Source organism: Haliotis rubra, unplaced genomic scaffold (genome assembly GCF_003918875.1).
Source record: "Haliotis rubra isolate DU_JTF1 unplaced genomic scaffold, ASM391887v1 Scf59, whole genome shotgun sequence".
In the NCBI taxonomy this organism is placed as follows: Eukaryota; Metazoa; Mollusca; class Gastropoda; order Lepetellida; family Haliotidae; genus Haliotis; species Haliotis rubra.
In genome coordinates this window covers 957992-1018939 of record NW_025767290.1, presented here as the reverse complement: position 1 = coordinate 1018939, position 60948 = coordinate 957992, and the positions used below count along the sequence as shown (strand labels likewise).

At 40.3% G+C, this 60948-nt stretch overlaps 1 protein-coding gene across 1 annotated transcript; it reads right to left on the bottom strand.

The window, feature by feature from the left end:
- Nucleotides 1-11416: 11416 nt before the first annotated feature.
- Nucleotides 11417-39555, bottom strand: LOC124255046. Its single transcript, XM_046688883.1, has 2 exons — nt 39389-39555; nt 11417-13480 (listed from the first exon to the last, which is right to left on the bottom strand). The coding sequence occupies exons 1-2, from the start codon at nt 39409-39411 to the stop codon at nt 12898-12900; spliced, it is 606 nt and encodes a 201-aa protein (XP_046544839.1). The 5' UTR covers nt 39412-39555; the 3' UTR covers nt 11417-12897.
- Nucleotides 39556-60948: the final 21393 nt, after the last annotated feature.

Below are 60948 nucleotides of genomic sequence, written 5' to 3'. Positions count from 1 at the left end.
GTTTGAGGGTGGCGAGAGATGAACACAGCGGTGACGACAACAAAGGGAAAACACCCATATGTTACTTGCTTGCAACCAGCACGGGAAATATAGTTCCTGGACGCTAATGTTCTGATATTGCCGTTAAAGGGTGTATCGCTGTCTTTCTTCTGAGGTCTCCTGCGACCAAGGGTGATCATAAAGATATAGATTTATACCAACTGTCAGATTGGACAGTTTGGTGGTCACAAGTTACCTTCAGATCTGTCCAATTGTCCAAGTTGCAGGAACTCGCTGATCCCCGGTCATCCAGGGAACTACATCACCATGTGGTCACTATAAACACACAGTAGAGGTAAAGTGTAGCATCGAGGATGCAACTTGCAATGTTAGAATTGTTAGTATATGGGTTCCCTTCATTATGATCACTGAGTTTTACTGAACAAAACGTGTATAACAGCGTGAACAGCTGTATAACGTCAAGTTACAATGAAAGAAATATCGATATCACAATTAAATATTATGTTTCTTTATATGTAAATATAAAGTCAGCGACAATGACAATACAATTAAGATAACTTCACAACAGGAATACACAAAAAACCTTTTTATGGTCACATAATTGTTTATTGATGAAGCAATTATAAAAAAATAGCAATATAAATAGCAATTACAGTCCGTTTGAGTCAGAAACGGACCGATGAATTGCAAATTTTATCATTGTACAAAACTGCCACATAAATATAAATAGTACACATGTTTATCATTTACTAATACCCAACAGCTTTCTTATATTTGAAAATGTTCCGGACTCCACCAAAAAAGTTCTTTAAGATACTATCATTAAAATTTTGACACAGTTCACTATTTGTTACGAGGGATGAGTGCAGAGAAAGGGACAGCCAGGTGTTAGAGAAGCACGTGCACAAGTGCCCACCAAGTTATTGATTCATTAGCCTGTGCTGTGCCGTCTCCATCCTTTCTCGCACACCTGGCTGTCCCTTTCTCTGCACTCCTCCCTCGTAACAAATAGTGAACTGTGTCAAAATTTTAATGATAGTTTCTTAAAGAACGTTTTCGGTGGAGTCCGGAAAATTTTCAAACATAAGAAAGCTGTTGGATATTAGTAAATGATAAACATGTGTACTATTTATATTTATGTGGCAATTTTGTACAATGATAAAATTTGCAATTCATCGGTCCGTTTCTGACTCAAACGGACTGTATACAGTGTTCAGCTCATGCTCCAGGCTTATGCTTTCTCCGGTTTTAAGCTATTATATGAAGAAAACTACTTCCCGAACTACCTTTAATACGTCTGTCATTTGCTCCAAAATAAATATTTCCTTCTTCAAGTGACCCAACGAAAATGACCACATTCATATCTGAGCCATATCCGGTGCCTATGGCAGCGTGATCTGATGACGACCACCACACCGACTGTTCTGTTGACACACGTGCCTGGCTTCTGCATCCTCCAATCAACCGGGCCTCCGTTTGTAATTGCCCATCTAATATGCCGTTCGAATACAGAACCTTATCCAATTCAATGGACGGCTAAAATGTATACCTAAGGTGAAGACAAACCGTATCTCTTTGGGAAATGTCCCTTCAGTGAATGATATTGGAGGGCTTCGTACACACAGTGTGACAATCAGATTCCCTGTCTGGACAGAGGATACTGACCAAGAGTTACAATCAGTCAGACAGTAGATACGTCATACTGATTGTATTACTAGACGGTACACGGTCACCAGTAATCAATATAGATCCTTTTAATGGGATCCAAGCAAAAACGGTTCATTTCTCACAGGAAAGAAGAGCTATTTCAGTCTGTGCTGCCCGTTTGTGCTGGAGCAGGTATAGTAGGGTCGTTTATCTTAATCTTATCTTAATGTACCTGATTAACAGACCTGTCATGTGACGTCGTTGAGTCCTTCGAAATGCCATTCGGATAGGTAAGGCATAGTGGATCCTGAACGGCTGCTCTGTGCAACACACCAGAAGGCATGGGTCACCATAAAATGTAAGTGAGTGAGTGAGTGAGTGAGTGAGTGAGTGGGGTGGGTGGGAGTGAGGGTGAGTGAGTGGGGTGGAGTGGGTGGGAGTGGGTGGGTGAGTGGGTGGGTGGGTGGCGAGTGAGAGTGGGTGAGTGGGTGAGCGGGTGGTGAGTGGGTGAGAGGGTGGGTGAGTGGGCAGGAGTGAGGGAGGGAGTGGGTGAGTGGAGTGGGTGGGTGGGTGAGTGGGTGAGTGGGTGAGTGGCGTGAGTGAGTGAGTGGAGTGGAGTGGAGTGAGTGAGTGGGTGGAGTGGCGGGCCGGAGTGGGTGAGCAAGTGGAGTGGAGCGGAGTGAGTGAGCGGTGAGTGGAGTGGGGTGGCGGGTGAGAGGTGAGTGAGCCAAGTGAGTGGAGGAGGTGGTGGAGTGAGGGAGGAAGGAAGATGAAGCAGGAATAAGGACATATGGATGGACACTATATGGAAGGAATGGAAATAAGATAAATAGGAAGAATGGAAAGACGGATGAGCATGAAAAATAGCATAAAGGCCACATAATGGATGGTGGCACACAGGAAGCAGGACCAGTGGAAAGATAATAATATGAAGGTATAGTGGAATCTTGAACTACAGAACCCATTATTCAGAGTTAATGAATGTCTGGAGGCACGGGGTTGCAGTTGCCATACGAGGTGTTAACGTGACACTATTTACACCATGAGTGACTTTGGATGCCTGTGGTGCAATACTTGACTATCGAAAGCCAATTCTCAGTTGGTCAATGTTTAATGGAATTGTCGATTTCTAATTTTGACCCCGAACCTCTGAAAGACGTTTAATACTTGATATTAATATAAGTGGTCACATAAGAATCTCAAATAACATTAATATTTCATAATTTTAGCTAAACATTTTACAAGAATAAACAATTCGGATCCACTTACGAGACTCTGGAATATATTTCCATTTTATCTGTTTGACGTTTGATCTGTGATTATTTTCTATGTGAACTATTTGTGTATACCGTTGCCATTTGAAATAACTTTACCCACAAATATCCGCCCGTAACAGAAGCTGGTCTTGTTTGTTAGACGAATTGCAGTGCTGACAACAGGATTCAACACCACAAAGGCCTACCGGATGTAAAAGGGTTGGCAATAACAGTTTGAATTCATTACAAGTGGTAACTGAGATGGAAATGGTTTGTTTCCTTTGTCTTAGATGTGTGGTAAAATGCCTGAAGACATTAATACAATATCTTCTTAAGAAACCCCACCTTCACAGCAAATTGCCATTTGGAATGCTTTGATAGTGAGACATGCAATCCTGGGGGAAACCCTCAGTGTTCTCATTAAAGCTTCATCACCAAGACATGTTTCTTTGAACTGTATTCTCCACATCCGGGACAAAAGACTTAAGGCAATACACATATCTTATTATGGACATTGATTACGATATCACCAGCATGTGAAGATATGTGTTACTTTAAAGGGTGAAACACTATCAGTATGTACGTTAAGGCAAGCTCATATATCTGTTTAAATTAACCTAATATAAGATGTGTCTTCAACTTGCTGGTGCTAAATGCCGGCAGTATATCCCGTCTTGGACATTTGAACCATCATGTGTCATCGTAGATAATGGGTTGAAGAGAATCCGGTTGTCACATCCAGTAACGTGGTGACTGGGTGTCACGGAAGATGGTCCATTTTCGATTAGTGACCGGAAGTCGCCTAAAACTGGAACACAGTTACCTCATTCGCTTTCTCCAATCGGTGCTTCTTTTGTAAACACTGAGCCAGTCAAGGAACCTGTCCTCATGAATGCATGACCTAATGCAAGAACTAAAATAGATCTGAACTATGTGTCTTGTGTGTCAACATTCTTTGCATATACATATCGCCATTCTCGTTAGTCGAGTGTCGAGCAAGGCATTACTTCCAGAACATTCTTGAAATACATGAGAGGCAAACCTATTTCACAGTCACGAAGGAATGTGACACAAGATTCTCCACAAATTGTTATTTTGCTGTGGTCAGCGTAAGGAGGTCAGAAACATAGGACTGATTTGTACGCCTCAAATGGACAGTGGTATGCATTGACTACACACAACAGACTAACATGATGTTCACACACACACACACACACACACACACACACACACACACACACACACACACACACACACACACACACACACACACACACACACACACTGATGCAGTCAGCAGCCCATGCAGTCGTGGCAGGGTCCGCTACCTAGCAGCTCCTCAATCTTTAGTTCTCCAACTGGATGATCAATGGCTTCACTCTCCATTATTTGGAAAGTAAAATATGTTCTACCCCAATGTATGATGTAGTATAGTACAGTTTTGCCCTCGACTGTTACAGTTAAACGTAGGATTAGGCTTGACGTTAAATCATGTATATACATCTCGAAGATCAAATGCCACAACCGCACGCCAGTTATGAGTTGTTTTCTTGCTGGTGAGGTTCGCAAGGTGCTACTGAACCGGTATACACCCTGCAAATACCCGTGACGATCCGGGTTAGAAGCGGTCTTTAGCAACCCATGCTTGTCGTAAGAGGCGACTAACGGGATCGGGTGGTCAGGCTCTGATTTGGTTGTCACGTGTCATCGTATCCCAATTGCGTGGATCGATGTTCATGCTGTTAATCACGGGATTGTCTGGTTCAGACTGGAATATTAACCATATAACTATACATCTGGAATACTGCTGGGCGCGGCGTTAAACAAAACTCAACCAACTATATGGAAACAGAGAATATGAGACTTCATTACTTGTCATATTTAGACCTGTGATTGTGTCGGACGCATTGCTATCTAATTATGTTATAAGTCTTCCTAGCTATTTCCACAGATCCTGACTTGCACTATGCAATCAAAGGAACTGGATTCTAATGCCCCCGAGCTTGTGAAGCTGTTGACCGAACGTGAGGTGATGCGCATAGATGCAGACTGGATGTAATTACAGAACCCACCACGTGGCCGATCCTCCTGTCTAATGTCTGAGTCGGTGCTTATTGTACCATCGGTACGAATTATGCATCTTTCACGAGGCACTGGGTCCTCACATCAAACTAGACTCATGGTGAATTGATAAGTATACATCACCTGTAGACCGAAAGTTGACAATAAAGAGCCGTTACCAACCCAACCAGGCGTTGCTACACTGTCAAAGACAATGGTTCCATTACTGATTAACGCTACAGAAAAGGGTTCAGATAATGAGTATGGCGGCGGGGGACGAGGACAGATTCCTTAGAGAAAGTCATCCAAAATTAGCATTAATTAAATGCTTGTTCTCGACTCCTTGTGTTATGAACATTTCATTGGCATTTAGTGTCTAACTTAGGAAATAACGAGGAAATGTTCAGTTTGGATCCCTGAACATCAGTGAGTGAGTGGCTTTAATTTTACGCCGCTTGTCGACATATTCCAGCAATATCATGGTGGGGGACACCAGAAGAGGGCTTAACACATTGTACCCATTTGAGCGAATGCTTAAACCATTAGTCTACCCCACCGCCCCGAATGCCCAAGTTATGCCACCGGGTGTTCGCGAAGAGGGTGAACATGCCCTGCCCTACCGGTAGCCATTCACAATTGTTTTTTCTAAAAATGGAGGTATTTTTAGAGTGACGCTGTACAACGGTACCTTGCAACGACGGCCTGTAAGAAACCAGACAATCAAGTGATCGATGAACTGGAAATTCCTGTTAGACAATTTGAAATTAGGACCGCTGTGTAGAAGGAGTGACATTGTGAGTAAGGAAAAACGTTTCGGAAATAGATTTTTTTCATACTATCCCCAAAACGAAACGCATAGGCGTTTTGTATTTTTAAAAATCTAATAATTACCTATTGCTTTCAAACAATCGTAAAAATATGTAACAAAAGTGTTGATTACATAATTTTACACAATTGCACAAGTAAAAAATCGACTTTACCTGAAAATGTTGATTTTGATGAGATTTCTTACAAGGATTAAAAAGGCATCGCCACAACGCAACAGAAATCACCTTCCAGTTAAAATTGTGCAGCAATGAGCATGCACTGTCTGGGTATAAAAATCCAGATTACTTTAGAAAATCGGCATTCGTTGTGAAGGAGTTTCAAGGTCAAATCACTGCGCCACGTCCTGACGCTGCAACACGGAACTTCGCCCTTGAAAGAATGCACGCTGGCGAGTACCAATCTTCGGTTGCCAGGCGTCTGAATGTTAGTCTGAGAACGATATCACGGCTTACAGCCCGTTACAACCAAACAGGTATAACAAATGACCGTCCCCGTACAGGCAGACTTCGAGTCACCGCTGCAGCCCAAAATCGGTACATCCGGGTACTACATTTGCGTGATCGTACTGCCACGGGTGAGAGCACAGCAGCCAGGGTGCCTGGACTTCGGACGATATCTGGTCAAACTGTTCGGAACAGGTTGAGAGAGATTGAACTGAGAGCCAGAAGACCCCACTTCGGGACCATCGAGCTCAAAGTCTTCGAAATCTAAAATGATCCACTTGGTTGTATAGACATTTCCTTCCTATGAACTGATGTAAAAATTCTATTTGTGGACGAGTTAAACATGTTTGAAAATACAACATTTTCGCAACAGATATCTCGGTTATGTTTTTCCTTTTTTTGAAAAGTAAAGAATACATTGGGGTTCAGTTTTAATGTCTCGGACCAAACGTTTCTTTAGTAGTCGACTCGTCACACGTAGGTATGGTACTGAGCTTATGATGAAGTACGGGGACTTCAGTCCACAATCTGAATTAGAGACCCTGTCTTGACTATCCTCAGAGAATATTCTGCTTATAGTAAAGGAAAAAATTATGAGAATGGATCTCACTCTCTTTAGATGTAGCATGACAATATAACATTTGCATGACTAGGTATAGACCTTATTTTTTGCGGAAGCTGGTATCAACAAATAATACTTATACTTAAATAAATCTCGTAGCTGGTTCCACTTTCAGTAATAATGATGCGTAGAAACGAATTAGCAAAAGTATTGTATTTGGGTTGTGAGAGATTAATGCACAACAATTTGGCCCGAGTGCTCTCCCTTAGCCCAATGGCCACGAAAAGCACGTGCATGTTACGACTTGCGGTGAGCACCGTGGCAAAGAAAATCCGTGACAAAGAAGCAAATTACAATGCACGCTGCCCGTTCCAAAAACCAATAACACTATAGTCCGTTTGACTTCATTTTAGACCGATGAATTGCTCACAAATACAAAATCTAATAATTGCAACAAAACCAAATTTTGCACAGTCTCATGAAATCGACAGACCAACTCTGATGATTTGTCTCATAACTTTGGACACCCGAATAAAACGCTAATTTTTTTGTTGTCACTTTTTGCTATATCTTACGAGGAAGGACCACTTGCTGGTAGAACAGCCAGGCGTGCAAGGTGTAGGTGTGAATTGAAAGTTCACTGCACACGCTTGTTGATTGCCTGGCTCAGATTTGTTATTGTCTTTGACTTTCTTTAAATTTACAAACAAATTTGATTGTAGAACTGCAATACTGGTCTTCGGGTGCGATAGCTTGGTGGTCATAAATAACCTTTTGATCTGACCACCTGTCCCAGCAGCATCTCACTCAGCCTGGAGGTCCCTGGTTAATACATTTATGTTTGATCACGATAAACAGACTGAACCTGTTTGATACATATGTTGTACCCAGGTTAATTGAGTACCTCATTAGAAATTCAAAATGGCGGATTTAGTCCTCAATTAACCTGGTTACAACATACATCAGCTCTGATCTATTTCACCAAGTCGTAACACAGGCTGGCTATGGCCTGAACTCTGAACGAAGATAGGATGGAGAACGGTGAGGGTATTATCAGGTGAAGGTATAAGGACGTAGAAAAACTAGACTGTCACATCAAGTATGGCACCTGCTGTGTATAATTGTTTAGGTGGCCTTGAGTTGGAATCCCAGAATTTCTTTATAATGATTACTGGTCTGTGTGTGTTGTACGTGTCTTCTGGTGTTACACAAAAGTGTGTAATGTTTATGATAGCAGCGTGTGACTTTCCTCCAGATTCTTGTTGACATATCTTGATACGACGTAAGAGGTGAGGTGAAATTGGGTTTTACGTCGTGCTCGAGAATATTTCGCTCATATGACGACGTGCATGCGTGTGTATGTGTATGTGCGGCTGCTTGTACTAGCCCAGACTTAAGCTGGTTTTATAGTGCTAGCCCACTGAGATACCATACCGCAGTGAAGCATGAATACCCCACTCAGACACATTATACTGACCCCGAGCCGACCAGTCCTTGTACCCATTAATGCCGAGCGCCAGGCAGGGACCAACAAGTACCATATTTTAACGTCTTTTGGTATGACGCGGTCGGGGATTGAACCCACGACCTTCCACACTCCGGGCGGACGCTATAACCACTACACCACGGAGGCGGTCGATACGACGTAAGAAGGCTACTTAAAGCTGCCTTATATAATAATAATCAGCCCCTTATATAGCGACCGAATCAGCCCCTTATAAGCCGCACGGGCATGCCCTGAACGCTTACAATTGAGTACTATGGACATTATTAGTCGGATGGCCCAAACTGGGAACTGGATAGTTAATAGTCATATGACTGATCCCACCGGGTACCCCTTTTTTGCTTGGAGAACAGAGGCAATCTTGAAAAACTCTCCCCAAGCTACCTCTAAGGCGCTAGAAAGTTAGGTCATATGACGTATCCTTCCGGGTGCCCATTCACTGCTAGTTGAACAGAGCCAATCTTGAACAAACTCCCCGCAACTGCATCTGAGGCGCTAGAAGGTAAATAGTCATGTGACCTATCCCACCGGGTACCCCTGTTTTGCTGGGTGAACTTAAACAAACTCCCTTACCTAAGGTGAAACCATATGTGTCCCGCCCACGTCGGGACAGGACAGAAGTCCTAGAAACTCTCAGGAGTCTCAGGTCTAGGCTATATGCACAAGACCACACACCATCGCTCACTTAAACCCTGAACCGTTGACTTATTTTCCATCTAGCTGTCCAGTAACTGAGCAATATCAGGTTAGCAATAAAAAATAAAAATAAAATAAACCATTGACATTACCATTAAATATCGTATTTCTTTAATAAACGCATGTAAACATATACATAGCAACGATGGCAATACAAATATATTAAATTCACATCAGGAATACAAAATCTATATTTATCATATGATTGAATATTGACTAAGTAATTATCAAATATAAATAACAGTATTCTTTAAGCGACATGCTAGTCATGCTGTTGGAGAATGCGACGTCCTCATTCAAATATAAATATTAAATGAAGGAAGCAGCTCTCCCAAATACTTCATCCCGTTTATCGCCATTGTCCCTAAAGCAATATGTCATTCTTGAAGTGAAAGTGACCAGGCTCATGACTTATCTGAGCCATGTCTGGCGCCAAGGGCAGCGTGATCTGGAGACGACCACGGCCGTTCTGATAACACAAGTGTCTGGTTTCTGAATCGTCTAAATACCCCAACCTCTATTTGAGGAGTAACTGTCCTTGTATGTTTTGTAAATAAAGAAAGTGTAAGTTCAAAGCAAACTCATGTTTCAGGCTCCCTTTATTGCATGTAATTGTATGGCTTACTGTCTACAATGCGACAATTGGATTCCTTGTGTGGACCAAGAATATGTGATAGACGGACGTAAGAAACGTCATGCTGATCTAATAACTAGACGGTACACAGCCACTTGTGATCACTACAAAGCCTTGTAAATGTGACTGAAGCAAAAACATTACCGTTCCCAGACAGTGGAAATGAGGAACTATTTCAATCTGTTTGTGTCTTGCTGCCAGTTTACACTGAAGCTGTATGGAGTGGACTTTTTTCTTGACTCGAATGCGAGATTTGTCATATGAAGTTTCATTTAGCCTTTCGAAATACCTTTAGTACAGGTAAGGCATATTGTATGCTGAGGGAATGTGTAAGGAATATAAAATCTAAAGGCATATGTCATAGTAGGCTGTTCAAACAAAATTGTCACTGACGATTCATAGATACTGATGTCTCTATGGACATCGAATGATGACAGTGTTGCAGGATAGGCTTGCTTTTGACACCTGGTGTCGCAAACGGAATTGTACAATGATAGTAGTCATATTAACATGGCTTGTCCACAAGAAACATGTAGAGATACTGAAACATGAAGTATAGTCTATTTGCAGTGAAAACGTACCGATGAATTTCACTTTAAACAAAAAAGTAAATCTAATAAAGTGAAAATTAGATTGCGAATCCTCATGATTTTACCTTGCCAATTGAACATTTAAATCTCAGTTTATTCAAATTAGGATAAAAGTTGTTTAACAAACGATCATAGATTCAAATCGTTATTATTGGTTTGTTTTACAAGGGGGTAAGCGCCGTAGTTGGAACAGTGAAACAAATGCACGTGCGGTACGTGAAGAGCGTGAACTTGTAACAACTCTTGCCGTTTTCGGTGTTTCATTTGATGTGCATACCCCCTTGTAATACAAACCAATGATAGTCATGTGAAACTATGATCGTTTATTAAACAACTTTTATCCTAAGTCGAATGAAATTCTGAGATTTAAATGTTCAATTGGCAAGGTAAAATCATGAGGATTCGCAGTCTTAATTTCACTTTATTTGTTTTACTTTTTGGTTTAACGTGACATTCATCGGTACGTTTTCGCTGCAAACAGACTATAGTATTGGTCAATTTGCATCGGAACAAAACTACGAAAATTACACATTACACTTAAACCTACAGAATACATTGTTGTATGTTGTGAAATGCTTCGTAAAGGTCCCAGAATTTGTTACTGTTTTTATCTAGTAGTTTATCTTTCTGTTCTTTAAAATGTTTTGAAAATCGACGTTGACCCGTTTCTGATGAGATAAACATTCTCTTTTTCAATAGTGACACAAATCGAAACGGAAATTGTGAGTTGTAGTCCTGCCCCGCTGTCATCGTTTGCAGGTTGTCAGAATACCATGAGTTAGTATATAGAGAATCTCACCCAAGTGTCTTCTGATATCAATTATATCAACACGAGTTGATAAAGTTACAAATATCCGAGGCTTGCCGAGGATATTTTTACTTTTATCAACGAGTGTTGATATATTTGATATAAGAAGACATGAGGGTGAGATTCTATTTATCATCCAAAATCACTCTTCATTAAATTTCAATGAAAAATGTACATCTCTGAACATGGTACTGCCATTAGACTTGCAGTGCAGCAATGTCATAGCATTGTGACGTCATCAAGTTCATGTCATAGCATTGTCAGGGCATTGTACAAAATCTACTGTCAAAACGAGATATCGTTTGATCTCACACAAGCGATATCTCCTGTGGAACAATTTTGGATGATAAAAAATAATTTTGCACCAGCAATCTGTCAAGTCAGAAGAGAAGGAAAATTTATTTTATTTATTTATATTTCAAATATTATATTTTGACGATTAAAATGGTTACTATCAGCCGCTTACAAGTCATTTGATAAAACTCTTGCTGTTGAATGATGTACAAGAACACCTTAGTACCTTTAACACTGTGCAATGATTAGCATGTGTACAGCCAAGCCAGTCAAACCATAATCTTTCAACATCTCATAAACCTGTGTGTGCTCATTTACTTTTTAAACACGAGAAAAATGCCCCGAACAATCACATGATCATTTACCAAGAACACAAACTATATATATATTAAGATTGGGTTGTTGTTTCAGAATGTCGAAGGCCACGTGACGGTAAGCAGACATCATACATGACTTCGAGACAACCGGACCACGATACATAAGACAGTGATATGTACAGAGAGTGGTGTTTTCTATGACTAGTGATTATTATTTATCTTCTACAGATAAATATGGGCAGTTCGTTTAACTGTTTTAGGGATTTGTAGGCAGATCTCTCCACCCTTTCACAGTTTCTGCCTTCCTCTTTCATTTGGGACAAGATCCAATGTGGCAGATTCGACTGAAGTCACTTCTCACCTGTCTAAGAACCAACTCAATATGAGAGGGTTTAGTTGTAAGCTACACTCAGCACTATTCCAGCTATATGGCGGCGGTCTAACTCAATATGACGTTGAAGCGATTGCACAAATTATGAATTATGAGACAAAGCGTCGTTTTTCACAGTACATTACTTTTGTGTTGACTGAATATGGCTCATAACCCCTCTGTTACACGAAACAGTTTGTCAGCCTAATACCAACAGTCCAAATCAGAATCAAATGACAAAACATTAATGACATATATTCAGGATCCGTTGACGACAACAACCGTTATGTCGCAGGCACGATTCCTCAATATTCCGTTGTTACTATCTCTGCATTTAAATTCAATTGAGCACATGTTCACAAAAGTTTCGCACCCTTGGAAGAAGACTAACAGATCCAACTGAAGCACGTATCGTCGTTACTGGAAGCAAGATGGCTTGGTAATACGTAGACCATTAGCCACCCAAGTCTATGAACAACAGGCAGGATTTTGTTAATGACTTTGACAAACAGGGTACCTCCAAAACAAACAAGGGAGGCTCTTTCTGCAAACACGTCGTGAATAACGTTTTGCTATGTATGCATTCTTTAAACCATCATTCTGATAAACAAAGTTGTTCAATATCTTAAATATCAAAATACACAGACAATACCATAGGTACATATCAGACAATTTCCTTCAAAGGTCTCGTCATTAAGTACCAGCTGGTTAAGGGTCTGACTAAGCGGGCTCCTTTCTGATTATGACTTATCTGGAACCATTGCACACAATCCACGTCATTCATATTTCTGTCAGACATATCTATGTCACGTGCAACGTACAAGCATAGTTCAGTATGAAACTCTACAAAATACTCTCAAGCCATAAGCACTCAAGAAATAAATTGGTCAAGACGATACACTCGATTTTTCTTTCTGAATCTGGATGTTAATTTGGGTCTTAGTGTCTGGCTTTGGGGAAGGGATATCTAATCTACTCATATCAATACAGAAGTCCCCGGGCAGCAGAAACACAGAATCGTTGTCACTTTCCTTCCTGCTGTTGAGAGCCTCCTTCTCTTCAGCTGGTTCCTGTGATGAAGAAGGAGTTTTGGAAACTTCAGCAGTCTCCGACTTCTTCCCAGGTTTGGGACTTCCATCACCAGTGGGCTTCTTTTTGAAGGACCCGGTTGTGATTGATGTAAAGGCAGACATTTTGTCAAACAGCTTCTCTCTCCGTACCTTCTTCCTGAGAAGAACCATCTCCTTGAGGTACGTTCTTAGCTGATTGTCTTGCTTATTTTTACGAATGTGGGACGCGATCATCATGACGATGGACAGACCGTAGATGAGGACGACAGCAACTACGTAGTACAGAGCTCCGATGTCGTCGTAGTCGCGGCTTAGTCGAGGGTCCTCAATAACTCCAACCCAGGAGTTGTTCTCTTGGCTGTGGATGCGGATGTTGAGAAGTCCGCTGTCCAGGGCGGCTCTGTAAAGAGATGGACATTGCAATTAAGTTGCATTAAAGATAGTTTGGTATTTCGATTAATAGAACAAGTCAGGTTGATGTTGGAGGAAAGCGATGCTCAAAAGGATTGCTGACAATCAAAATATCAAAATCAGTTCGAATATATCATGCGTACCCACTATACAAGGATCCTAGCAACTTAGGCGGCAACTCTGTAATGTCACCTTAAACAACTGTACCCGTGAAATCCGGGTTAGAATTGGTCTTCAGCAACCCATGGTTGTCGTAAGGGGCGACTAACGTGATAAGGTGGTCAGGTTCGCTGACTTGGTTGACACATGTCATCGCATCCCACCTGCGTAGACCGATGCCCATGCGAATGATCAGTGGATTGTCTTGTCCAGACACGATTATTTACAGATTATCATATGGCTTGAATATTGCTGAGTGCGGCGTAAAACAACCAACAAACCAACCAACCAACAAACCAACCAAAACATCTGTAACCTATAGTGTGACAGTAGAAAGAGTTAATACATCATTACAACATTGTATATAAACCTGTGTAAAGATGCAATCGTGGTTTAAGTAAACTTATACCAGGACTCGATTGTTTAAACCTGTCATATAATAATTGTAAAACTGTGGAGAGTTTTACGAGGGGTTAACGCACCTGACGAAAGCCAGCAACACTGTAAAATGTGTGTCAGTGTGATATGTACATGCACGGGTATTTACATTAGCACGCTTAAGTGATGTCAAAGATCGTCAACATGCACAGGTTGTAGGGAAAACGATGTTGTACAAAGATGACCGGTTTACAACTTTTTCAAGCGCGAGGCAAAGCGAAAAAAAACTCTCTTTTTTTAATTGAATGTTTCTCCAAAAGACATTTAATGCCACGGAGATCTGCAAAAGAATATTGCAAAGAGTTATCTCCCATGACACTATTTCAGAGCCTGACGATGACATGGCAGTTAAATCGGGGACCGTCTCAAAACATGCAAAGAAAACAAAGCTTGATGAATTCGATAGAAGGGTTGTGAGGTACGTCATGCGTCGGTTACATCAATCCAATGAGTCCATATTGTCAAGCAAACTGAAGAAAATATTGTTCAAAAGAAGACAATGACATCATTGTATCAAAGCATACCATATGCAAGCTGTTGCTCAAATTTGGATATAGATACAAGAGATCAAGCAACCAGTCTTTAAAGACTTCAATGAATCTACTTGTTTAAAATGGATTTATGATGATTATACAGTCCCTGTAGATTTGCTTGCAGGTGTAACAATGTAAACAAGATGCACGCGTGTCACGCCATGTTGTTGGCTGTTCCATCGTATCATTTTACTCCCTTGTATAACTACTTCTATTTTTCATATTTTTATAAGATGGCTTCTTAAGAAGAAGCTTTAATAACTGACATAAAATTATGAAATTTAAACCTTGGATAGGTCATAAGATAAAGAGCGTATGCACAAAAACATTTTGAAGGCATTTTTGGTTAAAAGGTAAATTGTGAAAAACAGGGTGCCAAAAGTTCAGTTGACGGACTATAGTGTACGGCCAAGACAAAATAGTTCGCCGCTTATTTTACATTTTACTTGTTGTTTTGCTCAAATATCTATCGTTTATACATTTTTGTCGTAGTAGTCATGGTATAAGTAAGTTATACGACTCGTATGTGCAGTTTAATCCACGAACTGGTTGGTTATATGGGTACTTTCTCTAGCACCGTCGGTTCAATATTTGCATGACCAAACAAGAAATGACATAACGAACTTCAATGTAAAATTATTAGCAGCTGTCAAACATATCCAAACCTGCAATAGTTTTAAATACACATGGCAGAGGTGTTAATAAAACATAAGTATTTATAGTCTGTTTGCAGTGAAAACGTACCGATGAATTTCACTTGAAACAAAAAAGTAAATCAAATAAACTTAAATTAAGATTGCGAATCCTCGTAATTTTACCTTGCCAATTGAACATTTGAATCTCAGAATTTTATTCATCTTAGGATAAAAGTTATTTAACAAACGATCATAGATTCAAATCGATATTATTGGTTTGTATTACAAGGGGGTAAGCGCAGTAGTTGGAACACTGAAACAAATGCACGTGCGGTACGTGATGAGCGTTAACTTAGACCAACACTACTTGTTCTCGGTGTTTCATTTAATGTGCATACACCCTTGTAATACAAACTAATAATAACGATTTGAAACTAGATGTCTGACATCTTGCGTTTGAGTTATGAGTGACAGTGTTTGACAACCGTGTTATGCACAATGTCACCTGACCATGTCTCCACATGATCGTGCAGCAGTCACTGTATCCAAGTATTCTTAAGTAAACACGATCAAGAGCGCTCTGTGCTGGTTACACACTGTCGCCGTATTACCAGTATCGCTTGAGATTCACACGAGTCACGATTCTAGGATTTCAGACTATATAAAGACACTGCGAGAGACATGATTATACGCGTGAATGTAATGATCTCGTGGCTGATTCATATGTTTCTCATTAGCCAGGCACGGACGTCATGAAGAGCCGTTCGACAACAGAGAGTCCATGCGGCACGAATCTTCTGACATTTTAAGGCATTACTTACGGTACTTATTTGCTGTAGAAAGATTTTAATGTAAAATGGCTGTTTCATGTATCTATATCACATGAGATTTTAGCTACCTCAAATGATTAAACATACCTTTTCGGACAATTAACTAATTGAAATTTAAGACATGATATCATGTTACGTAATTTAATATTCATTTAAATTATTTTTATACTCGAGAGATATACAATATGAAAGCTATTTTCAAATGAAAAAATATTCTATTTGAACTGGATCACAGAGAATCTTATATCCAATCTTATGCTATAAGTGTGAAATTCTAAATTTGGCCGTTGTCTCAAATTTTAATTTGGAGACGTTCGTTTAGAATTTTACTAAAAGCTAAAGTCATTCTACAGACCAACAGCCGTCTGTAATAAAGGTTATTCTCTTGTGTTATACGAATTTCAGTAATTTGTGTTAACAAGAGACTTTACCACGAGGTCCAGCCAACTGGCAATAAAGGAGCTGGAAATAGCACTTGGAAGCCATAAAGAATGGTAATTTTCCTTGAAATTGTTTCGTTTTCAATTTCTATAGATGTATTTCTAGGTAAAATGACTGATGTAATATGAATAAAATCTATTCAGATGAAACAAAGCAAACTAATTTGCCATTGAGACGGGAACACTTTGGTAGAGATTGTCCAGTAGGAAAGCTTTAGGGTTCTAAAAAATGTAAATCAACAGGAGGAGTTCCTTTGAACGAGACTAAATATAGACAGATGACTGTGGGTAACATCTGTATCTAAATAAGGCCAATGAGGACGACTGGAATTGCGCTTGCAGACACACGCTACTTTAAATGACTCTCAATTACCAGTATGTACACTAATTCTTCTTATATATTATTGTTTTGAATAAAAAACACCTACAAAAACTAATGTGAAGATTTTTTTCCACTTGCTGGTGCTCAAAAAATGATTGGAGATTCAGCCTTTTGCACTTTTGATTGGATGTTATTGCAGATGGTTGGTTGTTTATTGTCCATACGTCACCATGGCAACTGGGATAGTGCTGACTCAGCTGAAAACAGCATTCGCGTATCTACTTTCTTTGGTGTCTCGTTTGTAAACATCGAATTCCAAATTCGTTTAAGAATGTATTACCACCGTTAATGTGCCCGGTTCCAAGTACAGGAAATAGTGCTCTGTTATTGGTTGTGATGTTTTCATTTACACATGGCCTTTGGAGAACCGTTGGTACGGTATTACAAGAAGCAAATTTACAATGGTATTTCAATATTCATGAGGATCCTCTGCTATAAGGAGATTCCCTTGTATGAGTTGTGGTGGCTGTACATGTACCCAGACTCTCCACAAAGAGTTGCTTTGTTGTGGTCAGATGACGTGGTCACGACTTCAGGAGACCATATACAAGACATGTGTGTTATTGTAATGAGAACCTCCATAAAGCTGACACTGGGTTATTGTAAAGAGAACCCCCATAAAGCAGACACTGGGTTATTGTAAAGAGAACCCCCATAAAGCAGACACTGGGTTATTGTAAAGAGAACCCCCATAAAGCAGACACTGGTAGGGATGGGGCGTGAAGAACGACACCAAACATATGCTGACACATGTGACATATCAGGGGTTCACAAATCCCATCGCCCGATGCCCGGGACAAGTCAGTTTTCATTTCGGGCAATCAAATAATGGTATCTTACTTGTCCGTGGGCTACTAGATAATTTCCACTTATGGTTTCAAACTGCAAATAAATTTGGATTTAATTTCATATCTGCTCAAACTGTAGCTATTAAATTTCGCAATGATAATAAAGTAGAGTTATCTTTCTTTGCTATTTATCACTTTTCAATAAATAGTCCAGTAAACATTAACATCAAATACCATATTGATTGATTCTTTCATAATTACATCATCATGATTATGTCATAAAATCAGGGCAAGTGGAAAATTAGTCAGGACAAGTTACGTTCTTAAAGTCACTTGCCCTGTGGCAAGTGGCTTTTTAAAAAATGTTGAACCCTGCATATATACTCTAAACGAAAAGTTGGGGAACGATTGTTGATATGATAATAATAAATGCTTTGAGAGTGCATTACCATTGCACTTCCTTATGACTAGTTGTTTGTACGCTCTTGAAAGATGATTGCTGTATGACGTGAAATTTGCATGTGTACGATTTTCATTTTCAAACAAAAAACATCGGCTAAACACTTACAACTGGGTGATGCAAGATGATTATCAAAATTAATGGTCTACAGTGATTTATCGACCTTCTTGAAAACCGTCAAAATCACGAATGACACCCCATGCACGTGTATGGGGCTACTGCGTTTTGCACGTGCATTCCATGCATTGTGTTTAGGGGTTGTGATAAAGAGAAATGGTGGTGCGTTCATAAGATGGCTGTCTTTGAAAAGTTTGTTAACGCTTATACTTCCTATCCAAATTAAAAGTTCAGGTTCCACTACTTTCTTTGAAGAGTATATTATGAAATCAAGGACTATTTACAACTATGCCAGTCACTACATTAGGAGAGCATGCACAAGACATAAGTATTATTGTAAATAGAACCTCCATTAAGCTGACATTAATAAGCATGAACTAGACAGATTGACGGGCTATTTATCACCAACACATAAATGTTCATTAACAGAATGACCATGCAACTGGTTACCGCTACATAATGCCATATATACCGACTGGACTCACCGACGGCCATTAATATGTGTTATTAATAGAGTTGTGACGATACAGAAATTTCACGATACGATACGTATCGCGATATCTTGAAACGATACGATTCGGTTCGATGCATATCACGATATGCTTTCTTTAGTTGAACCTTAATCCCATGAACGCGCTTCTCGTTATATGACCTTCACTTTGATAAACTATACTGTTATGTGACTATTTATAACATTTCTAGTGTTTTGGTTGAAACAAAAACGAAATATGCTCCCCCTCCAAAAAACCCCAAAATAGATAAAACTAAAACTAAAAAGAATAAAATTAAAATGAAATATAATAAATTAAAAAACAGAAAAAATATAAACAAAATAAAAACCAAAAACACCACACACGAAAAAAAACAACAAATAAATACAAAACAAGCAGCCCCTCCCCCAAAAAAAAAAAAAAAAAAAAAAGAGAAAAGTGGCAATTTGAAAATAGCAATCGTTGTTTCAAAACAATATTGAATATGAACTGCATAACGAGTAACCCAAAATTTGCAGAACGATAAATGAAATAATTCTAACGGAGGTATATTTCCATTTACAAAAGGTAAATTATACCACCAACGTGGCACCCTTGGGCATTCGTAGTAAAGCAATGTCGTGGGAATGCGTTTTTAAATTCATTGTTGACGCTAGAAGGTCGTGAAAAGGTAACTGTATCCTGTCTCTCCCGTATCACATGAAAATGCAGGTCTAGTGTTTACCTGAAGTATTTACCTAACTTTCAAAATGTCTTCGTTGATATGACTACTAGGGCGAAATGATCTTTGAAATGAGTACAGAAATTACATCACCATACCAGAGATGACATTTCTTATCGGAGTCGTCTTGTTTTAGAACAAGCCATATCTTTGCCAGGCACTTCCATCAGTCATGCAACATAATATCGCCTTGACGAAGTGCCAATCTGTAACTGACAGTATTACACGGCGGGAGTATCCATCAATGTTGCACAAGAAGGAATTGTGTCTGCCATTGGAGTCTCAGGACTAACTATCATACTCGGAGATGTGGTCCGCCTAGTGGTTAAAACATTCTCTCATCACGTTGAAGGTCGGAGTTCGATTCCCCACAGGCGTACTATTTTTAAGCCTGTTTCCGGCGTCTCCTTCAGAGAATATCGTTACAATATTGCTAAACGTTGTGTAAATCCCGACTCACTCACTCACTCACTCGGAGGTATTTTTGTAAACGTAGCAGACGGCTAAATTTTTGACAGGGATACATTGGTCTACTGTGTCATGCTTCACACCACGTGTGATGTCATCATTAGCAATGCGTAGACACACACGTTTGAGAGTGATGGTGTGGGAATACACCACGGACAGTAATTTTATATCCACATGTGTTTGTACACCCATGTACATACTTTACCTGTGCCACAGTGGCATTCAACAAAATAAAACTTCATGTAAGCCGACTAAAAGATGGATTTGTAGAAGACACATGAAGCAATAGAATTAGACTGCAAATCAAATAATCAAGGACAACCACTGTTATTTTGTCAGGATATGAACTGGTGTTTATTTATCCAACTCCATCACCATATATGGAGAGTATTGCAAAATCCTGCCTCGATTAAAGCCATAAAAGTCCAAAAAAACTACGTTCTGGTGCCATACAGCAGGGGTGGAAATAACCCATTGCCCGACGCCCGAGTCAAGTGTTTTTTTCTGTCGGGCAAGCATATTTGTATATCACACTGTACCGGTGTCCAGTTGACTTTCCAATGTTAAGTATGTTGTTTATTTAAAAAACAACAAGAAAATCGGCCAGTATAGTGGACAAATTATCAGGGCAAGTGATTTTACTTGTGCCAGTGTACCGGAGTACACTAGCAATTTTAAAGTTATTTCCAGCCCTGAATACAGTAATGGAACGGTTTGCACAACTTACTCGCTGATATTAACAATTGTTTCCTGGAGAAATACATAAATACATTGTATAGTGGTATAATGCATGTCAGTATCCTCATGCATAATTGAATAATAATAAATTAACGGACACCCAGTGTATCAGAAAACATGGTTAATGCAATATTTACAGTTAGGAAGAACTGTTTATAACCAGAAGAAGTCAGCCTGTGGTAAATCCTTTTTCCATAATGATAAAAAATCCCTGTTATACCGAATAATGTTCTGGGTCCCGACCCACAAAGCGTTCGTAACGTTACGACCCGTCGTAACTCTATAGTTTATCATTGGCTTACTGTCGTAAGTCTATGTTAAGTATGGGAGTTACGATCATCTTAGCGCTACGATCGCTTTGAGGAACAGGGCCGTGGTCCATGTTATGCGTAATTTGAAAGACATGGTCTTAAACCAACAATAATAACTTGCTGACAGAATGAAATAATTATATTAAGTATAACAGAAAGTCTCAGAAACATTCAAGTGTCACCTTAAGAAGTTACAGCCACATGGATGTTTACGAATCAGAGACAATTCCCCCAAACAAGACGTACATTATTGTGCTATTTTCAGCGTAAGGGTGTTTTCATAACACTTATTATAACACTTATGTCGTTTGCGGAAGGGAGGTCCATTGAGGTGTATTGACGTCACGTGTAACTGTAAGTCTTCCAGCCTTCGGGTATCGATCGATGGCTTCCTTTAAAGGTTGCAAACCACATGGAGGATAAACTTAGACCTGTGGATTATTCCTTGCCTCGTGACCTTTAACGCTGCAATAGCAGTCCCAGCAGAGCTTACTTCTAACGCGGGCCCATTAGGTACATCCTCGGCATCCGTACTTAGGCATTATAGCCCGCGGGCTCAAGGTATTATCGCGTATGTAAGTCAAAGGATTGAGACTGCTTTGCACTAATCTCTTGCCGTCAAACTCGCTTAGCGCTTTCGAGCATTGAAATGAGCTTGTGTTCCAGGTCAGGATACAACCAACCATCAAGAATGATTAAATGTAGAGGATCGGCAGGATGAGCATTGGTTTCCTGTGTCCTATTTTGGTATTAATGTCACTGGGATCTGATAAACATTTATTGAAAGATGATGCCATTCTTCTAGATTGACCAATGGGATCATGCATAAATGGAAAGCATAATATCACCAGCTTGTTTATGAGCATTCATAAAGAGTCAGGATGACCAGAAAGTTTCGACACGAACGTCAACTTTGTTTGACAAGACGAGTGGCTTCAGCTGTCCAATTGTCAACTTTCATTTTAAGTCGAGGGGCGGTGGGGTAGCCTAGTGGTTAAAGCGTTGGCTCGTCACGCCGAAGACCCGGGTTCGAATCCCCACATGGGTACAATGTGTTTCAGTGGATTGCCAAGTGAACACTTGACACGTCTTTGCATGTGTTTGTGACGGATGACGCCGATGTGGCTGGCGGAGCTCAACGTTTGGAGAACATTTGGTCTTATCACTATTTGATAATGATTCATAAACATAATGATACTGCAATACAATAGACCAGCAGAGATTTATAATAATTGTATCTATAATCAATACTGTGCAATATTACAGATAACATATACCATTGTAAAGATATCTCGAGCTGCATTAGGCAAAGAAACTGTCAAAATACTCCGTAGACACACATTTAGCCAGAGATTTGACAATCACCGAGTTTTCGATGTCATTCGAGACAAGTGACGTTGTCTTATAAGACATTTTTTTTGTTGCTTTTTTATTGTTTAACTCAGCAATATTCCAGCTATATGGCGGCGGTCTGTAAGTAATTGAGTCTGGACCAGACAATCCATTGATCAACAGCATGAACATCGATCTACGCAAATGGGATCCGATGGCATGTGTCAACCAAGCCAGCGAGCCTGATCACCCGATCTTACGACAAGCATGGGTTTCTGAAGACCAATTCTAGCCCGTATCTTCACGGTTCTGGCAAGATATTTACTTGCATAAGGGGAGAAACATAGCTGCTTCTGGGTGGTTGGGTAGCCCAGCGGTCAAAGCGTTCGCTCATCACGCCGAAGTCCAGGGTTCGATTCCCTACATGGGTACAATATGTGAAGCCCATGGCTGGTGTCCCCTGCAGTGATATTGCTGGAATATTGCTAAAACCGGAGTAAAGCCAAACCCACTCACTCACCATAACTGCTTATTTTAACATTTTGCAAGAGTGGAAGCTCTTGAGTTAATACAGTATCTGGGCGTCAAGAGAGCAATCAACAATGGTAATATGATGAGCCAGTGTGGTTGTGTGTCATACCCAGTGCCCGTTGCCGTTGTTCGGGTGTCAATCGTGTCATTTCAGGGGTGTTTTTGTTAATAAATGCCGTCCCTATCAGCTATATATATCTAAGTGACACGTGTTCATAATTCTAACTCGTCTTCTAGAAATCACACTAGTGTTTGCACGTGTATCCCTTTGTGCACAGGATGATAATATTGTGCTTTGATTTAGTTTGAACTTGTGTAAATATTTGAAGTCAGTTAGCCATCAGTATGTAAACCAGGGAGAGAAATGTATTTTCTTTCAACGGGTTTCATGGGGTCCAGACAGATAATTTAGGTGTGCCTTTGTAAAATTAAGTGTTCTCATACCTGTCGAGGATCCAATTAATCTAAGGTGGATTTCCTGAGCATTACTATGACTGCAAGAATGGTTCAACCTGATTTGTTCAGGGCCCATAATTTAACTCAGGTTCTATGTTATCATCCAATTCCGGTCATGCGCACTGGCTTTCAAAATGGCCGCGTCCATGTTTAACTGTGAGATTGACAGTCACCAATAGTTTGATGGGTACAACAATAGGGTTTGATTCATTTGAAATGACCAGATTTTCGCGTTTTCTATTAAATGAATAATTGTAAGTAACTATTATTTATATAAATATAAAATATTCCAAATTATTTAATACTTCATTCGTAACATTTCAATACTTACCGTGCCATTGTACGCAAATTAAGCAACAGTTCGATCACTGCAATATAAAGGTTATATCATGGTGGACTGTGAAATATCAAGTCTTGATTAAACAACTGAGTGGACAGTATCAATACCAACGTTTAACACCGTCGGGGTACCAATTAACCACGTCACCGAACCTTACAACCCTCATCATCGTAGTTGACAAGCATTTTATTTCTAGACCAAGAATTCCTAGAACTTTCATCGAGGCGTAATGAATTACCATAACAGCAATTATGTATTTAATATTGCTGTCAGTATTTACCTATTCCTGCTTTGATTCAATCTCAGATTAACCCTGAATGATCCTAGCTTCGTCAATGCCATGCCTGCGACCTTGTGCTTTTGTCCGCGACTTGGAACCTATCGACCTTCCTCCCAACTGACAGGAAATAATTGCAATAATTTTCTCGTCGGCACTCCCTCCTCCCACTTAATCAAACACACTCACTACCTCACCAGTGCATTCCTGAAATATCCTGCTTAATCATTCAACGGATGCCAAACATATGACATTATGGGCGTTAACAATCCACGAAACATAAGATGGATAATTATCAGACATGATCAGGCTTTGTGTTTTGAACTCGAAAAACATTACCATCCCATTTTGCAAGTGTGATACCCGAGACAATTGTTCTGCACTTTTGTTCATTATCGCAGTTGTTGTTGACGTCAGAGCATTATTCGTTGATTGCTAAAACGCTATCAGTTTAACCAAATCAAACTGTTATCGTTGTGTGGTCTGGAGTGTCAAACGCATCGAGTGCATCCACGGAGATTTGGTTTCAAGGGCCCAAGAGAGTTGTTTTACAGGCACATCTGTACGATTGTGGACGAAGCGGCACCGTATTCATTCCAGTCATTGAGTATATGGCATAGCACTGGAACACTGATCAACACGGCTTTTATTGCCATGTTGTAATCGTCATTGTGGTAGATAACATTAGGGAGCACAACACACTCTCATCATCAGTTTTAATGCACAGGTTAATAATAAGCGACAAAACCCTATTCGCAATCAGCAGAATGTTTATTGCATGATCCCGACCAAGAGAAGGGGTTATGATCACTATAGCACAGTGGTGATATCCTGTTCAGGTGTTCGCGAAAAGTTCAGCTGCCGTTGGCGCACGTGTTTTTCACTTTTTTCTAAAAATAACAAAGAAAATATCTCACTGCTCACACTCTGTACAGGAGACCGCCTCCGTGGTGTAGTGGTTAGAGCGTCCGCCCGGAGAGCGGAAGGTCGCGGGTTCGATCCCCGACTACGTCATGCCAAAAGACGTTAAAATATGGTACTTGTTGGTCCCTGCCTGGCGCTCGGCATTAATGGGTACAACAAGGACTGGTCGGCTCAGAGTCAGTATAATGTGTCTGAGTGGGGTATTCATGCTTCACTGCGGCATGGTATCTCAGTGGGCTAGCACTATAAAAAACCAGCTTAAGTCTGGGCTAGTACAAGCAGCTGCACATACACATACACACGCATGCATGTCGTCATATGAGCGAAATATTCTCAAGCACGACGTTAAACCCAATTTCACCTCACCTCACCTCACCTCACCTCACCTCACCTCACCTCTGTACAGAACATTTGCATCCTTCACAAAGGCAAGCTAATTATTCACTTGACTTGACCACAAATGTGAACATAGCGGAAGAGATTCTAAAATTACCTAACCGGGTTAGAAATGATCTCCAACAACCAATGGTTGTCCCAAGAGGCGGCTACCTAACTTGCTTGAGAGTGAAAAGACAATATTTCAAATGCCCATACAAACAAACACCAAACACATAATGTGTATCTCCTCAGTAAACTGGAAGCAGAGGACTCCGGTTTAAGCTGTGAGGATCTGTCTGGAAGCTAATAGTTAAGAGAGTTGCATTGGACCATGGTCCCTTGAGAGGAACGCAGTCTAACGGTCATACGTTATCGGATCATTCTCTGAATTAACCACCATTGCCAAACAATTACCAAATTTGTTGACATGAAAGCCATACATCAACACAGCACAGACAGGGGAAAGAGGTAATGTTTTATGATCGATCTTATTTCAATGTATTAATGGACGCCTGAAGGCCAGGGTTTGGTATTCATGTCATCGATTCGGCAGCTTGTTGTTCAGTCTGTCGGAGGAAATAATGTCAGATCGAGATGTTAAACAAATCATAAATCACAAGCCATAACCATTACATATTTTTGTTAGTTTGATTGTTTTTTGTTTAACGCCCCTCTCAGCAATATTCCTGCCATACAAATAATGGAGTCTGAACAGGACAATCCAGTGATCAATATGATGAGCATCGAGGTACGCAACTGGGATACGATGACATGTTTGCAATCCCGTGGCGTGTGGATTTCGGGCATGTGTGGTGTGTTAGTGTGGGGATCGAGAGTTGGGCATGGGGAACAATGATGGGTGTGAGGGGGTGGTGCGGTGTGTAGTACTTATTGGGTGGTGTGGGAGAGATAAGGATGGTGGGTTGAGCATGGTGTGGGTATGAGATGTTATTTTGGGGTATGTGGGGAGTGGGGAGCGTGATTTGTAGGATGTCGGGTGTGGGGTGCGGTCGTGGGTGTGGGTGGTGTGGGTGTGGGTGTGGGTGTGGGTGTGGGGTGTATATATACGGTATATGTAGTGGGGCATGGGAAGCAATGATAATATACCACCTTGACTACATGAATGTTACAGGAATATCAAGTGACCAAGGAATAAAACCATATTGTATGAGGTCTTTCCGAAATGCATCCATTATTCTTTGTCAGTGTGGAGATCAGTTTCATGTCGATCCATGAAGGTCGCTTTAGCCTCGTGGCAGTAAAACACCAGAAACAAATGGATTATCAGATCAGACATCATTGCGAATAAAACTTAGGCTGTCAACGTGGCAAGGTAACACTCCACAGCACCAGACTACCCTATAACCGCCTAACGGCACTATATTGATCAACGTGAACAGCTGGGGGAGTGTGGGTAGGTGTAAATGACGTGCATGGGGTTATTTCGCAGCAATGACTTATCTAACAACACAAAGCTATAAATATTACATATATCATTATAAAGTGGACCTTCGTTTATCCGAACATCGCTAGCCATTACATACATCATAATAATAAAATTATAATGAACCTTCGCTAATCCGAACTTTACTAGTCATTCCTGGAAACCGCCCTCTTTCAGATATTTGCTTGTGGGTAGGTTATAGTTAATGGCATATTACCACCACCAGCGATTCATGATAATGTGGTCATTGCGCGCAGTGACTGGGTACCCGACAGGATGAGGTGGTAATGTGAATGATCTCATTTGAGCATGGATTTTATACTCACTTAGCGAATGTAAATGTAAATGCAAATATTATTACTGTTATAATAATCAGATTAATAAAAATACATGCTGCCAAGATTGTTCGGGTTATCCTGGCTCAGTCAAACTGGAACCATCAATTTAGGGCCCTTGCCACTTTACACACCGCCCAGACAGCACACGGAACTATTCCTAGGAAGCACTGCCTCGTCCAACCCACCAAGACCAAGAATTGTTCGGAGAATTTGAAGACTCCCAATGATTGACGCCTTCTGCATTACCAAAGGTGTCAGAAGGGCTGTGATCTTGGCACCAAACCCGTTTACACACCTATTTGGAGGAAGCAAATCTAAGGCACCAAGAACAATGGGCAAAAGGAAAACGTGGGGTGCATGCGTGTCATCGAGGTCAGCACATTTGTCACCATATTGTCGTACCGTTAGTGTCAAAAGGGGAAGAGCTCTCAGTGATAACATGGATGGACACATGGGCCTTATAAGAATGGACAAGGTCGGGATGGCTGGCCCAGATGTTTCTGAGGGTGTGTACGGACCTACTCCTACGAGGCATCGTCCCGTGCCAGAACAAGCAGCCACGCACACCCATCCCCCCATCCCCACCCACACACGCATCCACAGCCTCACACACACGCGTCAATATATAGATGCAAAAGTGACGTCATTAAATATATCCCAGTCACCTCGCCCCCATCTTATGAAATCTGTCAAAAACATAAACCGCCGCTGCGAGTGTCGTATTTCATAACAGAATGGCCCCGAAGCACATTGTACAAACAAAGTGAAAAGCTTCTTGTGCCAAATCTAAATAGGATGTCATTCAATACCTGATAGCGCACACCTGCTGAGTCAGCGTGTTTTAAGCCAAAGAAAAATGTCAATCAATGCAGAAGTAAATCCACACCAAAGTACCTAAAAGGTTGATAAATTCTCTTTGATTTATTCAGCTGTTGCGGTAACGGCGTCGCACAAGTTCCATAATTCATCTTTGCTGGCAACAGTTGGTGGCATGGCCTTCTCGTGTTTAGAACTGTTTTGATTAATGGCTTGTACTCGCGATTCTTAAGCACACTTCACCACAGTCATGACCTGATGTTGTTTCGTCAATATCAGTTTATTAGGCGTGGCTGCGTTGTGTTATTAAGAGACCTTTAAACACAATGTGTCTTGTTTTGTTGGGAAAAGTTAAGGTTTATGGGAAATAAACGGTACATTTGTTTATTGTGATGAGACAATACTTATGCAAAATTTGTTATTAGCAGCTGACATAAGGCAGGTTTTCTTCAATGCATAATGGACAAAGGCCAAGGAAACAACCGCCTTTCTCCTTCACTCCTCGCTCTGTCTATCTCTTCTGTCTCTCACCCATATCCTTCTCGTGTGACCCTCACACCTCTTGTCTCAATTTTGCATTCAATTTTGCATTCTTTCACTCGTTCATTTACCCCCGCCCTCGCTTTAGAACCCTCTCATTACCTTCCTCCTCTCCCATCATATCTTCGCCCTTTCGACAGCTAATTTCCTCTTGTTTTTGTCATATTTCCGACCACAAGCGACTACTGGGCGTTGTAGGCCTTGTTTGCAACTATAGTGCATCCGTCGGGTCTGATAATTAACAAACACGTGCTAATGAGATAGTCGACGCTAATGGCGTGGTCGAAATATAAGAATGCGCCTTGTTTTAATATACACTTAATATGGTTATGGATCATTATGATCATGGCCATCCCAATGTGATATTAATATATACTTATATCCTCCGACAGACTGTGAACAACAAGCTGCCGAATCGATGACATGAATACCAAACCCTTGCCTTCAGGCGTCCATTAATACATTGAAGTAAAATCGATCATAAAACATTACCTCTTTCTACTATCAGTGCTGTGTTGATGTATAGCTTTCATGTCAACATATTTGGTAATTGTTTGGCAATGGTGGTTAATTCAGAGAATGATCCGCTAACGTATGACCATTAGACGAGGTTACTCTCAAGGGACGCATGGTCCAATGCAAGTCCAATATTATCATCCAGACAGGTCCTTCCAGGTCTCCCTGGAGTCCTCAGCTTCCAATTAATTGAAGAGATACACATTATGTGTTTTTCAGATTGTGGGTGTTGGGTATTAAAAAATTTCATTTCGTGCCGATTGGCCTCCCTCTGTGTGTGTGTGTGTGTGTGTGTGTGTCTCTCTCTCTCTCTCTCTTACTCCCAATCTTTATTCGCTCTTACTTCCTCTCCCCCTTTCCCTTACGCTCCCCTGACTCTCTCTCTCTCTCCGTCTGTCTCTCTGTCCGTCTGTCCCTCTGCTTCTCTGTCTGTCTCTCCTTGCTCTCCTTTTCATTAACGCTTGTCCTTACTTCCACTTTTTCTTAAGAAAACATGTACCATCTAATTTCAGGAGCATTACCAGCGATGTGTGATGTTCCTGGTTTGATAAGTAAGTGACAGAGTACGTAAAGCTGACTGAAAAATCTTTGATAAGATCTGAGGACGTGAATCCGTCTCTGTGATCATCGGAAATGTGGAGACATGTTGTCATGTGATCTCTTTATAAAGACCTTGCGCCGCAAGGGACGCGGGTTTAATTCCGGCCTTGGATTGAAGACCCGGAGGCGCCTCTTCATCATCAAAATGCGTTTTTAAGGAAATGCATTTCATTGAAAAAAGGAAAGACGACATAGCTAGACAGCTAGAAGACCTATGCATGTCATCGCAGAAACGAATAAAATTAGCAATTTCTTTTTGGTTTAGGTTTTTTAAAAATTTGAAATGGAAATGCAAAAATATACCTTCTCCAGTTCTGAATTTGCATTCAACTACAAACACATGACGACACATAAAAATATTATAGTTCATGAGTGTCGAAAAAAAAGAGGCTGTTTTTAACATGCACATATTTCCAGGTGTTCTTAACGTCGCTTTCTAGTTCTACAGGGAAGAGCGTGACAACATACAATAGAACATTGGGAAAACATCTCTTCAGTATATGACTCTTTGAGACTCCGTCAGTCGCCTTTGAAGACAACATTGGTTTCTGGAAACCATGTCTACCCAGGATGTACACGGGTAATTTGATGCTCAAGGTGGATACCATATGGCCATCATGATGTAATATTTGTAACTCGATTGTCTTGAACAGTCGACATGCAGTCATTAAATCAGTGTTTCGTACAATCTGACTGGTTGTAGAACGGTTGTAGAACATGGGTAGGAAGACAGATCCTCACGACCTATGCTTTAATAAGAGACTGTATGGTAGTCATGCTTGGGGACTTGGTCGATTGCCTGCTGGGGGGTTACACAAAAGACATAAAAAGCAAAATTATACACAGAGAATTCAAGTCGATGTCTTTGATCCAGTGACACTTAACCACACCCATTGTAGACAGAAGTGACAAAACCCTTTCCACATCCAGAAGAAGTCTCTGCTAGAGTCGATTGTACGACTGTAACAGTAGCACACACTCCCATTAACTTTCCAATCCTTTATAACAACAATGAACATGTATTGCCACATCGTTTTTATCTCCATAGTATCTCTTTACCTTTAGTCTTCGTAGTTTCAATGAACTTATAACGACATGCATGCGACATCGCATGCATCAAATGCATTAATGACTTTACTGCTTTACTAATATTCTGGAATATTTCAGTATGATACTACTACTGCTGCTTCCACAGCAACGTCCCCTGCTATTGCTACTGCTACTACTACGACTACTACTACTTTTACTACAACTACTGCAACTACTACTGCAACTGCTACTCCGGCGATGACTACTACTACTACTACTACTAATTGTAAAGGCAACTGATTAAGGCAACGCCATTTTGTCTCTTAAATCTTTAATGACGTGTATTTGTTGTTAAACATGGCAATGGTATTCTCTTAACAGGATGGCCTTTGATTAATTTTGTGGTCAAAGATCCGCGCCTGACCACCCTATCCATCACTTCGTCTCCTACAACAAGCCTTGGTGGCAATGAACTAATTCTACGCCAGAATCCCACGGGGGAAATCTATGTTACAATATTGACTTAATCTACGGTTGCCACCAGCTCTAATATCATCATGCCGTGAGAATTAATTAGAAAACTGTATCACTCTTCCCTGTATTAGATAATGGCATATACTTCCTATTTCAGATAATTTGTTTCCATGGCGACGCCCGTAACACCACATAATGTGACCGCACCCGACTATCCAATATACAGTGCTCGAGATGAAGAGTTTTAAGTCTCAGGTTTGCATTAGCTGTAGCATCAAGTGGAAGACTTATAGTGGAGTCTCTGTAAAAACTGTAAAATTAAAAAAAAATCATTTATTGATGACTTTCATTTTGAAATGGCAGAATGCATCAAATTAACAACAGAACTAATCTGTGATGGGTCTGGCATCTGTCTTGGATTGTCGTTTGAACCTCTTCATTTGCTTTTAATTCAATCAATGTTTACGACCGTTGCTCAGAAACCATCAAACACATTTCAAATTAAAATGGACCTACTTCTAAGAAGGCGTATTTTAATATCACGAATTTATATAACGTTCTATAAACTATGACTGTATTTTAACCTCCTGGCATTACCTTATGGACATAAAGACGTCAACAGGGGGTTGTCATAGCACATTTGAAACTGACGGATGTACGTGAAAGTTAAAAATAGTGTCCAGTTTCTCAATAATTACAGTACTTAAAGAAACTGTCATATTTTCTTATTGATGAACATATAAATCATGCATGGATACAATTGTTTTTTTTATAAACAGTTCAATATTTGTGAAATATGTGAACTATTGAAATAGTCTCCTTTAAGCCTCCGAAGAAAAGTACTAATTTAGCTCAATAAGTAATTTATGTTCTCAGCAAGTACACATCCCTTTTTCACTTGGAAAGTAATACTCAATTGGATGTAGATATGCAAAATGTTAGGGGCAAAAAATGACTGCGAACAAATTCCATTTGGCTTAAAAGGCAAAATTGCAGTCAAAGTATATATAGAAGGCTAAACACAAAACTGTCTTAAACATGCTTATCCTACTAGAGGGTCATTCTACCACAATGATATCACTATACAGGACTTTCCTGGTAAAAGACTCTAATACATGGCTATCGTAAAATAAGAGTATCCTATTAAAAGGTAATACAAGATTATCACTTATCACGACTATCCTAATATAGATTCCAATACAGGACTATCCTGACACAAGGCTATGTAATACATCTTTATTTTGATACAAGACTATCCTGCATGAATGCAGATGGTCATTTATCTGTCTGTCAGCTTTGGACTGTAATAACCAATTATTGTATCTGTAGAAAATTAACGGAAGGTTCCCCATTGTTCGATAAGAATCTCAAAACATATTACTGGTGGCAAGACAAACATATCCACAACAAAGAATGATTAATAATAATCTCAGTAATATCAGCCTTCAGAACTTCTACTTCGATGTGGTGAATGAAAAGGCGACACACATAAACAAGGCTCGCTGACATATTTTATGTATGTCATCGTATCGAAACTGAATAGATCGATGGCCATTGTGTCAATTACTGGATTGTCTGGTCCAGGGTCGATACTTTACAGGTGAGGTGAGGTGAAATTGGGCTTTTACGTCGTGCTTGAGAATATTTCGCTCATATGACGACGTGCATGCGTGTGTATGTGTATGTGCGCCTGCTTGTACTAGCCCAGACATAAGCTGGTTTTATAGTGCTAGCCCACTGAGATACCATGCCGTAGTGAAACATGAATACCCCACTCAGACACATTATACTGACTCCGAGCCGACCAGTCTTTGTTGTACCCATTAATGCCGAGCGCCAGGCAGGGACCAACAAGTACCATATTTTAACGTCTTTTGGTATGACGCGTTCGGGGATCGAACCCGCGACCTTCCGCTCTCCGGGCGGACGCTCTAACCACTACACCACGGAGGCGGTCTCGATACTTTACAGACTGCCCTCGCACAGATAGAGTATTGTTGTGTTGGGCATTAAGCAATAACAAATATACAAAACATAACGTAATTGTTTTCATTTTGTGACGCCATGAGCTGATGACGTCATTTTTAATATTTTCAACAATAGATCAAACTGACCAGTCAGCATGGAGGATCACAAAATGCCCTGTCAGAAACATGGGAATAGAAGAAAGATAATTCACTCCAGAATGCTACGAGTACGTTTAAATATAATGTACACATGATCCAAATTTGACGAGATCAACATTGTTGTTTGCGTGGTTCCTAACCCCACAGAAGCGTCCTTACCCTCCCTCCTTCCAATTGTATTACACAGTTAACATGATGTCGCGTCTGTCATAACCACACAGTGAAGCTATGATATCTTTAGAACTTTTGAACATGCTATCCCAGCTTTAAGGGCTAATGTTACATTCGTGTATTCTCAATTCCTACAAATCCGTATTATACATCATGAGACGAAATTGGAGTGTTGGCATCACCATGGCAACAAGGAAAAACAAATGTCAGCCAATGCACCGAGGGCTTGTGCCTCAGAATTCGTGAACTCAAGATAGTTCGCCCTACAGGGCATGGACGATCCATACCACATCTGAGCATCTTGAGCAGTTTCGGTAGTTGAGACAACCATATAATTTGTCCCATTTGTTGTCTACTGCCTACGACAATAACCGTGGCATGCAAATAAGTAAAGGTCTTGTACTGTAAAAACACGTCTTTGTTCAAGCCATCGAATTCCTGGTAGAATAGACCTCGTCCGGAGACAATATGTCCGAGTAACTTAATTAACCGCAAAGGGACATCGATTTACAATAAACGCGACAAAACCCTTTCCATTTCCATAAGAAATCTCTGTCAAAAGTAGAGGCGATTGTACGATTCCGACTATATCTGGATCATGTATTTTGAACCACTATCGAACAGTGATGACACCGGGTGTGCGCGAGCATACCCTGCCTCATCAGTCATCCAATATAAATATATGTAATGGTTAGTCAATCATTCACCTAAAACTCCACAAAAAACATGGGAAAATAGTTTACATTGATTTTACAAATCCACGGCTAAACTCTTGACACCAACCTCACGTTAGACTATTGATAACGTCTGTGTTCGTTATACATGTCCGTAACTCGTGGAAATGGCTTTAAACCGACATTTTAGACAAACAATTCCCCATTCAGATTCATGACGATTCTCAACTTTGGTATACTCCAAGGGTGAGTCAGTAGGTCGTATTAGGATTGGCATCAAGTCAAATCGAAAATGAAATTGGAAGAGAAGTAATTTTGAAAGATACCCAATGCAATGTCGCAATACAGTTGCCAACATGTTATAAAAGCAATCCTATTGCAATAGTCGTTCAATTGTTATTAACTATTGTATTACCTGAAAACCATCAAGAGGAACCCCTGGGGATGACACAATACAACTCCAGAGATACAATTAAGTTGTTTTGATTTCATCAAAACGTTTTTTGTGAATACAAACCTAAAGGAATACTGACGAACTGTTATATTGAAAACTGGTCTTCGGGTACTTTATATTAGGTGTATTTGCACCATGACATTATAAGTATGATATCCAGACTAATTTAAAGCTGCAGGTATAGAGGCAAGCTATGACATTATGGTACCTATTTAGTTCGGCTTGGTCTGGACATTACAATTTCTGACCTGTGGTTAATTGAGAATTTTGACGAGGACGTTCATTACTGATTTGAGGAATGTTTGCAGTCTACACTAAAGTACTGTAATTTGATGACCTGACCCAAACTTGCTTGGACGTCAATTCACAAGATCCTACCACCTCCTTAACGCTGTAGGGTGTTTCATAGACGAAACTGTCGGCAAATCATAATTCAAACCACTTGCATTGCAGATGATAGCAGGGAGTAAATTCACGTTGGTGTAAAACACGCTGACGAAACTGTCGGCAAGTCATAATTCAAACCACTTGTATTGCAGATGATAGCAGGGCGTAAATTAACTTTGGTGTAAACACGCTGTAGAACATTGCACGTTTCTTCCTATTATCATACGTCATCCATGATGGACAGGTTGGATGATCATCTATCGCCACGACTTCATTCTTTAATTAAAAGGAGATTAAACTTTAAAGGGTTTTATGTTCAATTCATGTCTTGAAAACTTCTCCGAGTTCTTAAATAAGATCCGAAAATACTTAATACTCTGCCGCCAATGATGACCTGCTTCGGTAATCAAATTCCATTTTTTAGCACGTGATTCGTGGGCAAGTAATTTATTATTTAATTACGTTGACCAGTTAAACACCCCGCTCACACGGTTCCAGTAATGTTGGCATTGTAGAGATTGGTGTAATCAGTATTGCGTTTCCTTGTCATGAATTTTGTCAAACTGAATTAAACGTTCATGTCAATTCAGGAAATACAGGAGCCTGTTCTGACCGGCATTAATACCTTTCTTCAGGACCACATACTACTAAGGGGGCGGTGGGGTAGTGGTTAAAGCGTTCGCTCGTCACGCCGAAGACCCGGGTTCGATTCCCCACATGGGTACAATGTGTGAAGCTCATTTCTGATGTCCCCCGCCGTGATATTGCTGGAATATTGCTTAAAGCGGCGTACAACTAAATTCACTCACTCACATACTACTAAGGTCTTACAGACTACTTATGATAGCAAAGCTCCTATAAATCGTGTTAACTAGGAAGATGCGTTCCTGGGGCGTGCTTAAAAAACGAACGTGGGTTCGAATCCATCTTTATCTTCAATATATTTCTTGGTTTGTTAGAACCATACTCTAGAGCATGTTGTTTTGTCAATGTGGAATATTTGTACCCAAATGTCACATTGACACGACGTAATATAGACGTTAAAATATGGTACTTGTTGGTCCCTGTCTGGCGCTCGGCATTAATGGGTACAACAAGGACTGGTCGGCTCGGAGTCAGTATAATGTGTCTGAGTGGGGTATTTCTGCTTCACTGCGGTATGGTATCTCAGTGGGCTAGCACTATAAAACCAGCCTCAGTCTGGGCTAGTACAAGCAGGCGCACATACACATACACACGCATGCACGTCGTCATATGAGCGAAATATTCTCAAGCACGACGTTAAACCCAATTTCACCTCACCTCACCTCACAATTTTCTGCAGTACCAGGGCCCTAACAGCATACTTAACGAAAACGATTTTTACTCTACGGTGGCTTTTACAAACATCAGTCAGCCTTTGCTGTGATTATTGTCCTCGATTTTCAAAGACTTTTAAAATCGATATAGTTTAAATCACTCGCGTTATGACTTACAAGATGGATCGCGCTGTAAGATCCATGCAATCTAAGGGCGAAGGGATCAATGGAAGTATGGCTACTAGTGGCTACTGAAGCGTCAGAAACACACATGGGTGACAAAAACACAATCACAATGCTCATCACGGTCTCTGATCTTACATCAGGGGGCGCGGTGGGCGAGCTGTCTAAGGCGCCAGGCTAGTAATGCAGCGAGCTTGGAGGTGCTTGGATCGAGCCCACCTGTGACCGGGTGTAAAAATCCTTGGAGTCAACTTTGTATGCAGATTCCTTCAGTGTTGTCATAACCTCTAGTGTACAGTACACAACCCTGTGCACTTAAAAGAACCCACGAATCCGTTGGTAGATGACCAGATGGTGGCCACATGAATACGTGCAAACACCTAGTTGCGGGTACAGCAACGTGCAGTAAACTTGGACAAAGTACTGTGACTATGTGTCCCAGTCCACCCAACTATGAATGGGTACCTCGTAAGGATGGGAAAGCCACATCGGTGCGCCTAGTAGGCAGCAATAGTTGTATGGTCCCGGGGAGTTGAGATTGAAAATACGATGTGCCGTTGTGATGGACATCCAATGATCGAGGGAAAACAAAGCGCCTTTGAGCAGTTGTACTGGATATCGGCGCTATTCGTGTGTGTGTGTGTGTATGTATCAGTTACTTTCATGTCTTTCATGAATCTTCTATCAATGATGCTTTAAAATACTTTTTATTGCTACAATCTCTAAAATTGGGTAAGTACTAACTATCAGAGTGTTTGAATTGTATCACATTGGGTCATGTGCAGCCGGCAAACTAATTCATTTGATGTGGACATACCATTGTACTTTATTGGATGGAATGTGTAAACCATTAGAGTGTTATTAGTCTTCAAACGTGTTTCAAACAAACACGATACAGGTCTGCGATAAGCACAGGGCGCAGTTAATTATTTTTGTCAAAGATTTACGTTTTCATGCCAAATAGTTCATGTTCTCTGTATGTACTCATGTCGGATAAGGCCGGTTACGTTCTCTTGAACATGATAGTATTTTGGCAGATTCGGAAGCACACAACGAAGTTTGCTTTCAGCAGATTTTTTTATGATTATGGAAATGGTTTCCTAGCTTTTATTTTTTTTCCTTCCAAAATGTCAAATGGTTGTCAAGTTTTTATCAGCTGGCGTGTTTAATCCTCGCATCAGCTTATGGAAATGGTTAGAGGCGAGGTTCGGGATAAAAATCTGTTTATTCCCACGACTTGAGTGGACCTAAAGCTACTAATGATCAATGCTGGAACCCAATTTATTCAGTGTAAGTGCTTGTTAGCTCTCAAAAAGTATTCATTGAGATATGAGTTTTATATAAACTAACAAAACAACGGCCTAATCTGTCATGGTTGACATTAATACACAGAGCCGTGGAACGTAAAGGTTAAATGTCATTTTGATCTAAGGATATTCGTAAAAAGTGGAAGGCAATTAAGTTTCCCTTTTCTTGGTTATGGCAAACGCCTGTCATGAAAGGCCATTGCTTTCTAATCATACGCATGAAAATAGGTCACATCAATTTCAGCGGAAAGCGGAATTGAAAGAGACTAATATTTACAAATAAACATTCTCCCTGCAAAACCATGTGCATTAGTAGAGTCATAGAAAACCCTCATTTCTGATTGAGTCAGAGTGATGTATACTATGTTATCACTTTAGTGAAGTTCGGACATCGTCGTCCATGTAATTCATGAAAAATAGAAAGCTTTCTCGTAATTTGTCGCTGCCAATAGACATTACAGGTGATGGATGCGGGGACCGTTCTTAAAGAGCGTAGCAGAATCAGGATGAATATTTCATCGGTCCATTCACCATCATCGGATGTTGATGGTGTGTAATGATAACACTGTACAAACACCTGTCCGATGTGATTGTCTGTGAAAGGAGGAATCTTGTCATTACCAAATGTTTGATAACAAGTATGGGTGGTCGATACTCCATCAGCCTGTGCAATTTCGGTGTGACATTATTGGTTGCGTCACGCTGCACAGACCCTCAGCGAGACACTGAACTTTATCTTAAGCAGTGCACCTAATCTTTGCCAAGTGAAATATCGAACCCTGGTAAACTGTTAATTAAAGATGGCATGAAGTTTGAAAAAGGTGTATTCTGCGACGATGTTAAACAAAATCTTTTTCGAAGAGGTCTGGATGTCTCGTACACTGCTATAAAGAAGAAACTCCGAGCAGCTGGTGTTAAATCGGTGTTGCAAGAGGTGCCAATATTTGCCTCAAGCCTCTTTCCTGTCACATTTAGCAACATATGGTGTATTCTGAGAACAGGGGGCGATCAATAGCGTCTGGGGAAACACATCGGGTTAACATGAGTTTGGAAGCGCTGAGGATAACCTGGGGATAATCTTTGATTTCTGCCATTACCATTGCAGCGATATCAGCTTGCCTTAACAAAACCTCCAAATGAATTGACATCTAGAGATTATAGGCATCACCGTACCTTTCATCTGACTGTATGAGGATGGGATCTGATAGATGATGTCCTCTTTGAAAGTAATATTACCATGGTAACCCTAGCGTTATCGATAAGAAATTATGGAGACTTTGTAGACAGTTTAATGAAGTTCAGTGTACTGGAGGCAGCAGAATAGATCAATAATAGCTCAAATGCTCATATAGCTTAATGATATAAACAAACAGATGATGAGAAGATGAAACATGTGAGCATCTCGGAGAATGAGATTACTATTGCAGATAGCTCTGTTAAGCTTCTCTTAACTTTCATGCTGGATAACTTGCATAAAACAAAGTGCTTGAGAGACGGTTTTTTTGACTATGAAATAACAAACATGTATTGCCACAGTATGGGTGTGTCAATACAAGTACAATTTGAATATTTACACTTTGCAAATAATCTGAAAAAATGCATACTTGGACGTGCTTGATAGATGTTTTCGGCATCGTGACATGACATAATATGGATCGATTTAATATCTATCCATTTACACACCGCGGACCAAAAACCAATAAACGCATCACATCAAACCAATAGCAGAGTTATTGCTGTTGTCGGTAAGTGGCGTTTGAATGTTTTCAGCTTTTCAATCACGTTACATACCTTTGGAACTTTCTGGCATCCATTGTTAGACATAGATGTCCGCAGATCTACAGTCAACATTCAAATGGAAGATGTTTTCACTGTAACATAAACTTCAGCGTTGTACGCGGAACAAAGCACTCATCTTCCCGTTGTGTCGTCTGCTACAAAATCAGGCGACGCGTCATTCGCCGTGCAGGGAGATTGTGACGTCGCAGATAGTAGGTCGTTGAAAGGTTAGTTTGTCGCAGCGCCCTCTACCGATATCGATTTAGGGACGTTCGTGTGTTGTGGTGACTTTCCGTTTAGGGGATCTGAAACTTCTGATAGCTTTCTTCAAGGGAAGTAATAAAGTGTGAATTGCCAAGCTGGTATGTGCAAGGAAGGGCTGAATGGGCATCAGCTGTCCATTGCTATCTTCATTACAAGCTTATGAACAGGCTGAATTAAATTACGCTTGTATCCCATAAATCTTATAGTCGTATTAACATTATGTAAACAAAGTTGAAGAAATATATATGTAACTGAACACATTCAAATTAAATGAATAAATTCGTTATGCAGTTACCTCAGAAAAGATGTGAAATTCATAGCAAAGAGCTAATCACTCTGTAGAGACAGTTAATTTAGCCTTGTGGTAAAGCATAACGCAAGAATTCAGGTTTCGATTTAAATTGGATGCAATAATGTATGAGCCAGTTTGTAGTGTTCCCCAAATGACCTGTTTGGATCAGTCCGATGCTCATGTATCTATTGCATTCACACACGAACTATCAACGCTTAATGTCATAGCCGCAGGTTCTTGGATTATATTCTCTTTGGACTCGTGTTCATTAAATGCAGACACATGCTTCATAATGTGAAACCTCTTTAATCCAATACCTATGCTTTGAAACAGTCATGATTACACAATCTGAGAATGATGTCGTTTTTATTTTATAGAATATTTGTACGTAAAACGTCAATGCCAGTCTCAATTATCCGACGACGCAGCTTCCATTGGGTTTACAAGGTTCGATGACAATAATCGCCCCTAAGTATGGTTTCCGGTTTCTCGAGGGTTCAGTGCGGATCGAGTAAGCGATGTTACAAATGAAACGATATTTACAAAATATTAACTGTTTATAGAATAATGATAAATGAAAACCTTTTCTCTAAAGATACAACACACCGACGGTATTATATTTCGAAGACACCCAAAACTATCCACCCGGACGTTCGTCCTTCCATTATTAATAATTATCCATAAATGTATTTTTGAGTTTATATAAAAGCGTTCATAATAAACTCATAACTTGTAATCTAGTGTCTATGTACAATATCAGACCTGTATTATAACACCTGTCTACTATCTACGCATAATATCATGAATATGTTCAATCAATGTTAGTTGTCAGCAGAATAACAAATCCGTCGTTGTTTCCAGCCAAAAGCGTAAATATTCATTTCGACGTAAAATAACATTATTATTTTTCTTCAGTGTGGGAATGTATTCCCTGATGTGAAAAACCCAATCTTAGATTAAGCACACTCATAAAAATGTCAACTTGATTTTTCTTCACCTGTATTCATTCTAACAAGAGATCCAAGTTTCTAGATGCAGAAAATAGGTTACACTATGAGGTGAATTTCTTTATCAATTCGTTGAATTTTTCGTATCTGTTTTCCGCTCGCCAGTTGTCTTGCTGGTTGTCATTTGAGATGAAGCTATCCACGCAGATTTGTCTGTATACTATATTATACCAGTAATCATATGTGGTTCTGTAACCAGGCAGAACGTAACGCATTGGTGATCAGATCAATAGGGCATTATGTGACATGGGAATGACGGACTCGCTGAGATTCACCAGATAAAGGTATATCGTGACTGTTTGTTATCTGAAGCTCATCCCCAGCCGGCATTACGCTTGCCATCTGGTCATCAGCTCACCACACTGTTGCATGGATGGGGATATTGGATCGATGCATCACCTGGGTGTCCGTGGACACGGATGAGATGACGATTAGAACAATGATTGGGTCATCCGTAGTTGTATATTGTTCATCTCCTGCTTTAACCAGCAAGAGAGAGGGCGGGCGAAAAATATTATAAATACTAAGAATGTTTTTCACTAAATGTGAAACGTATTATTTACGAAAGTTTAAGACTGACTGACTGAGTTTGGTTTTACGCCGCTTTTAGCAATATTCCAGCAACATCACGGCGGGGGACACCAGAAATGGGCTTCACACATTGTGCAAATGTGGGGATTCGAACCCGGGTCTTCGGCGTGACGAGCGAACGCTTTAACCATTAGGCTACCCCACCGCCCCGAAAGTTGAAGACCACTTGGGAATAGAGTGAGTGAGTTTAGTTTTACGCCGCTTTTAGCAATATTCCAACAATATCATGGAAGGGGACGCCATATTGGCTTCACACATTGTACCCATGCGGGTAATCGAGCCCGGGTCTTCGGCGAACGCTTTAACCACTATGCTACCCCACCGCCCCTAAGATTTTCAGCTAATTAATGATATAAAATGAGTCGCTTTGCTTCTGAAACATATTTTAAATGAAGAAATAACACGCTCGTCTGTTCTTTTTGAAACTCAGCACGACATGAGACTCTGAGTCTTTCTTAATCATCAATTTCCACAGCGACAGGATAAATGAAATATAAAACTTATTATCTTACGTGGCAATTGAACTTAAGGTGGGAAGATGGGAACAGAACAATATAGATTATTTACAGTAAGACAGCTAGTATGTTGCAAGACCGCCTGTTTGACCTTCATGACCATGATCTCTTCTTGTTCCACTGGTGTGCTGGAAGGCAATGGTGTTGTTCAAACAGACGGACTTTCATATCGATATGAGTCTTGTCGGTATATACTTGCTTTCTCTGTGGCTGGGCTTGATTTGACGCCGTTGTGTTGAAACTGTACATATTACTTGTAAATGCTCCTGTAAATAAATGGCAAAGGTTTTCGTGTCTTAGAATGATAATTGATAGAAATACAAACATGTATTTTGGACAACCCTTTATGAACTATACTGAAATATACTAACGTTTTTAAAAGTATTCGGGAAGGTGTACTGGTGAGTGAGTGAGTGGCGATTTACGCCGTTTTCATCAACATGGCAGTAATATCACGGCATGTCTACTGACTGGGGGAGATCGGCTTAAAGGGAAGCATGAAAGACACGAGAAAAGGCATGCTGTCGACAAACCAGAAACATGGGATTCGATAGAAGGTGTCTGGTATACCTAATGGACGTTATCTGTACCAGTTGTGTAGCCAAAGCAATTTGTGCTCATGAAATTGAACTAACAAGGCCAAATAATATTTGACACAATTTTGGCATGGAGTCAGCCATCAAACAGTTCTAGTTTCCATTATTGTCCAAATCTATCATAATAAAATAACCACTGATACAAAAATCCTTTGTCCCATTCTCCTCCATATCCACAAATCCCTGAGAGGTCAGAATGACCTTCACACTACCCACGACCGCCAGAAAATGATATTGCACACATTACTTCAACAACGAAGACAGCAACGACTAGCTTATAAATGAATTGAAAATGTTGTCAATGTGTTTTGAAAACTGGACATATTCTGGACATATCATTGCCTTTGGATACTTTACTGACAATGGACCATTTCCCACGAGCTAAGATCCGATTCCTTGGGAAATGTACAATTAAAAATTGCCGTAAACTTTGAAATATATGTGTCGAATTTATCAGATATATTCAAATGTCTGACAGTCAGCCTATTTTTCTTACGCTTCAAAGTTGTGGACGCCTTTCATAATGGAAAACATTGCTGCGTTGGTTACAGCTGTCAATTGTTCCAGTAGGTGACATCAAAGTAAGTGAGTGAATTTAGTTTTACGTCGCACTTAGCAATATTCCAGCTATAAGAAGGCTGTCTGTAAATAATCGAGGCTGGACCAGACAATCGAGTAATCGAGAACCGATGACATGTATCAACCAAGTCCGCGAGCCTGACCACCCGATCCCGTTAGTCGCCTCTTACGACAAGCATGGGTTACTGAAGATCAATTCCAACCCGGATCTTCACGGCTGTATAGAGGATGAAAATTAGAAGTACAAATATATTCTTTAAGTGAATATGTAAGTGAAATATTTGATATAGCATAAATAGTTATCTAATGTATCTGGAATAGACCCCATTCTGAAGATCAATTGTAACTCAGATCTTCACAGGTAGACATCAAAGAAAGATGATGGCCTGGGACTCATCTGCATCTTCAAAGAACATGTATCACGAACGACTTTCACATGTCTTTGACACGTATTTTATTTACGAATCTGAATAGATGGCCAAAGATTTGCTTTTTTCAAAATACATTATTATGCTCGTCAAAACAATTTAGGGAACACTGTTATTTTGCGGCACTATTCGTTTGATTCCTTTTAAAGTTAGGAAATGAGAGACTACACTTACAAACGTCACCTGATGACCAGAACAAAGAATTTGAATCATAATAGACAATTTGACATTCATTCTTTTTCATGGACATTTTGGGTTTGATCTCTCTCTCTAACTCGGAGCTGCCGTAAAAATGGAGAACGTGCATTTGCTCACATATCCTCACAAAGCACGAGCCATAAGCAATGTGTGCGCGAAATGTGGCTTTACAAAGGCAGGTCGCTGTGAAAGTGTATTAACTTGTTCAACATGCCGCAAAGTCGACACCTCACGATTGAAGAACGAGAGAGAGCTTTTGGATGGCTTGAGGGCGTTTCACAGAGGGAAGCTGCTCTGAGGTTAAGTGTTAGCCCATCCGTCATCTGCAGATTCCAACAAACCCAGACAGTATGTGAGAGACCAAGGTCAGGACGCCCTCGTGTCACAACAGGAAGGGAAGACCGGTACCTCGCTGTTGAAGCTTTCAGGAGGAGAACCGCCACAGTAAATCATCTTCGACGGCACCTGAGAGCTTCTACAGGAACAAACGTCAGTGACCAACCATAAGGATCCGTCTGTTGGAAAGAAACTTCCGGCCCCGACGTCAAGCCGTTGGACCACGTCTTTTCCCGCTTAACAGAACAGCCAGAGACGCATGGAGACGGCATCACCGACAGTGGACAAGACAACAGTGGTCAGCAGTTTTTTTCTGTGACCAATTTCGGTTCTAACTGCACCAGAATGACGGGCGTGTTCTTGTCTACAGACGGCGTGGTGAACGCTTTGCTGACGTCAGCGTCCGTGAACACAATCGTTTTGGCGGTGACAGTGTCATGGTGTGGGGTGCCTTCTCATTTCATCACAGAACCAATCTGTACTTCATCAACGGGGATCTGAATGCTGTGTGCTACAGGGATGAGATTCTGAGACCAGTGGTGCTTCGTTGTCTTCATCGAATAGGCCCACAGGCGGTTTACCAGGATGACAGTGCTAGTCCTCACCGTGCACGCATAATCACTGACTTCATGGGGCTAAACAAAATTTCTCGCATCTAATGTCCAGCATATTCTACTGATATGCCACCCATTGAACACGTGTGGGATCTGTTGAGCAGACGTGTTAGAAGAACCACCCTCCACCTCAGGATCTGCGTCATCTTGCTCAATGGCTGAGTCTGGAGTGGCAGGCTATCCCACAGAACACACACTACAGACATTAGTGACCTCCATGAGGCGTTGTGCTGCATGTGTGCTGGGGGTGGGGATGGGGGTTCGGTCACACAAGTTACTGACCTTTCTCTCAGAGCCTTGATTTTTCGGTTTTGACCCCAGTGACATTATTGACATCACCACTTGTTCACGTCATGCAATGAAATGGATTGTCCATGAATTTACGGGCAGTGGGGTAGCCTAGTGGTTAAAGCGTTCGCTCGTCACGCCAAATGCCCGTGTTCGATTCCCCACAATAGGTACAATATTTGAACCCCATTTCTGGTGTCCCCCGTCGTGATATTGCTGGAATATTGCTAAAATCGACGTAAATCTAAACTCACTTACTCACTCCATTAATTTACCTTCCTGTATACTCAGTAAATAATGAATTTACCAGACATGTCTCTCTCTTCTTTCCTGTTTGGTTTTAAGTGCAAACATATCAGTGTTCCCTAACTAGTTTTGAGTAGTATACATATAGTGATGACACAAGAGCCAAATATTCAATGTATATTATGGACAAAAAGTATAATTCTCTAAGCCTAATGATTTCCCTAGGCCTATATCCTAATTTGAATATTCTGTGGGCCATAAAGGACCTTTCGTGTAACTGTTATGTGTCCTTTGAAATACAATGCCCATAGGAAATCTCTGCTGAAAGTAGAACCTATTGTACTGTTGGATGACCACATGAACAAAGCATTCCTATCGCACAGTTTGAGGCATACGTTGAGCTTCTCTGTCTCCCTTTCACCAGGAAGGTCGGTTATACCTGAAGCATTTGACATTTTCACTTTCCGTGATTTTGATTAGTATACCGAAGATATAGAATTAGTCGATACAGGTTTGAAAAATAGATTTAGATTTAAATACACTGGCATAATTAGTGGATAAATCTACAAAAATCCGTACAGGTCTTCAAATCAGTTATCAAACCTATACCCGATATCTTATAAAAAAAACCACAGTAATCGGTCATACGTACCGTGGGTGGTCAAGACATGATGAAGTCATTTTGCGACGATGTCGTATGGTCATAGCTGGTTTATTCCCAAATATCTGCTTACAACTGGCATGGACTAGCATGCTAAGACTAAAGAGTATGCAAGGTTTTCCAAAAGGCACCCTTTCCTTGACTGAGGTACCATAGGTACCCGTGACTCCCAGGGAAGTGGCCAACCTTTGGTCCAGCCGGTTTGTAGTACATGTTTGTAACAGTTGTAAATATTGTGGCGATTTGTTTAAAGTTGCTTTTATGTATATCGTTGTCGTTGTAAATATATAACTATGGCTGAATATGGCTGAATGAACGCCGAGTCAATTCAAATTCATTCCTAACGAAGGTATTGGCTGTCAAAATGACTTAATGTGTTCACTCTTGCCCTTCGCTGATGTTAATTAATGTTCATGATCAGTGTTTTGTGAATAGTCAGACTAAACAACATTCAGTTTTTGATGTCATTTGATCTCTATTTGAGACATTTTTATGTTTGTGTCTTGAAATACATTTCCTTCAGAGATATCTTCGAATGACTTTTAAATGGCAACATTAGTTATTTGCGAGCATTAAATATTTTAGAAGAATTTCGCCTCACAAAGACTGATAATCACAACGATGACTGCATGTAGGCACGATTTAAGAATATGATAACGTCTCGGTAATGTCAACCTTCTTTGAGGGAAAGATCAATGCTTGAATGTTAATTAGTTGTGTCGTTCTTGGCGATAGAAATATGAACACACATCAAACAGATGTGGAGATAGCAGAAATTGAACAAATCGAAAAGAGACAGACAAACAGACAAACACGACACAAAATATGTCTCATGTCCTTTCATCAAATACCCGAATGCAATGTTAACAACACAAACAGTACAAGCTTGGATCACAGATTAAACTTCAATGACTACATAAAGTGTTTTGATCAATGTACAATCACATACCTCCTATTAAGGGAAGTTGGTAAAGTGGTATACATAAAAAGATTACGCCCCTCGTTAAATACTCATGTTTGGCTTCCTAGACGTTTCCATTCTCTTCATATTACTTAATATAATCCCAGATCGAAATCCCCGAAGACGGCATGCTTTTAAGTACGTATTTTGTGGAATCCAGAGTGACAATAAGCCAGAAGCTGTTCTGAAAACCGCAAGCATTGGGAATTCCATTTATGAGTAGTGTACTGTGGGTATAAAGTATGACTTTTTGTTGGTTGGTTGGTTGGTTGTTTGACGCCGCGCCCAGCAATATTCCAGCTATATAGCGGCAGTCTGCAAATAATCGAGTCTGGACCAGACAATCCGGTGATCAACATCATGAGCATCAATCTACGCAATTAGGATACGATGACATGTGTCAACCAAGTCAGCAGCTTGACCACCCGATCCCATTAGTGGCCTCTTACGACAAGCATTGGTTACTGAAGCCCAATTCTAACCGGATCTTCACGGATGTATAAAGTACAGAAGTACACAATATCTCCTGTATGTAAATATGTAAGTGAAATATTAGATATGGCATAAATGGTTATCCAATATGCGAATCGTATCTGGAATAGGACCCCAACAAATCTGTGCTATGTAAGAGCTGACTTCAAGAAGTTGGTTTTCAGACACTTAGTGGGATGCTTGTTGTAAGTAGCTTATAGGGGTGGGTATTGCAGAGAATTTTCATACTGCGATATATTGCGATGCGAAATCATGTATTGCTATATGTATTGCAATATATTGCATGAAGTATTTCTAAACAAAAAAACTACTTATAATCGTGTTAATTCTTGATTTACAGAACAAAAACACAACAAAATCACTAGGCTTGATTAAGCTTTAATTACAACTTTTAATCATGATAAAATAAAAATATGAATAATATTTGGCACAAATGAAACAAGGACATATCCGAAGATTTCCGAGTGTTACGAAATTTTCCGAATGCAAGTCAAAATACCGGTTTTCATGTCTGAACCGGTAAATACCGGTAAACCGGTTATATTGCGCAGCCCTAGTAGCTTATAGTGTTATCAGATCCAGAATACATTATTCACAAGCCGCATTCATATAGCAGATATATCATTGCCTGTGGTGTTAAACAACAAAAAGTAAGCACACCTTAAGATGAATCAAACTTTAATACTTATTGTCTGTGAGTCTGAATGTGTATGATACCAAGGTGGACGTCATGCCATTTATGGTATTGACTGTCAAACACATCCCGGATGGAGGGACTCAGCAAAGGCCATGGAGACATGGAGTAACGCCATCCATGATTTTGTTTGCCATCTACAACCTCAGCAAGAGCTGAAAATGTAAATAAATAAAAATAACTGTTTGTGATAGTGCAATTTGTTTTTTGAACTGATGGAGTTTAAAACTTTTGGTAAGAGTATGAACCGATTTATGTCATGCGTCGAGCCGCTTTGCCGCGGAAACTAAGTTATAATAACATAGCTAAACAAAGATGAAGCATCTGAGTTGCGGAGACAAGACGGATGAGTCGAAGCCTCATCTGGAAAGCTCTGTTTATTTTGCAAGGGTCTTCAGGCGTCCAGCAATGATTAAGCACCGGTCAACGTGTTATGTTCATGGGGTGGAAATGTAACTGTATTGGTTGGCATCAAAACTGGTTGGTGCGTTTTACCACACAAGGGCATGGATCTCTACAACAGATAATTGAGACAATTTTGTATGTCACGTAGGAATGAAAATGAAGCGCGGTCGGGAGATGACAAACACACAAAAGAACGGCCAGCCTATCTCAGGAAACAATGGTGCAAACTCAACTACTCATGCATCGTTTCATAAAGAAGAATCCATGGTAACGTGGAATCCATTAGTTGTATTAGGATAGAGGCAGATTATGTAAATCGTTATGCGTTATCAGTAATCAAACCAACAACGTCAAATCAGAGTTGCTTTACACCTTATTGTCAGGAGCATTACTTGTTTTTCGACGGATGTGCATGAAATCAGTGGAATTGTGTGAGCAGATGGATTGTTATCACGTATGCAGGCATAATTAACTTACTTTCCTTTACAGCTAGACTAGAAGCGACAAATACTATATATGTTTAAATTATTCAAGTTACAAGATTCCTTGATTAAATGCTCAAGTGAAAAAGATACAGAGGCGTTGGTGTCTTAGAAAGGTAAATGATGAAAGCATTACTTCGGAGGTCGATGGTCCATTGACGAAAACGTTAACTCGATTAGCATAACGTAAAACGCCAAAAAACAATACTTACTCACTAGTAGCTCTTTCGCTTGAATATATACTACCATGTACGTACCATACTACAATGTAGACCCGTGAAGATTCGAGATTGAATTGGTCTTCAGCAAACCATGCTTGTCGTTAGAGGCGACTACCGGGATCGGGTCATAAGGCTCGCTCACTTGGTTGAAGTATGTCATCGTATCCTAATTGTGTAGATCGATGCTCATGCTTTTGATCACTGGATTGTCTGGTCCAGCATCGTTTATTTACAGACCGCCGCCATAAAGCTGGAATATTGCTGAGTGCGGCGTTAAACAAGTAACCGACCAACCAACTAAAACGTAACCGAGCGCCGCGTGCAGTTCAATTAAATTTAATCTTTCAAGTTTGGGTCATGATTCACAATGTGCACGTAACTGCATGACTCAGAATTTGACTTTATGCTGCCTGGGAACATGAAACCTAGACGGATGTTTTTTAAAATGAACAACATATATTATTGTTTGACTGTCAGGTGCCCATAAAATGACGCTTATGGCATGCTGAAAAACACGTGTAAGGGCAGTGGGTATGTTGAAATCAGAAATGACGCAAAAGGAAGTTGAAACACATTTTTTCTGCTCATCGAAACACAGCATTATCTCTTCAGATACAACACTCATAATTAGCCACGGGCAGCAGCCCACGTGTTACGTCAACCATATTTGTCAAGACCTCCATATTTGCTTGGTTGATTTATGGCCTCAGTTAAGAGCTCGGGCTGTTCATAAGTCTATAATAACGACAGAACTATATGCTACCTGTACAGACATTACAGCATCCATGCCTGATGTTGAGGGACACACCATATTTTGCTTTCACGTGAACGCCAGGCACGTTTAGCTTATTGAAGAGAAGCATCTGAGTTGCGGAGACAAGACGGATGTGTCAAAGCCTCATCTAGAAAGCTCTGGGTTTTTTGCAAGGGTCTTCAGGCGTCCAGCAACGATTGAGCACCGGTCAAGGTGGTATGGTCATGGGGTGGAAGTGTAATTGTATAGTGTGGCATCACAATTCTGTTGTAACAGACACGTGGGATAGCTTAACTATACTGAACTATACCGAAACAGTGGCAAACACTGCGGAACTAAAGTATTTCTCCATAGATGCTTATTGTAAATGCAGTGAGTGAGTGAGTGAGTGAGTAGGGTTTTACGCCGCGTTGGCAATATTCCAGCAATAGTATGGCAGGGGACACCAGAAATGGGCTTCACACATTGTACCCATGTGGTATTGTAAATGGAAAAGGCTTAGTTATTTGGAAGCTGTGCTGTGTTGGAGCTCTTACAACGAATACATACCTCCATCGGGACTTAAAATGATTTACTTTCATTACTTCAGCGCTGTCCATGACTGCCAAATAGTTGTTCACAGTGACAGTATTATTTACAAATCGCATGAAAGAATCTGCGAATCTGTTATTCTGACATTAAACTGGTGATTAATTGGTGTAAATAAATATATGATTATTGCATCTTTTGAAACTGTTAAAGTTTCACACACTTTCAGCAATAATGGACACCAAAATTGGGCTTCATTTACCCACACATTGTACCCATCTGGGGAATCTAACCCAGGCCTTCGACATGACGAACGAACTCTTAACTCAAGACTGCCCCACCGCCCCTGAAACTGATCCAGATACGTGTATAACAAAACAGTAGTACTTCCGATTCCGGCTGAAATGATGCGATGAACCTTATCAAGACATTCAAAGTGCATTCCGGGTTTTTGCATTGGTCGTTTTAAATGTCACTCACTCACTCACTCACTCACTCACTCACTCACTCACTCACTTCTCACTCACTCACTCACTCACTCACTCACTCACTCACTCACTCACTCACTCACTCACTCACTCACTCACTCACTCACTCACTCACTCACTCACTCACTCACTCACTCACTCACTCACTCACTCACTCACTCACTCACTCACTCACTCACTCACTCACTCACTCACTCACTCACTCACTCACTCACTCACTCACTCACTCACTCATTGATGTCAACTATACCTGAATATTCCTCAATGTGTCCAGGATGTTTTGCAGGGTCTATGAAGTCCGCATATTTCTATATTTCAATACATTTCTATAGAGATGAATTAAAATTGCTTTTTGATGGCAGCATTTTTATTTGTGAATATTTTCACATTAATTATTTCAAAAGGTTTCAAAAGATTTTTTCTTCTCAAACATGATCGCAACGATGGCTGCTCGTTGTCATGGTTTCTGAATATAATCTGAGTTTGTGCCTTTGAGGACAAGGATTATTGCTTGAACGTTAATGAGTTGTGTCGTCCTTCGAGATCGAAATAGTCACAATCACATATCCAACAGAAATGGAGATGGTTAAAATGGAACAAACAACCACCAAGATAAAAAAAGGGGAAAACCCCTGACGCTAAATATTTGTCGGTCCTTTTGTTCAAATTTACGATAGCTTGACTGTCAATTTCAAACCTTCATATCGGTGTTATAATGCTGAATGCAAGGAAAGTAGATCCAACATGAACAAGACAGATTAGAGTAACAAGTTTTCTGTTGCAAACTTTCTCATGTGTATGTTTCGACATGTCCATATTGCTTTAAGAGTAAAACATATTAATGACTTTTGATTTTTTTAATCAGTAATTCCATGGGAAGTAATCCGATGGTAGTGTGATCAAAGATTGCCCGACAAAGAAATAAAATGCTTCTTTAAGATCGCCATGTAATTTGTGGGACCTGATCCTTCAGGATTCTGGAGACCAATGGTGCCGTTACTTTTTCTCGGAAGACAACTTGGTTATTGATGTAACAAACAGATGGAATTTACTTCTTTTAACGAATTTGTCTTCAAAGACGTTTCCCAACTAATTATATCACACGATGTTTTCACATCTCGGAACGAATTCCCATGAATTGGTCGTGTTTTGGCATCTATTCTGATGGTGTCCAGTTACAACTGATACACACTAACAGCTATTTTGACAAAAGCATTAGCATCGGCAATGGCGTCCGTTTTGATAACGGTGTTGCATTGTGTCACTAGAACCGGAATGTGTTGTGTGTGATATGCATCAGGTCCTTTTTTTATTCCATTTATATCGGGTGACATCTTAAATATGAATTCAGAGTAAAAGTAAATTTCCAGTAACCTGTATAGTTCATTAGAGTAGCGTAAATTGTTGATTGTTTGTTTATTGTTTGACTTATATAACTGCTTATACTATCAATCACTGGATTGACTCGATTTTTTGGATTATTTAGACTGCCTCTCTATATATAGACACGCTCACACACATACACACTGAAATACACACTTATACACATGCACACAAACATAAACACAACAGAGCAGCGTAATGGGCTGGTTAGGCTCGGTTAAATTGTTGATTGTTTGTTTATTGTTTCACTTGTGTTACTGTTTATAATATCAATCACACTCACACACATAAACACAAACACAAACACTCACACTCATAGTCACTGATACATACAGAGACACAGAGAGCGAGAGACACTCTCACACTCACACACACACGCACGCACTCACTCACACACAAACACTGATACACACACAAAGACACACACACACTCACACACACACTCACACACACACACACACACACACACACACACACACACACACACACACACACACACAGAGACAGAGGAATCAACATACCAACAGCAGCTCAGAAAAATAATACCCTTGTCTCGAACATCTGGTGTCAACAATCATTTCCAGTGACGTCTTCATGGTTTTGTCACCTCGAGTATGTATTCTTCACCCAATGGAATCTGTTTTGACATTCTCTGGCCATGACGTATATATTTACCTATTTAAACACGACGTACACATACAAAAGGAGCCCTACCGCTTCGAGGCCCTTGTTCAAGGTACAGTTGACCTTGATAGGGAAATGTTTATGCAAAAACAGAGATCCGGTGTTATTAAGTAAGGTACAAGCTAATTTGGACGGTTATAGCTGCGTTCTTGCTGGCATTTACACCAAGTCAAACATACCCCGAGAGGAGGTAACTCGCCTCAAGGTAATACAATCCTTATTTTAAGATCTGGCACGGAAAGAGATGATGCAGAATCTACTACTTACGTATAGTTAAATAAATCTGAATCCATGGCAACGGGAAATCTATTACTGGCTTATATCGGATTTGCCCTATTAAGACGGAGGCAGGGTATGTAATACGCTTTGTTCTGCGTGGTAGTACTGTCGTCAGTCCGAATTATCTCCAAACGTGATTAATTAACGTTCGCTGTCAACAATTTCAACAGAGCTTAGTGTTACTAAATGGGACGCAGGCTGACGTAAATTAGGTTTGCATAAATTGATATTTTCGGAATAATAATATAAAATCATCAACATTGCATCTAGGCATTATCCTCAACCATTGTTGGGTTTTGAAATATATTCTATCAACTTGGAATCAAAGACTCGGTCATGAGATCTAGACATCTACTGTTCTTTTTATGCTATATGTGACGCACAGAGTAATTATACTCTTCTTAAAAAGTTGGGGATCATGAACTGTAAAGTTAATACCTATTCTAGGTAGGTGATGACGGCAAAAATCGTGTGGACATTCTCGTGAAAATCCTGGTTAGAATTGTTCAACAGCAACCCAGGCAACTAACGAGATCGTCCCGGAGGGTGGAAGGTCGCGGGTTCGATCCCCGACCGCGTCATACCAAAAGACGTTAAAATATGGTACTTGTTGGTCCCTGCCTGACGCTCGGCATTAATGGGTACAACAAGGACTGGTCGGCTCGGAGTCAGTATAATGTGTCTGAGTGGGGTATTCATGCTTCACTGCGGCATGGTATCTCAGTGGGCTAGCACTATAAAACCAGCTTAAGTCTGGGCTAGTACAAGCAGCCGCACATACACATACACACGCATGCACGTCGTCATATGAGCGAAATATTCTCAAGCACGACGTAAAACCCAATTTCACCCCACCTCACACACAAAAAACCAGACATGGCAAAACTCTGCATGTAAACACCTTCAACAAAACAACAGGCAATGATATAAGGAGCGCTATACACATGCAAATGTCATTCTTGATTGTGGTATTTTCGGGGGTCGATTGATCTCTGTGAAGTATTATTTGTGTCCGGAAGCTATGGTTCACTGGGGCGGTGGGGTAGCCTAGTGGTTAAAGTGTTCGCTCGTCATGCCGATGACCCGGGTTTGGTTGTCCACATGGGCACAATATGTGAAGCCCATTTCTGGTGTCCCCCATCGTCATATTGATGGAATATTGCTAAAAGCGGTGTAAAACTAAACTCACTCACAGTCACTATGCTTTACTTAATTCAAAACGTTGTTTGTGTATGAGCAAGCTTTTTGGCATTTGCAACAAGCGGTTGACATACGGTATACTGGCCAATATAATCAGTGCTTCAGTGTCTGTGGTTGGGGTTCTTTGGGACAAGTACCAACAAATACAAAATGTTGACGACAAACCCCGTTTAAGGGCCAGTTCAACGACATGAAAAAAGGATCGACTTGACCAGTGAAGATCCGGTTTTACAATTGGTCTTCGATCAGCGACCCATGCTTGTCGGAAGAGGCGCTATTGCTGATGATGTACACAACGTCGAAACTTGGTTATTTTTAATTGCTGGTTGCAGGGCTCGCGAATGTTTTAGTTATAATAGGAAATATACCCAGTGAGTGAGTAAAATTGAATAAGAAGAAATAGTCAGGACTTAGTCTAAAACGCGATCTCACAGCTACAGGTATCACAAAACCCGATAATGTGTGTTGAAATGTTGGCTGTCGATAGCCTTGATGCGAAGATAACGGTAATACTGACTGAGTTTGGTTTTACGCCGCTTTTAGCAATATTCCAGCGACATCACGGCGGGGGACACCAGAAATGGGCTTCACACATTGTGCCCATGTGGGGATTCGAACCCGGGTCTTCGGCGTGACGAGCCAACGCTTTATCCATTAGGCTACCCCACCGCCCCGATAACGGTAATAAATGAGCCATGGCCCTAACGGGAAATTGCTCGATTTCAACTGTTACACCACCCAGTTATATAAACCGTTATACGGTAGTTTATGCATTTAAATTGTTATTAAACCATGACCCTTCATTCATCACAAAAGAACTATTCCTAAAATGAATGAGTGAGTGAATGAGTTTAGTTTTATGCCGCTTTTGGCAATGTTCCAGCAATATCACTGCGGGGGACACCAGAAATTGGCCTGACATGTTGTGCCCATGTGGGGAATCGAACTCGGGTCTTCGACGTAACGAAAGAACTCTTTAACCACTTGGCTACCTCACCGCCGCTATTCCTAAAATGTCATGAAATAGTTATCAAAAGGCTTGCGAACACCCCAGATAGCGCTCAGTGATAATGATATGTCATCAGATAACATGACCCCAAAAACAACCTAAATAGCTATGATCAAAACTTCATTACAGCCTCGGTACTTCCTGAAAATTGGGAAGAAATAGGAGACCGGTATTACTAAAAAAACTACAGTTAAGCATAATTGCAATAACTACCACATCTGCTTTTGTCGGCAGCTGTAGAAGGATGTCTTTGACGGATCTTTCATGGACGTCCAGGAATAGGGTTCTGAGTGGATGGTCATATAAGGCCGGAATTCGATTTTCATGTATGTGATAATCACTGCTGTGATCACAAAGGAGGACAGGGTGGAAAAAGTATGTCATTGAATGAAAATTACTTTGTGAAAAAAGATGACATGAAAAGATGAAATATTCTAAAATGTTTACCAAAAAACACAGAGAAGGAATCCGTCTTGTAGCCACATGATTTAATGATATTTCATGTTATTTGACCTTTCAAATCTGTTGATTTTTAGACTTGTGATTGAGCGGTCAAGGGTGTTTTAATTTGCTAACATCTAGATTTACATGCGCACATGTTGTAGACATTAAAAGATAACAAATCTGTTTCAAATGTCAAAGTAGGACTTGGGGCCGTATGATGTTTGTCACATTTGCAAAGAACTCAACTTGTTTATCAAAAACACCGAACCATCTTTAAGTCGTTCTATGATGTGGATAGGAGTGTGTGGTATATTTAAAATTTGAAGGACACTGATTTTAAGATTTTTTAAATTGTCATTTTTAAGAGTTGCAGGTATGATACGTGTGTCCGTCTCAATACTTAATTCGACAAGTGGGAACGGAAGCCACAGTGATTGCAGGCGCTGCAAAGCGTTGTGCAGGGTTATTACTCGCAGACGTACCAGGATCCGCTCATGACGGCTTCTAGTTCGGCATAATGATCTACCTTGGTTGTTCAGCAGAATACCTATGCCAGAGTGGCAAACGTCCGCGACACGCTGTATATCGGGTTTTCACGACATCATGTAAGGATACTGGAAGGTCATCTTCAGTTTAAGATTGCATTTAGATGACATGGTACTTGATCTCTTTCAGGGTTCGCAACGTTTTTGATATGCATGGTTTAGTTTTCTAAATGAGAAAATGGTGTCAGGTTTGCTGGAGGTATGTCTACGGAGATATATTATCAAGGTTCTATGTAAACAAATGGGTGCCATTGTGGACATGAGAGCATTCCTTGCTGGAATTGTCTGTGAGGTAGGGGTTTGGGATTGACAGGGTCCGGAGTAGGTACTACTGTATATACCAAACGTAGTCAGTTAATCCCTATTCAATCAATCGCTGAGTGCGGCGTAAAACTAAATTCACTCACTCACTCACCCTTCAGTCAGGACCCGTTAGTTCATAAACACATGCTCATGGTTTAGTCGAACTTGTACATAATTTTAAAAGAGTTTCTCATGACGTGGAAATGGTTTTAGTATTTTTAATTCCAACTTTGTAATTCGGGGCGGTGAGGTAGCCTAGTGGTTAAAGCGTTCGCTCGTCACGCCGAAGACCCGGCTTCGATTCCCCACATCGGTATAATGTGTGAAGCCCATTTCTGGTGTTCCCCGCCATGATATTGCTGGAATATGAAAAAACTCACTAAAAACTCACTCACTCACTTCTTTGTAATTCACGGTTAAACTTTCCATTCCGCTAAAATTGCGTACGTAACGAAATCGTTGTTTTGTAAATATATTTAGTAAGTATTTTTTTTTGTGTGGAATGGATGTGTTTATCCTGTTACCAGCATCAGATGATTTCATTATTCGCAGACAATATTGGTACGTGCATAAACCTGGGTCGTGAGAAATAAAACAAGTGACATTTAGCCGTTTTCAAGAGACAGGTTGACATTTATGTTATTCTAAAATAAACGTACAATCGATGATGCGCCATCTATACTGCCAGTAACGACCCCTATGGACATACAGGCAGTATCAGCCTACATGTAATCCTAGAAGCATGGGTGTTATTGGCAATAAGAAACACGATAAAACGTAAATGGATGAGGAAAACCTCAATATGTTTGTGTGGAATGACAACCTATGATTTTGATCTATCAGAGTTGAAATAGGAGATGTGAACCAAATCTAATTCCAGAGGAAGAAAAAAGTGGTATATTGTTAAATATCGACAGATATAATACAAGAATCTGTATCGAAACGTCGCACTCACGAAATAAACAAGTTGTTATCCATAAAAACTTGTTCCATATTGTACGTCTCAACTTCTAAAAATGCCACTCAAACAAGATATAATACTGTATCGTGCCCACAGAAATGTGTGAAAGATTTAGATGTTTTTTGGTAACAATATACAAAGTGATTAAAGTTTATCACGCCACAGTAGGACTGAATTCTTTGAACCATGTTTTTAACGCCACATAGAGTATATTGTATTAAAGCATGTTTTCATGCCGCATCTTGATCAGTACATTGTAAGCATATTTTTTTCCTGCTGTATCAATACATTGTATTGAAGCAATTGTTTACCCACCGTAGCATTACACTGTATTGAAGCAATTGTTTACCAACCGTAGCAGTATATTGTATTGAAGCATGCTTTCCTGCTGTAAAAGTACATTGTATTGAAGCATGTTTTTATCCACCGTAGCAGTACATTGTATTAAAGCGATTATTTACCCACCGTAGCAGTACATTGCATTGAAGCATGTTTTTTTACCCACAATAGCAATACACTGTATTGAAGCATGTTTTTCCTGCTGTAGAAGTACATTGTTTTGAAGCATGTTTTACCCACCGTAGCAGTACATTGCACTGAAGCATGTTTTCCCGCAGTAGAAGTACATTGTATTGAAGCATGTTTTTATCCACCGTAGCAATACACTGTATTGAAGCATGTTTTCCTGCTGTTTTGTTGCCGTAAAATAATTGTCGTGACAAAAGGTTTTAGAATCCCCTTTGAACCAGCAAAATATAACACAGAGAAGTCTAAAATATTCAATAATATATTGAGCAAACAATGAGCAAGCTACAATGAATCACAATACAGATTTCTAACACAATGCAATTGAGTCACAAATCTAAAGTTATGGGTCACATATATGAAATATTAACTCACCAGAGTCTCGGTAACCACAGTGAGATCAGATATTATAATGGAGCTTGTTTACAAATGAAAGCAGTCAGGCACAAAGTGTCAGGGTCAGACGATGCTGACGAAGGCAAACAACGATGGTGACGAAGGACGACGGTAACTCCAGTGGTATCGAAAGTCCCGTGTAATTCCGTGTGTTAATCCGTGTGTCAGTCCTCGTGTCGCACCACACATTAGCCAGCCTTTATATATACTGACACAGATTCTCGAACTTTCCAGCAAAGCATGACTGTATCATTAACCACTTAGATCTTTTTCGAACGGCGGAAGTCACCAAGATAAACAAAAGACTGTGAAGGGCAGGTAACTCTGGAGCGCGTAAGGGCGTACCGCTAAAAACAGCACCGCCACCGACCATACATGATGCGAAATGTGACCCACACCCACACTGTAAACATTGTGACTTATAATAACTATCACCTAACCAATGTCATTACAAATTACAAAAAACACACTCTCGTAACAATTGAAGCATGTTTTGTACCCGCCGTAGCAATACACTGTATTGAAGCATGTTTTTCCTGCTGTAGAAGTACATTGTTTTGAAGCATGTTTTTACCCACCGTAGCAATACATTGTATTAAAGCATGTTTCCCTGCTGAAGCAGTACACTGTATTGAAGCATGTTTCACCCACCGTAGCAGTACATTGTTTTGAAGCATGTTTTTACCCACCGTAGCAGTACATTGTGGTGAAGCATGTTTTTTCTTGCCGAAGCAGTACATTGTATTAAAGCATGTTTTTTTTTCCTGCCGTAGCAGTGAACTGTATTAATGCATGTTCTTACCCACCGTAGCAGTACAGTGTATTGACGCAGTTTGGTGATGAAGAACAAGTGGACATATTTTATAAATCTCGACAGATATCATGTATCTACAAAATGTGTGAAAGGTCTAGGTTTATGTGGGACGTGCCGTAGCAGGCCATTTATATTGACGTATGTTACTCATACCACAGTAGTAAAGAGCACTGATTTGTATTGAAGCAATGACAAGTTTCATCACAGCACACACTGACGCCTCAAGAGAAGGCTATATTGAAACATTACACTGGCTTTCGCACTGATTCAGCACTTTATATTGAAATTTTTCACTCGTTTACTTTGCTTTGCTTCAATTACACTGTATTGAAGAAGGTTTTGGCCAGCGAATCATTACACTGTATTGAAGAAGGTTTTGGACAACGCATCATTACACTGTACTGAAGAAGGTTTTAGACAGCGAATCATTACACTGTATTGAAGAAGGTTTTGGACAACGGATCATTACACTGTACTGAAGAAGGTTTTGGACAACGGATCATTACACTGTATTGAAGAAGGTTTTAGACAGCGAATCATTACTCTGTATTAAAGCAGGTTATGGACAACGAACATTACACTGTTTTGAAGAACGTTTTGGACAACGAACCATTACACTGTATTGAAGAAGGTTTAAGACTACGCATGTTTACGCTTTATTGTCTTTTACGATGCTTCATCACTTCGTATTGGATCATGGTTTCCACTCTGCATCAGTAAATTGTATTGAAACATGCCTTTCGTGTCGAGCAGAACACGGTATTGACGCAACTTTTACACAGCATGGCAGTCAATTTTATTGAAGCATGTTTATCACATCAAATCAGTGCAATGTAGTCAAACATGTTTTCCAGGATACGTCGGCACATTGGATTGACTCCTCAGTTCCTTAAACCACAGTAGTAAATTGCAATGAACAGTACATATTATTAAAACAATTGCAAGTTTGTTTCATCGCAGCATTACATGGACACCGCGATGTATATTCACCCCAGTAGTATTGTATTGACGCAATAGTGGGAAAACAAGAAATAATTTAATAGGACCGTGCGTGGTACTGAGCTTTTCAACCTTCGACAGCCCTGGCTTGAAAATGGTATATTGGGTCCCTATATTAACTATAGACTTTTACGCCTCGTTCTTGTATGCCATACACAAGGTGCTAATGTCGTCCAAACATTGTACACAGGTTCTTTGTGGATAATGGGAGGCGTGAATTGTTGTTACAAGCAGCGCAGTTCACTCATCAGCGTTGCGTCTCCCAGCCATGCAACGATCGGCTGATTCTGGGTTCAAAATAAAGGGATCCTTGCATTGTTTACAGGGTAACCTCTGTGTTCCAGACAAACGTACATGCGTTCGTCGATTGGAGTTGTCCTGTATTAGGTT

What these genes read in the sequence shown, in the direction of transcription:
- LOC124255046 (XM_046688883.1), bottom strand. Translation starts at nt 39,411, where the DNA reads ATGGATGCCAGAAAGTTCCAAAG. An exon ending in GATGCCAGAAAGTTCCAAAG is followed by an intron (nt 13,481 to 39,388) that starts GTATGTAACGTG and finishes ATCTCTTTACAG; the next exon opens with AGCCGCCCTGGACAGCGGAC.